General features: G+C 42.4%; 2 protein-coding genes across 2 annotated transcripts; both read right to left on the reverse strand.

The window, feature by feature from the left end:
- Positions 1 to 17,219: 17,219 nt before the first annotated feature.
- LOC311142170 (sodium/potassium-transporting ATPase subunit beta-2-like) lies at positions 17,220 to 32,628 on the reverse strand (the record flags this gene model as incomplete). Its single annotated transcript, XM_084177762.1, has 8 exons — positions 17,220 to 17,387; positions 17,611 to 17,706; positions 18,082 to 18,108; positions 18,330 to 18,389; positions 18,665 to 18,870; positions 18,981 to 19,085; positions 19,258 to 19,386; positions 32,538 to 32,628. The coding sequence occupies 8 exons, from the start codon at positions 32,626 to 32,628 to the stop codon at positions 17,220 to 17,222; spliced, it is 882 nt and encodes a 293-aa protein (XP_084033888.1).
- A 4,718-nt stretch (positions 32,629 to 37,346) lies between these two features.
- On the reverse strand, positions 37,347 to 45,502 carry LOC311142262 (neuronal tyrosine-phosphorylated phosphoinositide-3-kinase adapter 1-like; the record flags this gene model as incomplete). Its single annotated transcript, XM_084177881.1, has 6 exons — positions 37,347 to 37,772; positions 39,335 to 39,441; positions 39,889 to 40,146; positions 40,338 to 42,164; positions 42,291 to 42,673; positions 45,312 to 45,502. The coding sequence occupies 6 exons, from the start codon at positions 45,500 to 45,502 to the stop codon at positions 37,347 to 37,349; spliced, it is 3,192 nt and encodes a 1,063-aa protein (XP_084034007.1).
- Positions 45,503 to 56,080: the final 10,578 nt, after the last annotated feature.

Consider the following 56,080-nt stretch of genomic DNA (forward strand, 5'->3'; position numbering starts at 1 on the left):
CTTAACCTTGTTCTGAACACCTCTAAAACAAAGGTAATGTGGTTTGGTAAGAATAATGCCCCTCTCCCCACCGGTGTGATTACTACCTCTGAGGGTTTAGAGCTTGAGGTAATCACCTCATACAAGTACTTGGGAGTATGGCTAGACGGTACATTGTCCTTCTCTCAGCACATATCAAAGCTACAGGCTAAGGTTAAATCTAGACTTGGTTTCCTCTATCGTAATCGCTACTCTTTCACCCCAGCTGCCAAACTAACCCTGATTCAGATGACTGTAAGGGTTGGTATGAGGTGTGACCCCGGTGCGGTGCAGGATACACAGTAGGCAGTAGGCAGAGATGGTGAAACAAGGATCTTTACTGGTGGTCCCGATGCCAGAATACAAAATAACGGACTTCTCACGATAAAAGAAAGTCGGAGCAAATAAGTCTTCAAAAACCAGCTGACAGACAAAATACGAAATACTACCTAAGACTGAGACAAATAACGAAACAGGGAGAACACTTCTCAAGTACCTGTTTATAGGTCTCTGATCAGACAATGCATAGTACTGCTGGACATAGAGAAACTAGCAGAGAAAACTGAGCAAGGGAACACAGGGAAGTGAGGGCATAAATACACAGGTGAACAGGTAGACACAGGTGACACCAATAAGATAATGATTAGTCCAGACTGTGAGTGAGGAGGTGCCTAAGGTTGTCGGAGGATGACACCTAGTGGGTCGCTCCGGAACTGCGACCCCCTCTTGTAACAGATGACCATCCTACCCGTGCTAGATTACGGAGACGTAATTTATAGACCAGCAGGTAAGGGTGCTCTCGAGCGGCTAGATGTTCTTTACCATTCGGCCATCAGATTTGCCACCAATGCTCCTTATAGGACACATCACTGCACTCTGATACTCCTCTGTACACTGTCATCTCTGTATACCTGTCGCAAGACCCACTGGTTGATGCTTATTTATTAAACCCTCTTAGGCCTCACTCCCCACTACCTGAGATACCTACTGCAGCCCTCATCCTCCACATACAACACCCGTTCTGCCAGTCACATTCTGTTAAAGGTCCCCAAAGCACACACATCCCTGGGTCGCTCCTCTTTTCAGTTCGCTGCAGCTAGCGACTGGAACGCGCTGCAAAAAACACTCAAACTGGACAGTTTTATCTCCATCTCTTCATTCAAAGACTCAATCATGGACACTCGTACTGACAGTTGTGGCTGCTTCGTGTGATGTATTGTTGTCTCTACATTCTTGCCTTTGTGCTGTTGTCTGTGCCCAATAATGTTTGTACCATGTTGTGCTGCTGCCATGTTGTGTTGCTACCATGTTGTTGTCATGTGGTGTTGCTAACATGCTGTGTTGTCATGTGTTGCTGCCATGCTATGTTGTCTTAGGTCTCTCTTTATGTAGTGTTGAAGTGTCTCTCTTGTCGTGATGTGTGTTTTGTCCTATTTTTTGTTTTTAAACCAGCCCCCGTCCCCGCAGGAGGCCTTTTGCCTTTTGGTAGGCCGTTATTGGAAATAAGAATTTGTTCTTAACTGACTTGCCTAGTTAAATATTTTTTTTTAATAAAAGGCACTCCTTCGATATAAAGTAGTTTTTGACCGAAATTAAAATGTGTCAGTTTGTCACTTTCGCGAGGTTGGAGTAAAAACATCTTAAACTACTGTCAATGTCGCGTCAATTCAAATCTGGTATCAGGAACAAAAGAGGTCAACACGACTTCTAAGGTATACTAGTTATTTTAATTAATGCAAAAACCTTCAATGGTAAATATGATGTTTCGTATATACGGGCTCTCTGATATGCCTCGCAGGACATTCCAGAGAACTAACTCATTGCTCTAGAAACAATACCCAAATACTCTGACAGAGGAAGTTTCCCACTTCTCTGCTGGCCAATTAGAGTAAAGACTTGAGCAGTTTAAACTATCTCAGCCAATACGTTGATGCAGGGGGTTGGTCTCATCTCTTCGGCGCCCTTTGTTACACACTCCAGCCAGACACAAGATTATCATAACAACCTGTCATAGTGAGCAGAGCCAGCTCCCTTAGACATCATTCCCATGTCAAAGGAAGACTCATAAATCACAATGAACTATTATAGTCTAGCATTTGAAGACACAATCCTTATCTTCTCTTCACATCAATCACAGCCTTGCCAGGTGTCACAGCCTACATTAGCCCAGTCAAGAATGCATTCTTTCTAAGTTAGTCATCCTATCAGTTTAGAAGAATAATAAATCCCTAATAGTCCCCCTTTTCACACCACATAAGGTGTGATTCAAAAATAAGAAAACACAGATCTTCATTCATTATAATACAAAACAAACAAAAAATCACACTTTTATTAATAGGCCATAATGTTACTAAAAATGCAAACCCTCAGTTCATCTACACCCCACTTGCAAATTGTTACCAGTCACCAAGGAACTTCAAACCATAAAACACAGGATTAATAAAACACAAAACATAAGACTATTAAAACATAAAACACAAACAGAGAAGTATATTTTGGCCCCCTTTAGACACCCTCTAGTGTCACTCCACCAAGCCTGGTAGGTCATATCCTCCATTCCTAGGTTGGAGTCCAGGATTGGGCCTTATCTCACCATCTGTGGGAAATCACCTTCTCCATCTCCTTTCTCACCAAACCTCAGACACAGGAAATAAGACAACATCCACAAAGAACAAGTATACCCATAGAAGCTATAACTTCACCCAGAATAGTTACAACAATAGTTTTCCATTTACCAAATATGTTATCAAACCAACCGTTTATGGAGCTATCAATATCAGAGTTCTCAGCCAGTTTGTTCGTCAGTGTAGTTACTCCCCTGAAGCTCTTTTGTCACTGACCCGTCCGGTGCTATATTGTTTGAGGATGAAAATACAGCACATAGATCCAAACAGAACACAAACTCCGCCCCTCTCAGCCAAAAGCATATCTAACGCTATTCTATTCTGCTTTGTCATTAAGATAGTTGCCGCTGTCTGCTCATCTAATCCCTTTATTGCATCACAAGTGTGGTTTATAAATCTTTGCTGGTTATAGTAAATATAATTTATCCAATCTAAGTTTTTATTAATTGTTGACCAACAAAAAATACTTGATTCAAACTCAACTGCGGTCTGATTCCTAGCTTTGAATTGTTCTGGAACCTCTCGAGGTACTCCTATCCCATCACAGGATCCTTTCATCAAAGGATCCTAGGAGGAGGTCCTACTTTCTATTTGACAACTCACCAGTCTCTGACACGTTTGATTGTTTACATATGTAGTTGAGTTCACAATCAGTTATCACCACACAACCATCAGATGTCAGCACAGGCCTGGTTTTGGGTCCTACAATCCTCTGTCTGCAACAAATAGGAGAGATTAGTCATGTTCTCTTTCAGTTGTGATATTCTCTGTGTAGGAGCAGAGCTAAGATGCCCTACTCTGTATCCTATCTTACTAGTCCTAGAAAAACAATTAGAATCCCCTGAGACTTCAAACGTAGGCAACCTAGGTCGGAATGACTTTGTTATCGGGGATACTGATAGTTCAAGTTACTACAAGACTCTTTCACCACATTCCCAGGTGGTTTGCATGGGGATAAACCTGTTTTTGCGTACTTCAGACATTCAGACAGTACCTACCCTTCTATGGGTCGCACTGCCATTTCTGGTAATTCCCTACCCTCACAACACTACACCTGTCCCCAAACTGTATATGGAGATTTACATATCCCCCACGCTCTCGATATGAGCAACTACATAGTCCCAGGATGTACACGGCGACACACATATAGTGATGTCCTCCCCTAAAGTCCCTAATCTTCCCCTTTCCCTACGTCTAGCTGTCTCCTATGCCTTCATAGACTATGCTCAGGTATCATTTTATCAACTTGTTTTAGGTTAACTACTACTTTTGGCTGATCAGAAGGGTTTGAGTGTGTTAGGAATATGGCCCCCACAATCAGACAGCTACCTACCGTCAGGAGACCTGTGAATCCCCACCCTTGCCCTGAGAACATGTCAGACGCCAACCCATTACTTTACCTTCTACCAAACTCACACAGGGATGATCAGACAGGGTAAGGGAATCTTCGTTAAGGAGGCAACCCCCGAACCATAGTGGTGATCGGATCTTTCTCCTAACTCTGTGTTTGTTCATCAGGTGTAACTGGGTTTACCTTTTTGCAGTGTGTGACATGCACCCAGATTGATCTAATAGGACTTGATAGGGCCCTTCCCAACAGGCCTGCTTCCAGTTTTTCTTCTTTTTAGGGACTGGATCCACACCCAGTCTCCTGGTGTGATAGAGTGGGTCACCTTCTCCTTTAGTTCACCTGTGGGGCACAAAACCTCTGACATACGGGTGTGGTTAATAAACTATCTTCACACATACATGTTGAGCTCTCAATTTCTATTGTTGTTTTTTGTTTTTATTTAATCCTATCATTTTTATTTAATCCTATCATTATTATTTAATCCTATCATTATTATTTAATCCTATCACTATTATTTAATCCTATCATTCCCCCTTTTTGACACATGATTTGCCCATGTGTCAATATTACCACCTTTCTAAACCATTTCTTATGTAATTTATCATCCTATTGCCATGCCTTTCATTTTTTAGATTATCTTTTGCTCCTTTATTGCTCCTCCCACTTCCTTTGTCTTTTATGGAAGCTAAATTCAACTTTCATCCAGTTCAGAATCAATTAGTAATCCAATCAATCAATCTCTTATCTTATAAAAACACTTATGTTTAGTTCAAACTCTGTTCTACCCAGGCTCTCCCGGGCTTGACCTGAAGACTAATTGTTGGACATGACAAGTCTATTTCTTAAGTCACCTAAGTCTTCTGTCTAGCAACAAAGAATAAAATATCTATGTTCATGATTAACCCAGTTATATCTAATAGCCCACCAAAAAACCTCATCATCTTTAAATCACTACCAATGTCATATCCCTCGTTACTCTCTACCATTTGGATAACATCCCTGATGTATGTATGTCTCCTCAGAGTTCCAAATTACTTTACCATGGGCTACCATTGCCTTCCCATAGATAAGATCACTTAATTTACCCGTATGCAGTACATAATGGAGTACGCAAACTTTACAGCACTTTATCATTACCAATAAGCTCATCATTTGTTTTTTGTTTTAACGGTTTTGGCGCTCCAAATATAGCAGTTTTGCTGGATGAGTTTAACATTCTCCCCTCCTGTGTTATAGTGTGTCCTAGGTAAATGACCTCGATCTACCAAAGTTTAAGTTTCTTTCTGCTCACTTTGTGTCCCTGTTCTTCCAGGAAGGTTAACAATTGGATTGTATCCCTCTTACATCCCTCCTGAGTGGGATTAGCCAATATAATATCATCTATATAAACTAACATTTGCATCCTTCCCTATGTTCAAACTTTCCCAAATGTTTAGTTATAGCCTGGGCTTAGATTGTAAGACTTTCTGAAACTAACTGTAAGTCCATGACCATCCTCCAGTCGGCGCTAGGTGCCTCCTTTCTAACAGGAAATAATGGAGAGTTGCATTGTACCACATCTCCAGGAATTATCACCCCTCCCTTAAGTAAATGCTCAAATGTAGGTGTTATCCCTTTTATTGCTTCTGGTTTCATAGTATATTGCTTTTGGTATGGTCTATTATCGGATTGAGGAATCACTTGTACTGGAGCTACCCCCTTTATTAGTCCTACATCTGTTGTCCTTGTGACCATAATTTGAACGGAATTGCTGCTAACTCAGCCTCCTGTTCCTGAGTTAAGAAAATCTCTTCCTGTCATCCGTTAAAACTTATCTCCAGATGGACACTGGGCTGGGTTTTTGCTCTCCCATTCTACTTTATTCTATATCTCCCAGTGGAGTGGCCATACTGATCCCCATTTGGTGTATTCTGCCAGTCAGTAATGTTTTTCCCTTGTTTTATATATTTACCTAGTGATAAACATTCCTCTGAATGTTCTTTCACTAGGACAACATGGGGGCTCCACCTTTCTCTGTACAGCCTCTGGCTCTGTGAACCCATTTTAACCCAATTTGAAAAAACAACAATCACAAATAGCCAGGCCTCACTCAATTTGATAGCTCATTTTTATGACCTAAATTCTGCCTAACTGAGATGAGCTAATCTCTTTCTCCTAGTTATATTCTAAAGATGGTAGTACACACAAAACATGATAGATATTCCCAGTCTTAACCCATCAATAATTGTTTGTATCATTCTAATTCCTCCTAACTAATCCATTAAACAACTCAAAATTCCTCGAGTATACTATGATTATTTAATTGATTACCCTAACTCTGCTACATGTGATCTCATCTCAAATGATCCATTTATCAATTATTTATTCAACTCCCTAGGAAAACCTGTCTTCCCTTCCATTGTTCCTGTCCTCCCTGTATATGTCATATTTGAGTTTTTAGCCAATACAATCACAGTTACATCAAATGTTCCCTCATTTAATGGTATTTTCTTTCTAATATAACTTCCCTAAATGAGATTAAATCCCCTGCCTTCCTCTACTATCCTTATATCATTACTGGATCAATGACAATAACCGTAACAACTATCAACAACAATTGTAATAACTAATTCACATTAAATTGTGTCTTTTTTCTGATTATGCTATAATTGTAGCCTATTTTATCACCCCAGTCCAAAATATAAGTTTATGTAATAAATCCATAACCCACTACAGGCTGGCGCCATTCCCCAGCACAACAGCCAATGCATACTTTCATCCTAACCAAAATAAATTATCGTTTCAAAATGGTCCATCTATCTTGTATTTCCCCGCTAACCCATTTCAGTTCGCTATTCAATGTATTTAACTGTTCTCTCTGATTATGCCCTAATTAATAAAACAAATACTTGCTATCGTTGGTCAGCATACGCTTAATGACATTCTTATCATCTGAACTATAATGTCTCTCACCCTCCCCTTGCTCCTTCGGGGAGAGCGCATGGTACCCTTATTACATATTTTCATAGACTTTTCTAGAATAGTTATATTTAAGCTATCTACTTCAATCTTTCACATTTCTCAATCCACATAGTAATTTAGGTATATAGCCCCATTGCGAAAGCTTTGTCTACTGTCCCTACCTGTGTTCGAACCAGGGACAACGCCAGTCACTTCACACCATCTGCGATGCTCTCAAAGTAACTACTTCCAGTTCATAGAGCAAGTGACGTCACCAAATGGAAATCGCAGTAGCTTTCACCTCAGCAAGAAACTATCTCTCTCTTTGATTCCCTATTGTATAATTTAGTTTTTCTATTTACCCCCTAAACACGCTCGCTACAAATAGTCCATTCAACATTACCAAACCAAATACTCATCGTACCCATTCAATCAACACATCAGCCGTGGAATTTACACTCATAAATGCAGATTGTTACTCCATGCCTTGAAATGATAAATAGATTTTCACCAATAGCATATTACAATGATTTCTTATTTTACCCTCTGACACAAAATGAAGTTCCCTCACTGTACTACGTTAGCTCTACCATGATAATTAGTTCAATTTAACCCTCTATTTGTTTTGTACTATATTATACATTACGTCTAAAACAACATTACTTATGGTCAGTTTATTCCGCCATCATATTATCCAACAACGCCACAATCTTAAACTCATATGGGGCGGCCGACAGTTTAGTGACCAATAGCGCCGCGCCAACAACCGAGAGGTCGCCGGTTCCAATCCCCGAGCCGACCAGGCGAAAAATCTGCCGATGTGCCCTCGAGCAAGGCACTCAACCCCAATCGCTCCTGTAAGTCGCTCTGGATAAGAGCGTCTGCTAAATGACTCAAATGTAATGTAAAAGAACAACACCTCATAAGGAGTGCCCAGCAGGAGTCCAATTCCTATCAGAAAACATACATACAAACATTCAGACACTCCCAATCTCTCCCAGGGGGAAAAAGTTCTTCTTCACCCTGAGTGAGATTGTTGTTCCCATAAGGGTTTCTTCATTGTGTTGTCAGGATTGGTTCTCGCTGCTCAAATCAGCCCTGACTTCTGTCAGTGATCTAGAAGGAGTGGGGGCTGGTGTGCAATGAGTTAGATGGTGTCAGTGTGCGCCTAATTTACCTCTGACCTGGACTGAGTGTGAAGTAACCTCCTTCACTTCGTACGATCCAGTCCACCTGGGTTCCAGCCACTTTCTCTTGTGGACTTTAACCCTCACCCAGCCTCCCACGTTTACCTTCAGTGTCAGCGTACTTCCCGACAGCTCCCCCTCTTGGGCCTTCTGCGCCTGAGAAGAGAGTGCTGCAGAAAATTCCGTCAATTTCTTCACATAATCAGTCATTTCTATCTGTTGTACATCAAGGGCGGGCATATGACCTCCCTCCCTTGGTGGACCTGGCATTACTCTCCCTGTCATTCGTTGTTCTATGTATTCATTGAATTTGGGTATGTTTATGTTTGGTCCTGCCATCTTGCTTTCTCTATCTTGGATGTATTATCGGTAGCAAATACAGACTTATCTCATGTATGACACCCTCGCATATAAAAAGGCTAATTTATATAATTTGTAATGCAATTATTATCATAAGAATCAGAATTCCAGTCACATATACCAATGCAGTAATCTCTACACACAGCACACACCACGCTTTAGTTATCTCACGCTTGTTCTAGAATCATGCACAACTTCAATATCAGTCTCCCCAGTCCCCGGTTCCTGAAACCCTAGGTCAAATTCACTCAATTCCACAGATTGGTGTTCGGTCTCATAAGTCTCACTATAACTTCCCATCATCCATTACACGTTATAATACATAAAAACACAGACACGTTAAAATATAAACACAGCAAAACAAAACTGCCAATTAGAATACAATACCTTAAAAAATTGAGGTTACCAGAGCGTCCTAAAACATAGTCTCAGTTCAACTGCCACCCTTCACACAACCTTATACTTATGTGAAGTCACAGAAGCAACTGGATCCCTATCAAAGGATTTTCTTTAGACAACTCAATCACTAGGAAAGACTTAATCTCAGCTTAATTGTACCTTTCACACAACCATTTATATGGAACGTTTTAAGTGTGAAATCACAGAGATAACTGGCATCCCCGGGAATTTAATACCTCTGGTCAATTTTCGGTGATTCTCCCCCACCTAATTAGTTAAAGTTGGTGCATATTTATATTTAAACGATAAACCGAATTATTTCAGTCTAATTGTTTAACCAGTATTTTGCACGGTCAAACATCAAACATTAAATCAAATAATAAACCAAATAGCCCAAACCAAGCACCTAAAACCAGTATTATTCTATGTCAAACATCAAACCTCAAATCAAATACTAAACCGAATTGGTTCGACACAACTATTCAAAAGCAGTATTATGCTATTTCAAACACCAAACGTTATATTTCAATATATCAGTTCAAACGTTTTAATTCAGTCACACAATTAATCACTTTAGTTTTATGTTCCCAATTGTTTTTAACGGGTTATATGGTTTAAGCAACCACAAATCCAACAGTTATTCCCAAATTATACCGTTTGGACAGCCACAGACGTCTTATGATTCCCAATTTGTTTTCTATCAAGATATACAGGTTTATCATTCACACTTTCATGCATACGACAACACTCGCACTGTTTAACTTTCTATAGTACCTCCTATGGGTGTCTTTTGTTAACGTTTGCACAATTTAAACCTTATTTCCTATTTGTAATTCTCATTATTTACTGTTTTAAAATATTCTTTGTATTCACAGCCAAAAATGGTACACAGTTAAGCGTAGTATACAGTTATCACCCAGCAAAAATAGTGCACAGTTATCGCCCTCACTCACAATACACAGTCATAATCCTATCATACAGTCAAATATGTCACACAGTCATCAATTACACCCATGTTCCACACACAATCTATTTGGGCACACAGCCTCTTCTATTTTATTCAAGACACTGTGCTGAACCTAGCCGCAACCCTTAGTTACGGACCTTGCCAGTCACCAGTATTATCTAAAATTTCCCGAACCTTAGCCGTATCCTCGTAGTTACGGACCTTGCCGGTGTAATTCTTCGAACCTAGTCGTACTGTCGTAGTTACGAACCTTGTCGATAGCAATTACTTAAGCCAATTATTCCCTGTATCTTCGAACCTAGCCGTACCCTCGCAGTTACGGACCTTGCCGATAGATGTCAGTATTTTCTCCGAACCCAGCCGTACCCTCGTAGTTACGGACCTTGCCGGTAGAACAAATACTCTCTGGTACCATGGTTTTTTAAACATCACATTTAGCAAAGGTTTGCATGTCACAATATTGTGCTTGTCTACTCATAATAGTTTCATAATTTAGTTAACTTACATCAGACAGGTGTTTCACAAAATTAATTTGGATAAAGCCAATTTGCAGATTTTTGGTTATTTAACAACAGGTATCTGCTTACCTTTATAGAAGCCCGGGCAGTTTGTGAAACACACGGTTCGATTAAAGAGTTGACCAAATGGGCCGGACATTTACCCAGCGAAGTCCCTTCTACCAGATCACGTCGGGGTCACCAATTGTCAATGTCGCGTCAATTCAAATCTGGTATCAGGAACAAAAGAGGTCAACACGACTTCTAAGGTATACTAGTTATTTTAATTAATGCAAAAACCTTCAATGGTAAATATGATGTTTCGTATATACGGGCTCTCTGATATGCCTCGCAGGACATTCCAGAGAACTAACTCATTGCTCTAGAAACAATACCCAAATACTCTGACAGAGGAAGTTTCCCACTTCTCTGCTGGCCAATTAGAGTAAAGACTTGAGCAGTTTAAACTATCTCAGCCAATACGTTGATGCAGGGGGTTGGTCTCATCTCTTCGGCGCCCTTTGTTACACACTCCAGCCAGACACAAGATTATCATAACAACCTGTCATAGTGAGCAGAGCCAGCTCCCTTAGACATCATTCCCATGTCAAAGGAAGACTCATAAATCACAATGAACTATTATAGTCTAGCATTTGAAGACACAATCCTTATCTTCTCTTCACATCAATCACAGCCTTGCCAGGTGTCACAGCCTACATTAGCCCAGTCAAGAATGCATTCTTTCTAAGTTAGTCATCCTATCAGTTTAGAAGAATAATAAATCCCTAATACTACTTAAGACATTGGCTCACATCTAGGTTGTGCCTTTAGATGTCGAGAAAATTAACAACTAAGGAAGAATTTTTCACTTCTCGTTGACTTTTCAAAACCCAAACCCCGGCCTGGTCTGTTTCACAAGCGTTCCCGGAAGTCTCGCGATGTTGCGCCTGTGGGTTTTAGAAACTGTGATTGCAGTCTGACTGAGGTATGTGGTGAACAAGAGCAGCGGAAGAATTCAGTTTGAGTCGTCAGGCAGACATGTTCCATCCGGGGCCTTTGATCTTATGTTGCAGTACTACAGTATCTCCACTAGAGGTCATAGTGCTCTACTACAGAAGCACATCACTTTCACTGAACCCTGAATGCTTATAATAGTGAGTGGCAAAGTCATTTATATGAACATTTGTGACAAAATCACTTCTACGCCACACGCACTTACCTTACTCCCTTCGCTTGGACACACATGCTGCGAATTGCATAATGCCACCATTGAAGAGATTTTTCAATGTAAGCTACAATGACTTTTTGACATAAAAATATATTTTTAGAATTAATTGTAATTTAAAAAACTAGATGAACCACTAAGTGTCTTACAGTAATGTTACGGTTAGATAAAAAAATATGTATATATTCATGAGATTGAATATGGAGTTCCATAAAGCATTCTGAGGAAATTAACTGAGGGTTAATGTGCACATGTGGAAGCAAGCCTAATCAGGATTGCAGAGCACCATGTGCATAAGTAGAAGGTGTGTGTGTGTGTGTGTGTGTGTGTGTGTGTGTGTGTGTGTGTGTGTGTGTGTGTGTGTGTGTGTGTGTGTGTGTGTGTGTGTGTGAGAGAGAGAGAGAGAGAGAGAAAAAAAACTGGTGCATGCCCAGTATGTCAGCCACTTGTGTTATACTTGATCACACTATTTTAAACCCACAAATACCTCTAATGCTATGTAATCCTTGCTCTCTCTTCCTATCGTCCTCCACTGGATCCCAATCTCAGAAAGGATGGACTGAAGGGGGGAGAGAGAGAGAGAGAGAGAGTCAAGTTCTGTTGTAATCTTGTAAAGTGGTCAGAGCAGGGTGAATGAGTCAGAACCACTATGACATTTTAACAACATGAAGCGCTGTCCAATCTGAGAACAGACAGTCAGACTCTAGCACATTAACGTATCTTGTATCTTTATGAAGAAAGTGCAAAATGTAGTGGTTTTGGTTGATTTGTCTCGAGGTTCATACTATACATTATAACACAGGTGATCGACAGTACAGGCCAATGTCTTCCATGAAAGGTATTTATGCTTGGGGTACTTGGCTAGATGCCATGTCCAGAGGTCAAGCTAGGTAGGTGGCCACAGTATGCCAGAGGAGCAGAAAGCAAGATACATGAGTGTTGAAGGAACTGCATAGGGATTATCATGGTGAATGAGATTACATTAGATTACATCCATCTGCCTGATGGTACCACTTGACTCCACCACTCCCTTACTTCCTTTTTCCCCAGAGCCTCACCCTATTGGGCAGCTTCGTCGTTATACAAAACTAGTTTGTATCAGCCAATCATTGTTTGATTACTGTTGACATTACAAAACTCATTGTGGAAGTATTTGTCCATTGACTTGTGAATGATTCTGTTACAGACGTCTCCTTTTACTCAAACTGTCAAGACTTAGAATACATAAACTTCCTCTTATGTCAGTGTTATGTCATCCTGTAGACTAGAGGGTATTCTTTTGGACCGTCTTAGACTCAATCTGTTTGTCTGAATGACTGATTGACTGACTAAAGAAGGACAGATGATCGCAGATAGGCACTGAAATGTGAAACATAATCTGAGGTGAAATTATATGAAATGATGACAGGGAACAATAATAGACATATCTGCTTGTTTCCTTCAATCACATTTATTGATTTCTCTAATTTTTTACAATGAACATCAGCAAAAAAATTATATACAAACAATAATATACATAAAGATAATAGAATTATCAGCCATTTTCATTTTGGGTGAGAGACTATCCCAAAGTGTTTCAAAGGATTTCTGCCTTAGATGATTTTTAATAAGCTGTCTGATTCAAGATTTTCAGGGACATAACGTTTTTTGCTTCAGAAGTGAGTTTGAAACACTAGTTTGCCACATGCAGTGGTCACAGGCAAGTATTGTGCTTTTTGGGGATAAATCCTTTGCAGTTACTGTAAATATGCAGCTTTCTATTGAATCAGTGTAACAGAAAAGGATACCCTTCTTCATCTCATAATCTTGGGGCCCATATAAAGACATGCACTGTTCATCTAAAAGAGTAGCCAGTAGAGAATGACTGAGAAAGAGTGCTGCTTTCAACAGGGCAACCATTCAATACTGCAAGGTTGAAAACAAGATAGAGAAAGAATGGGTCAGACTGAAAATAAACAAAAAATTGTCCTTGGTATGTGTTTAACCGTCAAATTTTCTTTAGTCTCACTCAGAATTCTGAGATTACAGGTCGAAAATCTACCAGGTAGCACCCCTGTCTTATTACAGTACAAAGCTAATACATTCTTTCCGCTTTACAACAAAATAACAATAAAAATACTTTATCTCTTTTTGAAAACAAAAACTTTATGTTTATATTGTTCATTCTTGAAGACGCGCATGAGCAAACATAACTATATATGTGAACGTAATATTTCCATGTTCTTTCTCTCTTCTTCCTCACACTCTTGATGATTCATGTTACTATACATTTGTTATAAAAACAAATAAAGAGAGTCGCACACTCTATGTATGAACAGTCTGCGACTCTCTTTATTAGTTTTTATAGCTTACAGTTTATTCACCGTTAGTCAGCACCTCTACACTAAATAATGTTCTCTGGTTGTGCGCCAGCTCATGCTTTTTATTAGACTATACATTTGTTAGCCATTCCAAGAATAAAAACATCATACAGCCACACATGAAATAAATATATTGCTTTTTGAAGACATCTCTAAATGATCATATAAAAACAGATACATGGAGATATTATTAAATATAATTTGGTGACACTGGGGAATAACACGATCTGTCCACCAGGAGGCACTGTTGTCATTTAGTGAAACCTGCTCCTTCTGTGTGTATCATTATGTAAGAATAGGACGGTTCATTAAATGACATTCATACATCATTCTGAAACACGTTTTAAATGAAACCCTTTCTCTTACAGAGATCTGTGGTCTGGTAGTTGCAGCACGATTTTTTACATACTATTAAAATTCTCATGAATATCTTTGGTTATACGGAATGTGGCAGGACTAATCTTGCATGTAGAAAATATAAGCATTAATTTTGCAATTGGAATATATCCACATATATGTAAGTGCGTGGCTACACACACCATGGATTCACACCATGGATAGTATACACATCTACTTGTAGATTGAATTGTGAATGGAATGGGCTCATGGGGCAAATTGTCTTGTGGTACAACATGGCAATATATGGGTCACATGGATAAAACCCTAATAATATTATAGAGTGTAAAGTAACTGTGGAACTAAGCATTCCATAGCCTTTCCTCATCTGACATATTTTAACAGAAAGCGTGGATGATTCTGTGTGTATGTGTGCTTGTGAGAGAGAAAGAGTACGAAATTGGGAGGGTTGACACAAGGTGGAACTACAAAGAGAGGATAAAGTAGAGTACCTGCTCTGGATTATTTGACCAGATTAAGAGATTACAGTGAAATTAAGCGAGACAGACTGAGTGGAGCAGGAATGCTAAGGAGTAGGTAGCACTAGAACTGCTCGCTCCATTGTCTCACAATGTCAAAAACAACAACTATTGGTAGGCTACATGCAGCATGCATGTTTAGCATGGAGTCAATTTACTTTGTTCAATCAATCCTATATACCTCAACATGTATTATACAGTACATCTATCAAACAAAACGTAGTATTACTGTCAGTCTTGATGATGACATTACTGAGGAACCACTTCAACCAAAATTAATGAGAATGTATTGATATGCAATACTGACTGAGAGACGAATAGGCCCTAAAAGTCAACCCAATCGTTAATTTGAGTGAACAGATGCTAGTGTTCTAAAAGTGTTGCTATGACGTCGTAGCAGGATCAGTCACATTGGCACAATGTCACAGCAAAGGCGAGGTGCCTGGGTTCAGCAGCGCTCGCTCAGATCCACAGATTCCTCAACTGATGGATGGGCTTTTCTCATTATGTGTACCTAATCAAGTCAGCAGTACATTCAGGGCATCTGTGCAACAGCACATTGACCACCATGCTACAGCAAATTCATAAATGCTCTTGCACATGCTCTATTGTAGATGTTTAAAGTTATAGTACAGCCTCCAACTCCAGGGTTGGTTGGTCTGTTTAACACTCTCCTTTTTAAAGCAATGTAATGGCAGAGAATCCTACCAAAATTAAAATAAATCAAACAAATGACCGTTATCACCAAAACAGCCCTACAGACATTCTGGTCAATGTAATCAGAAATGTTGGAGTCAGCCTTCAAACTGAGATGCACTGTCACAGCACTAACAAGCCATGTACAAACTGATTAAGTTGGTAAGAGATTTTTGAATAAAAGTTTTAAAAAACATAGAAACAAAACAAACTCTCTCTATTTGTCCTTATCCACAGTACCATAAGCATCTCGTCTTCACAAGAAAAACACAAACCAGTGCAAATCAATACAAAATAAAAGAACAGCATCTATTTACAACATGTGTGCACTGTAAGAACAATGTATATTCATTTTATGGAAGACTGATCCAATTTATAACTATGATGTGCAATTCAAGTGTTTATGACAAAAGAGTCCTGTTTAATGTAAAGAATGTGTATGATTTGTTACTAATGAATATTGCATATGCAACTTCCCGACCTACAGTATATTTTTCTTGCAAATAGAATTTTGTCATACAAAGACATACAGTACACACACATGCAAACATACACATAATCAAAGTTGTTGACCTCTATAACTCCCCATGTTGGAGATGCTATCTTCTTATAGCTCACATTTTATTCACACAATGGCTGTGTGGGGGGGGGCTAAACTGGATGATTACTGCAGAGTGCAGTGTGGTCCCTCCTGGTGGCCAGTGGTTTAACATAACCTCATTTATAATTCCCACATAACAGAGCAGAGAGCTGGGACGTGAAGCCTCCTGCCCTCTTAGCACACTAAAGACAATACACACATGCAAAATGACTCCGTCTCTGCATTCATCCACCAAAATGTTTTTTTCATGATACGTTTTAGCTGTTGGACTATTCAAGTGCAACAAAATAGACATACTGATATAAGGATATGATATATAAATAGATATACATGTTTTGTATTGTATTTTGTGTATATTCGTACATAAAGGGGAACTCTAGAGGCAGGCAGCAAGGAAGGAGCCACAGTAAACTGGTAAGAGGTGTTGCTTCCATCTTGCAAACTTTGAAATCATACGTGTTTCTGTCCTCTATATCACCTAGTTAGTCATGCAGTGTAAATAGACTTCAAGTCAAACTAATTTACAGAAAAGAATCAGTCCCAAAGCTCACACACAGAAAAAGAGACAGAATTACCACCCTTTTTACTGCACCATTCTGACAGCATCACTCCACTGGACATACAATGCCCGACATCTAGGGTAAATGGTGCAGTAAATGGAAGTTATAAACATTTACATTTACATTTTAGTCATTTAGCAGACGCTCTTATCCAGAGCGACTTACAGTTAGTGAATACATATATATATTTTTTTATACTGGCCCCCCGTGGGAATCGAACCCACAACCCTGGCGTTGCAAACGCCATGCTCTATCAACTGAGCTACATCCCTGCCGGCCATTCCCTCCCCTACCCTGGACGACGCTGGGCCAATTGTGCGCCGCCCCATGAGTCTCCCGGTCGCGGCCGGCTTCGACAGAGCCTGGATTTGAACCAGGATCTCTAGTGGCACAGTTAGCACTGCGATGCAGTGCCTTAGACCACTGCACCACTCGGGAGACTAACATATTCTATTCGTCAAACAGAGGGTGTTAATTCTGTTATCTGTTTCTGTATGTGTGTGTGTACCTGTGCACAGAATGTGGGTGGGAATGTTTGTGAAAGAAAGAGAATGTAAATCTAGTTTCTAGTGTTGATCCTCAGTTTGAAAGACACTTTTCCAGCAAACTTGTCTCTTTCACTCCCAGGAGGAATGTTGTTGGAGATGATCCTGCACTCGATATTGATGTCTTCATTGAGGGTGATGTTGAGGAACTTGATGGCAACCAGAGGCTGGGAGTAGTTCACCTGAAACAAGACAATAGTTCAATTTTTAAGATATTGTTACATAAGCTATCAGCATTCTTTTTCAGCAACATTTTATCTAAAATGTATTGAAAGCACAGGCAGATTAATGCGTAATAACAATGTAATAACATTGGATCACTAAGATTTTTTATTCTAACCATAAAAATAGGTTTATAAGTGATGCTTCCTGAGTGTTGCCAGGTTGGTATCAGGAGATTCTCACCTGAGCTTTCTTGCCATAGTAAGGGTAGTACATGAGGTTGAAGGTGCCATTTTCAGGGTAGTACGCCACCTCTCCAATCTTATCAGAGTCTTCTTTCTGCAGGGGCAGAGGATCAAGGTCATTAGTTAGAGCATGTTCTGTCTGAAGTGTGTGGGCGAGCAGGGAAGGTCTGCCCAATCTGAAGGAGTGGACGAGCTTTGAAAGGACACCATGACAATTAGAGTAGAAATGTATCTTTGCATTTACTGCATGTCTATCTACATACTGTACTTGTGGACTTGCAATAGTAAACTACTATTTATTTACATTTATTTTAGACATTGAGTCTACCTGTACATGCTATGCAACAAAGTTATTGTATCTCTCTAGCTTGGAATATAAAAAGATGAGGGTACCAGTGTATCACTAGCAACTATACACTACATATCTACTCTCTATCTGTCACTAAGATCACTACAGTGGCACCCTTACCCATTCATCTTTGCCAACTTTGTACCTCTGAGAGTGGAAGGACAGAATGGATGGTAACAGAAAAGAAGAGAACAACGTTATGAAAGGATGAAATGACATTGTTCACGCCACACAGACAAGCAAAGAAAAACACAGATATAAAGGAAGGTAATGGGTGACATAGATGAGAACAAGAGACATGATGGGTTCATTCTGAGAGGGGACGTAAGGGGGGACGGACGGACTGAAAGAGCGAGAGAGAGGCTCACCTTCGCTCCACAAGTGACAAATGGAGCCTGGCCATCCTTTCCTGGCAACATCCCAATGACCTAGAGGGACAGACAGACCTGTGTTAACCTGGCAGTTCCACCACCATCCCCACTTCATCCCTCCTTAAAGCGGATCCATTCAACTGAGCACTGTTGTGATTTTGAAGTCGATCAAACTATTTCAAAACTTTTCCAATGTTGTTTGTACTTAAATTGTATGGTCGCTTCCAGGCTCCCAACAATTTCCTGCTCCATTCCCCTCTCCCTTACATCTCCAAGCAACACCCCAAGTTCCTCCCTCCCCAGCCCCCCTCCCCTCTCTGCTTCTCCCATACCCGGTTCAACTTGATGATGATGCATGGCTTGCCAGCCTGGTATCCATAGGTACGGTCATCGAGGCCAGAGCATTCTTGTAGAAGGGTTCGGTTGAACTGGCAGGAGCGCTTGGGGTTGTTCTTCACATCACCACTGTCTGCCTGAATAAAATACTGGTCCGGTGTGCACTCGTCATTCTTCTCAGCCTGCAGAGAGATGTTGTAGGCTGGATGGGAGAGAAATACAGTTTAACATGTTGTTTTCCCCATGACTTTACGTGAGAGACAGACAGACAGACCGAGAGGCAGAGACAAGCTGACAGACAGACAGACTCACGGGAGAGGAAGTTGTCCAGGGTCTTGGCATACATGTCCCAGCTCTCAGTGTTGTGGGTGTTGTAGATGATCTCCATGGCCTCTCCCCTGGGTCTGATCATCATGCCTGGTGAAAAGAGAGAAAGAAGATGGGGGGTTTAGCCTTCATCATATGTATACAATACTATGTGTGATTGTTTGGGGTGTTCACGACTATATAGTAGTGGTTGTCTAAATGTTAGTTTGTAATGTGAGGTTTAACTTGATCAAAACCTCAATGTGGTATTAGTGTATAATACCTGGTGTACCAAGCCTGTCTTGCCAGGTGGGTTTGTGGTCATCCAAGGTCTGCAGCATGACGTACATGGTGAGGCAGAACATGCCTGCTAGGAAGATGTAGAACACTAGGTAGAAGAGTAGGATGAGGCCTGAGGAGGGAGACACAACCAGCACACAGATACAGCATTAACATCATACAAGATCAAAGGAAACGCAACATTCAACGAAATATGGCTATGTCCAAAATGGCACCCTATTAACTATACAGTGGGGCCATTTCAGATTATGGCCCTTCCATATTCCCCACTTATATGGAATAGGGTGCCATTTAAGATATTGCCCTATGTAAAAACAAAGCCTGAAAAGCTGAATAGTGAAAAGGTCATGTAGAGTAGGTGTTATATTGTCTAAGATCCAAGACAACACTTTATTTGGCCACTCTCTCTGTATTTATCGCACCATGCCACTCTCTCTGTCGTTATCACACTATACCGTACCAACGATTAAACGTAAAAAGACACAGGAGCTGAGGAGTAATCCTCTTTACCGCAAACCAGAAGCCTCTACTTCCTTCTATAGTATCTCTCTCTCTCTCTCTCTCCTGCTCTCTCTCTCTCTCTCCCGCTCTCTCAATTCAATTCAATTTAAGGGGCTTTATTGTCTCTCTCTCTCTCTCTCTCTCTCTCTCAAACATACACATTTCTATAAATAGAAATATAAAAATGTGTTTAATGGATATTGACTATCTATCTATTAATGGAAACATTAATTGGACATGCACACTTCTCCATAGATGTCTGCAATCACACTACCGACCACACACAACCTGCACACAAACACACACGCCCTTCCCCCAGTCTTAAACAGGGCTGATTAATATAGGGTTGAATGTCTGGTCTTTGATCAAATTAATTATCAAGTAACACCAACAATGGGGGAGAGAGCCGAGAAGAAGGGGAGGGTGAAAGAGAGGGAGGAAGGAGTGGTGACAGAAGGGAAGAGGGGAGGAGGAGAGAAGCCCCCTGGAGATGAGGTCAGGGGGTCAGGGGATTTGGAGACATGTACAGTATCCCACTTACACAAACAGTATAGAGACCATACCGACACTGTAACATATCAGTATAGCCAGGGCCCAAAGTGAAAGGCTATTGTTTAAACCATTCTGTTGGATTGACAACATAAAATCACCTCAGCTGTTACAAACATTAGACCTTCTCGGTGAGTGAGAGTGAATGTGTGAGTGTGACTCTGCCAGTCCCCAGGGTGGGGGATCTACGTTGAAATGTAACCTCATAGAGAGGAGCGTAAGAAGAAAGGAGAGGAGTGCAGAGCGGCATCCTGTGGGGTGAGATGGGAAGGGGTGCTCTGGCACACTGTGTACGAAGGAAAAACCCTGCTGAGTCATCACAGATCGTGTACAGGCCCTGGATCTAACCCTGGCTCTGGTCTAACCAATGCAGTGAGGGACTACCATCAGGGAGGAGATTATTTATTTGACTTTATGGGGCGTCATGGTGACCAGATCCCCCCCCCCCCCCTTTTGGGGAGACAGACTGAGTGTTGTGTACAGACCCAGAGAGAGGGTCAAGAGGAGTGTAGAGAGGGTCACCTTTCGCCTGGCCACACCAGGAGGGTGTCCAGTTTACTGACCTCTCATCACCATGCCCTTTCACTCTTCCTCCGCCTCACTTTTTTCATCCCCCCATCACAGAGAGAGTTGAAAGCAAATGATAAAATGACGGGACAGAATAGGCCGGCAGCGTCCTGTGCTTTCCCTCATACAATGGCAACATGGACGTCTTTTAAAAGGGGATAGTATTCAAACATCAATGAATACTATGAATGCTGTTTTGAATCTGGGTTATCAAACAGAGGCTTTGAATGGAAAATATGGTAAGCATAAAAGAATATGTATGCGCTGTGGCCGTTTTAATATTCATGTACTGTTGAAATTGCCAAGGGATCTAAGAACTATTTCCATAATTGTGCAACACACACACACACACACACACACACACACACTTGCATATCCACAAGGAACAGTAGTGCCGCCCTGATTGGGCTGAATTTCTACCCCAGCTAATTTCAGCAGTGTGCGCTATCAGTGAAAAAGTTGCAATTACATTAACTAGGGTCCTTTGTGCATGAGATTGGTGTGGTTCCTCTATAAGGCTCTTTGTTCTGTGGGCTGTGGAGGAGGTCAGGGCTGATTAAAGGACAGATGCATGCAGACTAGACGTACGATCTTAATTTGATCACCATGTTGTAGGAGAAATGTAAAACTTGGAGTGTATTTGAGGTTTAAAAAGGCTTCTGAAGTTTGTAATTTCCACTTTTACATTTCAGGCATGATTTCCCGTTATGGAAAATGTATCAACCCTACAAAAATGTCCATTAATTATCCACATAATAATTCACATTTCCTGTTGCTGCAGGATTATTTTCCTGCTGTAGAAAACTGGCTCTAATTATGATCCTACATGTGTAGCACCTGGATACCTGGATCACCTAGGCCCAGCCAGGTAATGAGGTATGTACTAAGTTAATGGACCAAGTATAGGCTATACACATTTAGGCTCACTACAGAAATAGCCTAACTAACTAGCCTTAGAGAGCGCAGCTTAACCAGGCCACCAGTCCTCAAAGCACCTGGGATGCACTGAGCTGGATGAAGGAGTGCATTCTGGGAGAATAGCTGCAAAGGAAACTATAGTCAGTGATCACCCCACTCAGTAGGCCTACCACTTACATTTCTCTCCATTATAGTAGAAAGGGCACTATAGCGTTCCTTGTGGAAATGTGAAATGCAAGGGGTGTGTAGGGGTGTGTGTGTGTGTGTGTGTGTGTGTGTGTGTGTGTGTGCGCAGGGCCCCCCTACCTCGCGGGCAAAATATTTTAGTGGCCCTCCTCTTTACAGAAGTTTAGCAATTTTATATAATTCTACTCATTTTGCCATGAGGCACAGAGAACATTTTTGCAGTTTTTTGCTATTCTACAAATTTTTCCAAGACTTATGCCATGTTAATGATATCTGAGTGAGAGTGACTAACAAGATCAATGGGGGCCCCGTGGAGGTCAGGGCCCCTGGGCACATGCACTGCATGCCCGGTCGGTATTCGGCCATGATTACTACAAGTTTAGATAGCTGGCTAGACTAATTTACCAATCTATAAATTGTTAGCTGACATGGCTAATTTAGTGTCAGTGACTGACATAGCAAGAGAAAAACTGCTGATGCACAACCAAATTTCTAAATTGCACCTTGTGTATTCTACTATTTTAACTCTCAACAGTAAGTTGAGGCCACGACTTAGTTCTTAAAAACATAAATAATAATTATATTTTTTGTTGTTGTCTTTTTTGGGGGGGTCAGGGGTCCCCTAGTGGCTGGGGACCCTAAGTGACCGCTTGTCTCGCTTATGCCTGGAGCCGGCCCTGTGTGTGTTTGTGTGTGTGTGTGTGTGTGTGTGTGTGTGTGTGCATAGGTTAGGCTGGGGCGGTATACTGTATACCGGGGTATTTGGAAAATGCCACAGCATAGTTTTTCAATACCGTCAACTATTTATTTTAAGATAATACATTTGAATATTTGTAGCTACTTTTTAAGTTCATACTTGCAGTCAACTTGTGCAATACATTAGGAGATAAAGCAGATTGCATTCTTCATTTCACCTGTCACATTATTTTACATGATGAAGCTTACCATAGTTCCCCAGAACAGTGGAGCCAGTCACGTGTTTGTTTGTAAATAGCACAACGGGAGAAAGCTGGAGCTGGTGAGTCCATAGCATTCTATATCTATCGGTGAGTCTCTGTTGTGCGGTGCACATGAGGTGATTAAGTTACACTAGTATGCAATTCAATACTAAATGTTTGCCATCAGATATCTTAGAACGGCTGTCTGCCGTGTTTGAGAAGTCAAAGAGCTCTTGGTGTACAACTGCCATTTCTTCCCTGTGCGTCCTACTAGCGTTTTTTCTTCTTCTCCTCTGTTCTTCTCCCATCTGCTCCATGTACACATGCTGCTCTTTCTTCAGAAACGCATGCATCACAACTTTGTTCATTTGCACAATTTCTCTCATTCACTTTCGCTTGTACAGTGCATTTGGAAAGTATTCAGACCCCTTGACATTTTTGTTACGTTACAGTCTTATTCTAAAATGGATTACATCGTTTTTTCCCCTCATCAATCTACACAATACCCCATAATGACAAAGCAAAAACAGGTTGTTAGAAATGTTTGCACATTTATTACAAATAAAAAACTGAAACCGCAATTCATTACATAAGTATTCAGACCCTTTCCTCAGTACTTTGTTGACGCACCTTTGGCAGCGATTACAACCTCCAGTCTTCTTGGGTATGATGCTACAAGCTTGGCACACCTGTATTTGGGGAGTTTCTCCCATTCTTCTCTGCAGATCCTCTCAAGATCTGTCAGGTTGGATGGGGAGTGTCACTGCACAGCTATTTTCAGGTCTCTCCAGAGGGTTCAAGTTCGGGCTCTGGCGACCCACTCAAGGACATTCAGAGACTTGTCCCGAAGCCACTCCTGCGTTGTCTTGGCTGTGTGCTTAGGGTCGTTGTCCTGTTGGAAGGTGAACCTTCGCCACAGTCTGAGGTCCTGAGCGCTCTAGAGCAGGTTTTCATCAAGGATCTCTCTGTACTTTGCTCTGTTCATCTTTCCTTCGATCCTGACTAGTCTCCCAGTCCCTGATGCTGAAAAACATCCCCACAGCATGATGCTGCCACCACCATGCTTCACCGTAGGGATGGTGCCAGGTTTCCTCCAGATGTGACTCTTGGCATTCAGGCCAAAGAGTTCAATCTTGATTTCATCAGACCAGAGAGTCTTGTTTCTCATGGTCTTAGAGTCCTTTAGGTGCCTGATTGGTGGAGTGCTAAAGAGAGGTTGTCCTTCTGGAAGGTTCTCCCATCTCCACAGAGGAACTCTGGAGCTCTGTCAGAGTGACCATCGGGTTCTTGGTCACCTCCCTGACCAAGGCCCTTCTCCCCCGATTGCTCAGTTTGGCCGGGCAGCCAGCTCTAGGAAGAGGTGGTTCCAAACTTCTTCCATTTAAGAATGATGGAGGCCACTGTGTTCTTGTGGACCTTCAATGCTGCAGACATGTTTTGGTACCCTTCCCCAGATCTGTGCCTCGACACAATCCTGTCTCGGAGCTCTACGGACCATTCCTTTGACCTCACGGCTCGGTTTTTGCTCTGACATACACTGTCAACTGTGGGACCTTATATAGACAGGTGTGCCTTTCACAATCATGTCCAATCAATTGAATTTACCACAGGTGGACACCAATCAAGTTGTAGAAACATCTCAAGGATGATCAATGGAAACAGGATGCACCTGAGATCAATTTTGAGTCTCATAGCAAAGGGTCTGAATACTTATGTAAATAAGGTATGTGCAAAAAAAATCTAAAAACCTGTTTTCGCTTTGTCATTATGGGGTATTGTGTGTAGATTGATAAGAAAAATAAACAATGTAATCCATTTTAGAATAAGGCTGTAACGTAACAAAATGTGGAAAAAGTCAAGGGCTCTGAATAATTTCCGAATGCACTGTATATGTCCACACTCACTGAAAATTAGATTCGGTAGCTATAAGCTATGCTTGTATAACTTTATGACCTGGATTTGTCTGTCTTTGTAATTAGTTTATGTTCGTTTTAGCTCGTTAGCATTTAGCTAACAGCGTCTATGTGATTTCACTATTACTTGTGTTAATTTTGGTAGCATTCTGGTAATAGATGCCCAATGGGCTTTTATTTTGCGTTTTTAGCGCTCCCTTGTGTGCTATGCTGGTAATACCGTAAATCCTGGGATGGCAAAAGGACAGTATGGTGGTATGAAAATCTGGATACCGCCCAAACCTAGCATAGGCGCCTGAGTAATGGAGCAAATGCAGCCGCTGCACCCCCACTTTCAAAATAGGGGCGCAAAGTATGTTTTAGCACCCCCACTTTTTTTTTTACCAGAAAAGTATAATGATCCATTGGGTAATTTGTCATTTTTCAATGATTAGTAATGTTTTGAGCTAGTTTGTATTAAAATAGATATGTCCATTTTTTATAGAATAATTAACAGATTGCATTTTGCACCACCTCCCCCGTCGCCTCAAGATGAATGGTTTTGCCCACTGGAAAGTTTTGCTTCCCTACTGAGCGCCATTGTTTTGACTCAGTGCAGTTAGAAAGCACTAGTTGCACAACTGGTGTTTAAAATGAAAAGGCACCTGCAAAAGAAATGTTTTATGTATTTTGTTGTGCTGTTACATTTGTATCATTGTTTCATGACCTATGCACTCAGGGTGTTGCTACATTGCATTTGAGAGACGTGTTACCACAAGCAAATTTTGTAATTTCACTTTGTCTGTAAGAACCATGATGAGCACGGGCATGTCTGATTAGGCTTTTTTGTTTCGCAGCCTCTGGGACAATCTCAATTGATCGCGTCCTCTCTCCTCGCCTCAGAGGAGATCTTGCTTTCTCATCCAATTGGTTTTGAGAAGGAGAGAGGACACGAGGAGAATGCAATTGAGATTCTCCCACTGAGATTCTCCCACTGACTCTGAGTAGCCTTTCATCAGCCTACCAAAGGTTGCAACTTTTCAGAAAACTGCATGTCCGGTAGAATGGTGTTAAAAGCTGTTTACAGGCATTTAACACCATTCTGAATTTTTGCCATCTATTTTCCCAACATCAATCAGTTAAATCACATTGTTACAATGTTTTGTAACAGTCCTGGCTGAGTCTCACATGTGACCGTACAGTGGCGGCTTCGCAGTTACAATGTAGCCAAGCTGTCTCTGTATGCGCCTATGCGCAAAATGAAAAAATACCGGATATTTGTCACTCAATAAAACAGCTCTGCTTTGCTTGGTAAGTAATATTGAACAAATAAGCCATTTCTACCCTCGCTGCATCAAATATGTATGCTGCTGAGACAAATTTTAAAAAATGTCCTGGTGACACTGTGACAGCGCTTAAAAATAAATAAAGTCAATGTCGGAGGTAGGGATGGGCATGAGTCTCGACAGACCTCAAAACTCGATCTTTAACCAGAGATCACATTTGTTTTATTGTCTTGAAGAAAACGTTAATTTGCTTTGACTCTAGTGTTCCATGTGCATTTGCGGAGCACAGTCATACAGTGGATTCGGAAAGTATTCAGACCCCTTGACTTTTCCCACATTTTGTTACGTTACAGCCTTATTCTAAATTGGATTAAATAAATACAAATCCTCATCAATCTATACACAATACCCCATAATGACAACAGGTTTTTTGAAATTTTTGCAAATGTATAAAAAAAAAAACAGCTGAAATACCTTATTTACATAAGTATTCAGACCCTTTGCTATGAGACTTGAAATTAAGCTCAGGTGCATCCTGTTTCCATTGATCATCCTTGAGATGGAGTCCACCTGTGGTAAATTCAATTGATTGGACATGATTGGGAAAGGCACACACCTGTCTTTATAAGGTCCCACAGTTGACAGTGCATGTCAGAGCAAAAACCAAGCCATGAGGTCGAAGGAATTGTCCGTAGAGCTCCGAGACATGATTGTGTTGAGGCACAGATCTGGGGAAGGGTACCAAAAAATGTCTGCAGCATTGAAGGTCTTAAATGGAAGAAGTTTGGAACCACGAAGACTCTTCCTAGAGCTGGCCGCCTGGCCAAACTGAGCAATCGCGGTAGAAGGGCCTTGGTCAGGGAGGTGACCAAGAACCCGATGGTCTCTCTGACAGAGCTCCAGAATTCCTCTGTGGAGATGGCAGAAACTTCCAGAAGGACAACCACCTCTGCAGCACTCCACCAATCAGGCCTTTATGGTAGAGTGACCAGACGGAAGCCATTCCTCAGTAAATGGCACATGACAGCCCGCTTGGAGTTTTCCAAAAGGCACCTAAAGGATTCAGACCATGAGAAACAAGATTCTCTGGTCTGATGAAACCCTTCTCCAGAGCACTCACGACCTCAGACTGGGGCGAAGGTTCACCTTCCAACAGGAATATTTTCCCCCCCCATTTTTTCCCCCACCTTTATTTAACCAGGTAAGCCAGTTGAGAACAAGTTCTCATTTACAACTGCGACCTGGCCAAGATAAAGGATGACCCTAAGCACACAGCCAAGACAAACCAGGAGTGGCTTCGGAACAAGTCTCTGAATGTCCTTGAGTGGCCCAGCCAGAGCCTGGACATGAACCCGATCGAACATCTCTGGAGAGACCTGAAAATAGCTGTCCAGCGACGCTCCCCATCCAACCCCACAGAGCTTGAGAGGATCTAAAAAGAAGAATGGGAGAAACTCCCCAAATACAGCTGTGCCAAGCTTGTAGCGTCATACCCAAGAAGACTTGAAGCTGTAATCGCTGCCAAAGGTGCTTCAACAAAGTACTGAGTAAAGGGTCTGAATACTTATGTAAATCAATCACATTTATTTATAAAGCCCTTTTTACATCAGCAGATGACACAGTGCTATACAGAAACCCATCCTACAACCCCAAACAGCAAGCAATGCAGATGTAGAAGCACAGTGATATTTTGCTTTGTCATTATGGGGTATTGTGTGTAGATTGATGAGAAAAAACAACAACAATTTCATAAATTTTAGAATAAGGCTGTAACGTAACAAATTGTGGAAAGAGTCAAGGGGTCTGAATACTTTCCGAATGCACTGTAGGCTTCTACAAGCAAGCGCCACTGCTGAGGTTACTGCCTTGAAGAATCGGTTCCAAGATATAATATAACCAGTTGATATTATGGTTTCAATAAATCAATCTTAAACGGCACTTGTTTTTTTATTGACTGAATATATATGGGGCAATTTAGCGATAAGGATTTGTTATCTGTAATGGTTATGATAAATTAGGCATTGATGCGCACTGTTGGCATATAGATAAATGCACACAATTTATCTTTATTTTATTTGCAGGAAATGGTTAAAACAATTCACAAAAAAATATACAAAAATGTTTTACACCCCCACTTTCAGATAAAGTCAGGTGCCCATGTGTGTGTGTGTGTGTGTGTGTGTGTGTGTGTGTGTGTGTCTTTGTGTGTGATTGAGTATGGTGGGTGACATCTCAAGTCATAGCATTTACATTCATGAGAGATTACATTTGAAACAATTCTGATTACATTTAGTGTAATCAATTAAAGGGAATGTTCTGAAGTTAATGTACAGATTGATTTGACGTCTACAACTGATACTTGGCCGGTCAGCCTATGAAGTCATTAGATTAGGATTAAATCCTGCACTGATTTACTCACACTAAGCGATGGGAAGGGCTGGGGGGTTGGAGGTGACACAAATAGAATGTGGCGCTCGGCTTTACCCAGATTAAAACGCCTCAATGTCATTAGAAAAGAGCCATATGCCATAAGACTGCTAAATAACTAACAGAACGGCTACACGGACTATCTGTATTTAATTCTATGCATACTCACACTCATGCACACTGACACTCCAACACACACATAACATGCACACACATTTATACTGACTCTACACACATGCACACACGCTCATATACAATCATAATTTATGCTGCTGCTACTTTGTTTATCATATATCCTGATACCTTGTCACCTTACCCCTATACATATCTACCTCTATCACTACAGTATCCCTGCATATTGTAAATACAGTATTGGAACTGACTCTGTATATAGCTTCTTACTTTCTCGTGTTCTTCTTATTTCTTATTTTTATTTATTGTGTGTTTGTTCTACCTTATGTTATTTTTAGCGCTACATTGATATTGATTACTGCATTGTTCAGTTTGGAGAAAGAAAGGCATTTCACTATACTTCTGCACTTGACATTAAAAATGTAAAAGTTAATATGTGCATAATTATTTCCATGAACATTTGAAATAGTTGCAGGTCGGGCATTTATGACGTTACGGTCATCGTTTAAAATCTCGGATGTTAGACTACATTACCATATCTTATTGCAAATCTTGGTTGTGCGATTATCGTGCTGATCTTGACACTTAGCAGATATAATGTATCAAAATAATTCTTCACTGAAACAAAACGTGCATTGTAATATTGATTGCAACCTAATAGCATGTAGTTAAATCATTACCACAAACCCACTACTTTTGCGTTTTGCATAGCCTATTCGAGTTAATAATAGGTCTAGGCTTGTCAACGCTGAGGCTATTTGAAGTAACAACTGGCCCTCAAATCTCGCTCTGCGCCAGAAGACAGGTTAAAGTAACGCAAATTCAATCTAAAGAGGCCCACTGTAGCCTTTAAAAAGTACAACAGAGAATAGTATTTTAAATGGTGGGCAATGGCATATTCATTTCATTTAAAATACACTACATGACCAAAAGTATGTGGACACCTGCTCGTCGAACATCTCATTCCAGAATCATGGGCATTAATATGGAGTTGGTCCCCCCTTTGCTGCTATAACAGCCTCCACTCTTCTGGGAAGACTTTCCACTAGACGTTGGAACATTGCTGTGGGGACTTGCTTCCATTCAGCCACAAGAGCATTAGTGGGGTCGGCCATTGATGTTGGGCGATTAGGCCTGGCTTGCAGTTGGCGTTCCAATTCATCCCAAAAGTGTTCAATGGGGTTGAGGTCAGGGCTCTGTGCAGGCCAGTCAAGTTCTTCCACACCGATCTCGACAAACCATTTCTGTAGGGACCTTGCTTTGTGTACGGGGGCATTGTCATGCTGAAACAGGAAAGGGCCTTCCCCAAACTGTTGCCACAAAGTTGGAAGCACAGAATCGTCTAGAATGTCATTGTATGCTGTAGCTTAAGATTTCCCTTCACTGGAACTAACAGGCCCAGCCCGAACCATGAAAAACAGACCCAGACCATTATTCCTCCTCCATATGATGGTGCCAGGTTGAAAGTCACTGAGCTCTCCAGTACAGGCCATTCTACTGCCAATGTTTGTCTATGGAGATTGCATGGCTGGGTGCTCGATTTTATACACCTGTCAGCAACGGGTGTGGCTGAAATAGCCCAATCCACTAATTTGAAGGGGTGTCCACATACTTTTGTATATATAGTGTAGTTCCACTGCCTCAACCCTTATGTCCCAACCTGGTCTCAGATCATTTCGGATTATTCTGTACGTAAATCTGATACACTCCATGTATTATGACATGTTATGTTTCGAATGGTATGCATTGATTTGTGGAAGTCCATCATCCATTTCGTAGAATATGTGACGAATTTGCTAAATGAAAAATATATTACCAATATGCAAAACATATTTTTCCAATTTGGTGTTGCTAACATTAGGTAGGCTAGGGGTTAGGGGTTAAGTTTAGGGTTAAGGTTAGGAGTTAGGTTAAAGGATTAACGTTAGGGTTAGATGAAGGGTTAGCTTAAAGGATTAAGGTTAGGGGAAGGGTTAGCTAACATGCTAAGTAGTTGCAAAGTAGCTAAAAAGTAGTAAGTAGTTGCAAAGTGTCTAATTAGCTAAAAATTGTCCATGATGAGATTTGAACATGCAATCTTTGGGTTGCTAGATGTTTGCGTTATAGGTCCACCCATCCAGACGTTCAAGTTATACGCCCACCCATCCACCCTCCTTTTCCCACACCCATCCACCCTCCTTTGCCTTAAGTAACCTTATGTCTTATGTAACCATACCAAATGTAACATATCATATTAATTTAAGTATCCCGGATTTACCGTTGACCGTTTATGTTACGTCTAGTCTATGAGACCAGGCTGTATGTCCAGACGCATTGCGCAGAAAACTCAGTGACATAAATTAATAAATATAAAATAATAATGCAGGCAAAATTTCGCCAGCTCACACAAGCTCATACTACACATAATGGCACATTTGAGTTTCAGCACGTCCTTGCACTGGACAGCAACCAATCTTATTAACTGATGCTCGGGTGAGGCGGAAGCTTTAAATTGCGCATTATAGGCTATGCTACAATGTGTTCACAAACTGTACATTTCCGCCTGGTCACATTCGTACGTGTACAACCAGCATAATTAAAGGACGCCCATGACATCATTGTAAAGCCTGTAGCTAACTAGGTGCTGCGGACTTGCTAATTTAAAAATAAAATAACTTTGACCATTTATTTCAAACTATGAAGCCGAGGTGGTAAAATGCTAATTAAATGCAATAACTGCATGCAGGCGGGTGTCCCGTGCCACTACAAAAACAGACAAGTTTGCTGAGTTCTTATATAGTGTGAGTGGGAACATTATCATTGCGTTTTTGCTTTGCTTCTTCTCCACTGTAGTGTATTTTGGAGGCTAGGACTGGAACTATATCGTGCACATTAACTGGTTGGATAGCCAGCCAGTCATGAAATTGGCTGCTAAGTAAAGTTACTACTAGTAGCTAGCTAATATCGATGAGACTAAATTAAAAAGAGGAGCGTTTGTCAAGTGTCATGACTCATGCATGTTATGTATACATAACTAGCTATATAGCTTGTGACAAGGCAGAAACAGTTTCACTCTTCATCTGCATAAATTAAAAAAATATTGATGAGAAAACGACATCACCACTTTGTGCAAGTTAAAGACCCGAGCCAGCTAGCTGTTGAACATTTTGAACATGACAACTTTCAAGCAACACAAAGACAGCAAGTTAGCGAACTATTTTCGAATTCGGCATTTGTTTCACAACCCATCTAAGGTTGCAAGCTAGCTTCATCTAGCCGGCATAATACTTTAAGCCTTGTTTGTCGATCAGTAATGCTAGCTATCTATGCCATACCAACCTGCCTAGCAGCCGACTAAACTGTGTGAAATTGCGGGCTATTCTTTGGGGTGCTGAAATCTGTAGTTTTTGATAAAAACGTAATTTTGTGTGACGTCGGAGCTCCAGTCCGCCCACACTAGTCGCTGCTCAACTCCATCATAAATCGTAGAGTTGAGTTTAATCCGCTAGCTGCCCATCCAACCAGCTAGCAATGGGCAGCTAGCTAGCTAAATATTTATAGTACAGAAAATACATTATTCAAGTCTAAATTGAATATCAGTAGTGCTGTAGTAAATTATCTATTATAAAGCCAGTTAAAATCGCATGAATACTTTATAAACCTACAAATATAGCATGTTAATTTAAAGCAAAACACATGTAACTGAATGGGTTTTCCGACGTTCTGAAGCTTTCTTTACCCTTCGTGGTTGTTGCTAAACTAAACTAAACAATGGGCCCCACGTCATTGATGACACAAACCTGTCTTCCTCCATGGTGTTAGAGGTAGAGGGGCCATATGTGCTGCATTGCTGCAGGCGACCATCACTAGGTAAACGACTAGACTCACCCCAGCTGCTCGCTGTCCTGCCACAAAATTCCCGCGTCCTAGGGTTCCATATGAAGTCCTTCCAAGTGCTCTTCTCAGCATCCTTTGCCATTTTGCTAGATTTTTGTACTCCACGGACTGTTACCTGGCTTTATAGCCTAATGTAGTAGGTCGTTAGGGTGATATGTGAAATATCTAGCTGTGAGGTTGGCCTACACTGCAAAACCTGTTACAGGGTTGCTCTGGAAACAAACGGGTGCCAATTCCTCAGATAGAAAGCAGAAAGACGCTTTCGAGCACACAAATGAAGAGCTGCTTTGAAAGAAAAGGATGAAAATCCGGCAGCTCCGTGCTACGGTTTCTAATTACAGTTAATGTATAATAAACGACGGTGGTGTTGACACTACACTCAGTACAAACCCAGCATCTGCCCTACCACAACTTCTAGTCCGCATTCCGCAGTTTTGATGAGTGATGCAGAGATGAAGTGATACTGCAGTAAAGTGCTCTCTCTTCATCTCTCTCTCTCTCTCTCACTCGCTACCAGTCTCTCCCTCGCTCACCGTCACTCAAGCCTCACCCCCCTACCCATCCCTCTCTAACCAATCATATGCCCCCTGTAACCTGTGTTTCTCAGTTAACGTCAGAGCAAGGACTTGAGTGACAAGCATTCCAGCTAATTATATTAGCACTGGAGATTCCTCCTGCAGCCTGTGCATGTGTCTGAAGACAGTGGTGCCACAGATAGATATCACATTTTTGGTGGTACTGCTCATAGATGAGGCTCTTGAACATAGCTCATAGTCACATCCATCTGAATGAAATGTCTCCACCATCAACATCCCCTTCCTGAAACCCACACTGTTGAAAAATGCAGATTCCTCTAAGGATGTATTTATTATGTTGCGGTTAATTCCCCTGCAGTCCTCTAAACCTGGCTGTCATGAGGGAAGGAAGGAGGAGGAAGGAGGGACATATGGAGCTGACTCACACAATATCAATATGATGCTTATTTGCACAACTGGCAACTGGATGTCTATGATAATGTAGCTTACTGTAGAAGAGGCTAGCCAATTTAGGGAAAAGCAGGGTGATCTGATAATACGCAGAGTCAGTATATAGCCTGTCCAGATCTTTTGCCTTAGCTAAATTGATCCCTGCATTGCTTGGCAGTGGTGTCTGGTCTCCCAGTCAGTCTAATGGCAATGCAGGGTCAAGTCTAAAGGCTGATGGATTACTCTGCAGTACTCCTGGTGCCATATGACGTGGCCTGTTCTGCCACTGGCATCCATCCGCATGTCAATGTGTGCATGTATGTGCGTGAGAGCGTACATACGTGTGTGTGTGTGTGTGTACATACAGTATACTGCATTGATGAATCTCAGAGACTGGTAACCAGTACAGTTGATGAGAATGGTGCCCTCACTTGGAGATCTAAGATATTACAACACGTGTGTGTCTGGGCGGTGTCACTGGGTTCATAGCCTTGCAGCAGAATCCTGTTAAGAGGGCATTCTGACTGTCTGCAATGGTTTTAACCAGAGACAATCTTCTACATTCACCACTACTTATCTTACCAATGATAGCAGATATGAAACCTAAAACATAAGAAATGTGAAGATATAATGCAAAGCAAATATATTTTGTTAGTAAGCTTCTGTATGTCATGACATGAAACATAAAGACATGCAAAAATCCTGTTCATTATATAAAATTTATTTAATGACGATATCAATGCGAATATAGCACTACAGTGATTTCCAAAGTACACCGTATCTTACCATATCAATATAGTATGGCACTCATATACTGGCCACTGTTTAGTTGACACGCAAAGCTGACAGCTTCTGTAAACTAGTTAGTAAATTATGCATAAGTTATCAATTGTTGTGATGAATTAAAAAATATGATAACTTGGTATATCTGAAATACAATTGGGCACACTTTTCAATGGATTTGGGATAGAACCCTAACTCTGACATGTTTTCAATGTAAGGAATCCCTGCATGCATTGCAGTTCCCTTCTCCCCCTCAACATGGTCTTCATCACTGTTTGTTTGTTTTAAACTATAGTCAAATGGGTGATAATAACCTGGACCATTAAAACAGACTGTTGAAGTAGTAAAAAGTGAATCAGTGACTTAGTAATAATGGTGCAATGTCACCTCAACATTTTGGAGACTTTTCCACGGGGTGGAACTGGAAATGTACAGGTTGGTGCTAACCAGTAAAACAACAACATCAACCAGGAGACATTCAAGTGCCAGAATACAAGTACAGAGGGATTGACTCATCAAAGTACAAACTTCATATCTTTTAGTAAATAAAAACAAGTATGTAACAACCACAATAGTAGTAATATTAGATATGGTCATGAATACTGAAATTGTAATTGTAATTTAATTAACAACAACATTAGTAGTAGTAGTTTGAGATAGCAGCAAAGTATTTCAGACAATGTCCAAACAATGATCAAACTGAGTTGTTCAAACCTGTACATAAATACAATGTATGTAGAAAAAGGCATAAATACAACAACTGTATGTACTGCATAAAGGGAATATTGCACAAATATGATACGACAATTGTGAGACAGTGCCTTTGTCTTGAGGGCTTGTAATTGATTGGTAGAATCGTACAGTAATGTGTGTGTAGACCAATTGCAACAGATAAAGTAACTCATTCTTTATTATTATTATTATTATTTATTTTTTTACAATTGAACAAATGTACGTTTTTACATTATATGCTACATTATATTTATTGATTACAAGTATGAAAGTGGAAACAATTGCTACATTTTCAATACAGTTGTACATCTATTTACAGTAGTATATAGGGGTTTTGTTTCTCGTAAGCATATGCTATGTTTTTGTGCAGGTTCTTCCAGCATTCTGTTTGAGGTGTGTGTGTGATGATGTTACACTGCCCTATCAACTGCAGCATTTCCTACTGTCTGTGTTGATAGGTGTGTCAGTGCTTTGTTTTGTGGGGTGGGATGATCATCAATATGCAACAGTGAGTCCACATGACCAGTGGTGTTTTTTTTTTGCCAGTGATGTATTTTGTACAATTAATCTGTGTCCGCTTGTATTGCATTTTAGTGTACATACATGTGCCATCTGTCATAATAAGATATGTTTTAATGATTCCCCCAGCAACACTTTAATATTTTTACACAACCACAACATAACATTTCAACAGGACTTTTCATGTTGTATGTAGTTATATAATGGCATCTTCAAGAATAATGTTAAAATCTCACATGACCATCTCCACACAATTAATTGATATGGTTTTAAACAGTACTGTATGTCTGATCAATGACATGCAGGATATGACACGTTAACTGTGACTTTGAGTTCAAGTCTGAGATATGTTTTGGCCGGCTGACACGTTTTAACATTGTTACTCCCACATTGGGAACATATTGCTATAAAATTTCAGAAACTTTGAGAAAGTCTGTATATTTACATTACAAATATAAAAACAGTTAGGTGGTATTTCCCTCCTCAATCATGATTACTTCATCTCCACAACAACAATCTACTTATACCCAGACATCAAGGCAAACCAAACCATCTCATATGCACTCAACATGTTTCAATGTTTCTATAATAGTAAGAATCCCTTAACATGTTTCAATGTTTCTATAATAGTAAGAATCCCTTATCCCATCTCATTTTTATGAAAGGCTAGAGAGTATAAGTGTGTGTGTTTTAAGTGTCTGTAACCAGGTTTCCATCCAACCTTTTCATGCGAGTAAAGTACCAAAAAATCTCATGACAGGCCTGATGGAATCAGAAAATGTCTCGGTAAACTTTCCAAATGTCGACAAAACAAAATATGCTAGACAAGGTGGGATCTTTTTGTGTCTGTAAAATTAATGTCGGTGGAAACGCTTTTATGCGCAAATATTGATATAATAACCATCATATCGAAGTAAACTTGAAGTCACGCGATGACATGTTGTGTGGTCCTCACACTACGACTCGTCGGGAAAGCATGCAGTTTATTAGGCTACAGATGAAAAAACTTCACAGGGTGGTGAACGTGCAAGGTGATGAGCTTGATGGCCCTTTCCAATAAATATCAATGGCCTTATTCGGGTGACATGATCATCGATGCTTGGCTGCCGTTACTTTAAGCTTTAAACTTGGGGAAATTAGGCCAAATTAGTTAAACCAGTGTTGCTCTTATAGTATAAATCCTCCCCTTTTTTATTTTGTCTCAACGAATGCTGAGTCGACTGGGGTTTAAGATATTAATAAAGAGTCAAGGAAGGGCTTTTAGAATACTACATTTAAAGTGTAAGAAATCACATTTAAAGTGTAAAATATCACACAGTACTGACGGATTGTACGTATGTCTCTTCTTGGTTTCATGTTTGATTGGTATATCCCTCAACTGAATCTTCCCCATTTTTTCCATCTCTACAAAGTCATACTTTAAATCCCTCTTGGCAAAATAACATTTATGTTTCAGTTGTTCCTTATCTCTCTGGCCCACACACCTCTAAACATCTCAGTAACCTTGAAGACCTTGTATCAGCTCCACATAAAGTTTATCTTACCATGTGAGAGCACAAAACTCTCATCTTACTCTCATGCATATTCTCTCTCTTCTGTGGTCAGCGGTGATCACACTGTCACTCCTAAGAGAGAAAACAGTTCTCCATCCTTTTTCCCTTTGTAGAGAGTGATTCCCACCATCTCTCTCCACTTGTAAACTTCTTGTGTCTCACCACAATAGTGCCCAATAGTACTTATTTAGTACATAGTACTTGCCCCTATCTTTCTACTGTACCTCTGCTGCCCCACCACGGCCCCCTCAGATGGCAGTGTCCCACACCACGGCCTGGGGCCTCTGGCAGGGGGGCGTACCAGTCTTGCGGGGTTCAGGGGTCCGTCTCCAGCTGGGCAGGATGGGCATACTGTCCTGCTTACACAGGCTCTTGTCCGGGCGCCGGTGGGCCTTGATCTCTTTGCATAGGCAGCGCTTCCTCTCGATGACCTCCAGCAGCTTGCCATCCCTCTGGGTCTGGGCTGCGGATGCGGCGGCACCCCCAGTGGTGGGAGGCTGTCCCTGGGCTAGCTGGGCCAGGTGCTGGAACTGCAGCTGGAGGTGGTGCTGCTGCTGCAGCTGCTGGAGCTGTTGCTGTAACTGCAGCTGCTGCTGATGTAGCTGGAGCTGCTGCTGCTGTCTAGACAGACTAGGACTGCAGGGTGTCTGGGAGGAGTGGGAAAGCCCATGCAACTGGACAGAGAGAGGGACAGAGAGGGAGAAAGGAGGGGAGTTAAAGGAAGATGCATGATTTGGGGATTTGTATCAGTACATTACGTTAAATTTAACCTGGGGTATGCATGAATACTGCATCCATGTTGTATCCCTGTAAACACTGAATCCTTGTTGTAGCACTGAATCCCTGAACAGCTCCTACCCCCAAGCCATAAGAGTGCTAAATAAGACTGCTAAATAGCTCATCAAATTGCTACCCGGACTACCTGCATTGACCCTTTTTTGCACTAACTCTCTTGCACTGACTCTATGCACACACACTGGACTCTACCCACACACTCACACATACTTACACTGACACCCCAATACACACATACGCCCACACACACATAACATGCGCACACATGCATACTGATGCCACACTCACACACACCTACACACTTTCACACTCACCACATACACTACCGGTCAAATGTTTTAGAACACCTACTCATTCAAGGGTTTTTCTTTATTTTTACTATTTTTACTATCATCAAGGCAAAGGGTGGCTGTTTGAATATATTTTGATTTGTTTAACACTTTTTTGGGTTACTACATGATTCCATATGTGTCATTTCATAGTTTTGATGTCTTCACTATTATTCTACAATGTAGAAAATAGTAAAAATAAAGAAAAACCCTTGAATGAGTAGGTGTTCTAAAACCTTTGACCGGTAGTGTACGCTGCTGCTACTGTCTATTATCTATCCTGTTGCCTAGTCACTTGACCTTTACCTATATGTACATACTGTAGCTACCTCAATTACCTTATACCCCTGCACACCGACTTGATACTGGTACTCCCTGTATATAGCCATGTTATTTTTACTCATTATTGTTATTCGTTATTCACTGTGTATTTATTCCTTGTGTCACTATTTCTATTTTTTATTTTATCTTTATCTTTAACTCTGCATTGTTGGAAAAGGACCCGTAAATAAGCATTTCACTGTTAGTCTACACCTGTTTTTTTCTACAAATATAATTTCATTTTACTTGAGCATTGAAGACCAAGCCCAGCAACCACTACATCGTCAATAAGAATATGTTGCACCATAGCCTGCCACTAGATGGAGTGTGACACCATATTCGAGCATGTGGCTCCCCATTGTGTGCGAAGGAGGGTCAGGCAGCACACGCAGACAGTCTCTGCAGCACAGCACAGCACACTTGAACTGCGTCAGCATTTGAGGTGCAGCCAAGTGACTGGGCAAAACGCAACGCTATTGGACAGCGGCTCACTGCTCCAAAACACTGTAGAGAAGCATACTCCTTACATCTCTGCATCTCCGCATACGTCAGTTAGAGCATCGCTCTCCCCTGGACTTATTATTTAAGGCTGCTGGCCACAACCTTATTCTGCTCACTGAACATATCTCCACACTATAAATAGCTCAGGAGGAGGGTTGTTGCTATCAGCACAGGGAAAAATAACAATGGCCATATTCTTCATAATAATTCCAATACTACTACTTGTACAAATGATAGTAATCACAGTAATACCAAAGATCATCGTCATTATAATAATAGGTATTATTCACCTGACTCAGTGCCTCTCGATGAGGCAGGCTGCTCTGCCTCTGAACGTCGCATCCACTCACCTGCTTCACCCCAGAGGTGGATGATGAGCGGCCGAATCGACCCAGTTCTGGAACACAGAAAAAAACAAGCACTGTTCATACACCTGTCTATAACCACAAATCAATTATGGTTATTGTGCAGTTCATGTTGTCAGGGAGAACAGCTGTGCATATCGAATGCATTGCATTCTTACATGTGTATATGTACAACCGTTGGTACATGTGGGGGAGGTATTATGTGCATAAGTATGTGTATATGTGTGTATATATAGCTCTAGTACTGCATACCATCCTTTCCCCTATGCTGCCACTGATGATCTTAAACCATAACACAATGATGATGTGAGTGTGGATTTAAGAAATCCAGGTAATAGGATCTTCAGATAAATCTGCTGATGTGGTCTCTTTTCTAACGCGCTTTTTGTGTGCAAGTGAAATCATTGACATACTTTAGAGCACTTTCCCTTAGAAAGATTCTGCTAGAAGGAATCTGTGCTAGGTGTCTTAGTGCTTACCTCCATTGCGATAGGCTGGGAAAGTTTGGCAGGGGAGAGGGAGACCCCCTCTAGGCAAGGCTCGGAACCCCAAGGACCCCCCCTCCATCCCGGCCAGGGACTCACTGTGGCCCAGCCCCCTCCCTCCAGTGAAGCGTACTGGGATCCCAGAGTGGCCTCCTCCTCCTCCACCTCCTCCTCGATGCCCTGGGACCAGCTCCTCCTTGTCCACCCTCAGGAGGGCATCGGCACTGCCATTCCATGCACGCCCTTCATCCTCTTGAGAGGGGAATGACAGAAGGGAATTGTTGAGTAAACATACAATGTTTGTCTATTGACTGTATAGTAACAGATTACACTTAACTTACAGTCTAATAGTCTGATTATCCCTCTAAGGGATGAGAGGAACTTCTGATAAAATTCAATATTCAATTCTAACCCATGATGCCCCCCAGCACATGTTAACTTACTTTCTCTCGCTGTCTCTCGGCTGCCGTGGCTGAAGGAGAGTTTCCTCTGCATGGGCCAGTAGGACCCGTCGTCTCCAAAGCCACTGCTGTCCCAGGGCATGAACGCAGCCTTCCCCTGAACGGGCCCAGGCACCGTGCTGCTTTTGGAGGCCACATCACTGTGACCCTGGTGGTGCAAGGAGGGCAGATGAGACCCTCCTCGCAGGCTGTCGTACGCCGGGGGTCTCCGGAAGTCCACTGAGGGGTAGGTCCAGAGCAGGGGGCTGTCTGAGGAGGGGGGCTTGTAGGCAGGCAGGCCATGAGGGGTGTGGGAGCGTTGGAGGTGGGGGCGAGAGTGAGGGCGAGAGTGAGAGGAGGTGGAGGAGGACTGGATTGGGGTTGAACTGGTGCTGGTCTGGGATGAATGGCTGTTGGTGATGGGAGTGCTCTCAGCCTGAGAGGAGGTAGAGTGGGACCCTGTTTCTCTGTCCCTGTCACGGTCTCGCTCTCTGTCTCTCTCCCTGTGTCTCTCTCTGTCACTGTCCCTGTCTCTGTCTCTTTCTCTGTCTCTGTGATTGTCCCTGTGACCATCTCTTTCCCTCTCTCTGTCCCTGTCCCTCTCTCTGTCCCTTTCCCTGTCTCCTTTGTCTGACTTCAAGCAGAAGCTCACAGACTTGCCCTCCTTGCCAGAGCCCTGGGTCTGGGTCTGGGCAGTGGACTTGGAGGAGGTTTCTGAGCCATTCTTGTTGTTGGTGTTGGGGTTGGGCGAGTCTCCTCTATCTGGCTTGCGGTAGTGGTGGTAGTGTGAGGGGCGGTGGTGGGGGTGGTGGTGCTGGTGGGAGTAGGGGGAGGTGGACTTGGAGGAAGGGGGCAGTGGTGTGGAGTGGCTCCTGGCCCTTAGCCCCGGTGCAGGGTCAAGCTGGCTGTCTCTGTCTCTGTCTCTGTCTCTGTCTCTGTCTCTGTCTCTGTCTCTGTCTCTGCTCTGCTTGTCTCTCTCCTTAGACTCCTTACAGCCTGACAGGGGCATGGGGAGGTTGGAGGAGGGGGTGGTAGTGGCGGAGGAGGTGCTGGATGGAGTTGTCATACTGGAGGAGGTCTGGATGCTGATGGTTCCCAGTTTGGCAGCAGCAGCTTTGTGTTGGACCCCAACCCCGCTAGAGGCAGCAGCTGGCTGGGGGAAGGCGAGCAGCGGAGGCCGGTGCTGCAGCAGGTTGGGGAAGGGGGCCGGGATCTTACTGTTGGACTCTGTCTCTGATTTGTTCCCCTGGAGGAGATAGGGGGTAGGGGCTCGTGGGGGTTGTGGGCTGGAGGAGAGTGGCTGGGGAACAGGGGTAGAGGAGGTGGAGGAGGGGAGGGGCGAGGAGTGGGAGATGGACACTGTGGCTTTAGGTTTGGAACAGGAGGGGGAGGAGGAGGAGGGGCGAGGTAGAGGGGCAGAGATGCCAGAGGAGGAGTGGTGGTGTTTGGAGGATTTGAGTCTCTCGTGTTTGAGAGGGAGGCGTTTGTGTCCCTCTCTGTCCTCTGGCAGCGGGTACTTCATCTCCTCATAGATGGCCTCGCTCTGGTCTGAGTCTGAGTCAGGCGTGGTGGCGACAGGAGTGACAGGATGAGGGGTGGCAGTCTGGCTCTCCCTGGTGAACACCTGTCCCACCATCTCTATGTAGACAGGCTCATCGTCCCCCTCCTCCCCCTGGGGCTGACCCTCACCCCCCTGGAAGGGCAGAGGCGTGGCAGGAGGGGGCACGCGGGGTGGTGGGGGGTCAAACGATAGCTGAGTGCTGGGACTTCGTTTGGGCTTCAGAGGCGGCACCTTCTTGGACATGTCCCCTGAGTCCGACTTCTTCATTGCTGCAGGGGAAAGAGACAGAGCAATGAACTAGAGATATTTCAATCATCACAACAGGGACAATAATAATAACCCACATTTCCAAATTTCCCCACTTCACTGCCCTCATAACTGTTGCCATAGCCTACCATTCTTCTTCTCTGAGTGTTTGGCCTGCGAGTGATTGGGCAGGGGCGGCGGAGGGGTGTCCGGGAGGGCGTGAGGTGCTCTGGGGTCTGAGGAGGAGGAGCTGAGGCGGGTGCTGGGGTGTCGTTTGGGTTTGGTAGGGGGGCAGCGGCCGCCGTGCTGTGACTGGGTGTCAGAGTAATCCTCCCCGTTCTCCAGACCTGTGTCTCTAGCGCCCACGGCGTGGCAGGACTGGGAGCGGGGGGCCATAGCAGAGGCACAGGAGTGAGGGGACAGATCCTGGGAGGCAGGCATGGTCATGAAGCCCATGCGGAAGTGGCGTCGGAAGGACGCCAGGTCACGGACCTTGCCCACCGTGGCTGAGGAGGGGTCCTTCTGGCTGGAGCTGGAAAACACAGGAAGAACAGCATTCCCTCATTCAGCACTTAATCACGTCTCAGTGAAGGACCTTCATTTATTTCCCCATTGTGTTGCCCCTCCCCTTTACTTCCTTGCTCCCTTTTTCTTTTTCTCTTCAAAAACATTATTTAAATAGCTTCAGTCCTCTACTCCTCTTCCTCTGTCTGTCTGTCACTCACACACTCACACACACACACTGCTGCTCATGCATGGATGGCACAAGGAGCGTAGTTTCCCATTGGAGAGTGAGTGATGAGAGATTGGGTGAGGCAGTGCAGCAGCTGTGCGTGCCAGTATTGTGTGTGGAGGAGGGACTCTTCCATTTCCACCCCTCCACATCTGCTCCCCTAGCTCACAAACACATTCAATAAGGAAATTACTTCCCCTAAAATCGAACTCCCCAAAATCTAGCTACTCCTCTCTGACTATGGAAATTACTTCCCCTAAAATCGAACTCCCCAAAATCTAGCTACTCCTCTCTGACTATAATCTCCCTGTATGTACGTCACTGTGTCACTGGGTTTCTCTAACTCATTCTTTATCTGTTTTATTACCTTGTCTCTACACTACACTCATCATGACCTCTGCCAAGCATTTGATCTGTTTCCATGGCAACTGACTTGCCTGTTTATTGGTTTAGTGGTTTGTCTTAAAACCCATGAAATTGCACATGGTATTGCTTGCCAATGTACAGTACTAAACATACTGCAAACAAGCACACAAAAGAACTGCAATTTCTTTGGCTATTTATTGCCTGAAAAAAGGTGTGGCAGTGCAGCATAAAAATTCCAACTGGAGTTTTCTTCGATGAAAGTAAATATATCGGAGTTGAATGTATAAAGTACTGTACTGTTCCTTTGATTAAACAGATGACTCAATTCTTATTTTAGTCATTTAGCAGACGTTCTTATCCAGAGCGACTTACAGGAGCAATTAGGGTTAAGTGCCTTGCTCAAGGGCACATCGACAGATTTTTTCACCTAGTCGGCTCGGGGATTAGAACCAGCGACCTTTCGGTTACTGGCACAACGCTCTTAACCACTAAGCTACCTGCCGCCCCCATTTGCTTATTTGCTCTCTAAAGCCAACTTTACTTTCAAAAACTTGATATGGATAATCCCTGAAGGTCTTTTGAAGGTCATCATGACCGCATCCAAACTACCATCATGCATGAACGCCACAGATTCAGAACATCTTTGGTTTCCTAATAAGTGAAACCAAAATCAATATCTCACCAATAAAGCTACTGATTGATTCAATTGGAGCAGGATCCATACAACAGTGTACCTTGATGAGCAATAACATGGGATGGGGAGCTGCAGCTGACATGGTCCAAATCTGGAGTTATTACATATAGAATATACAGTATAGCTCTGTAAATGAACCTTTATAAAGGTGACTCAGCCGTAACAACAGTGGCTATAGTCTGTAGAAAAACACTGTGCATAACTATTACCATGAAAAGAGCTGAAATGATACTGCTACAACCATCTAGAAGGAAATGATTGGCTGTCTGGCACAGTACATAAAAAGACGAGTGTCAGCTATGGCTCGTGACCTTTTCAACCTGTTTCTCTGATTCCTATTACACATGAGGTATCTATTGATCCTGTTCCACTGTGGAGAGGAGAGGTGAGGAAGGAAAGAGGGGATGAAGGGGTGGGATCTGACTTCTCTAGCAGGACCGGAGGAATGGATCTGGAGGCAACGACCGCCTTTTTGTTTCCCTGCTGGGAACGAGTGGGAGCTGAGTGTGTGGGTGCACACATCTGTGTGTGTGTCTGGTGTGTGTGTGTGTGTGTGAGAGAGAGAGAGAGAGAGAGAGAGAGAGAGAGAGAGAGAGAGAGAGAGAGAGAAAGAGAGAGAGAGAGAGAGAGAGAGAGAGAGAGAGAGAGAGAGAGAGAGAGAGAGAGAGAGCCTGGGTAACTGGGTCTCTACGTGTGTGAGGAGAGGAGGAGGAGATGTTGTGCTTCCGAGCATGCAATCAAAGGCCTCATTTAGGAGGTTATTGCATGTGAGCGATCCCTGAGTGCATGTTGCCTTGTTTGTTTGAGGTAGAGGAAGCAAGAGCAATAAAACGTAACAAACTACACACCCAAATGTAGGCCTTGTTTTTAGGTCACAATGTGAGCGTGCACCTTCCTATTGAGAGGAGGGAAGCTAGCGCAGGCAGCGGAAACTGCACTGAGCATGTTCATCATGGAGAACAGAGATGCAACTGTTTTCTGTCTCATTGCATTATGTGAAGAAAAGCCAAGAGCAGAGCTGTGTGTGTGTGTGTGTGTGTGTGTGTGTGTGTGTGTGTCTTTAAGTGTGCCTGTGGGTATATGTGTGTGTGCGCCTGCGGGTGTGGAAGTGTTTGTGCTTGCCATAATCTACATAGACACCAATGGGCCACATTGTCCCTATAATAAAGGCCATAAAGCTCCTCTCTTCCCATCTTCTGTTCCTCTCATCTCTTGTTTCTCTACTTCCTTTCTACATGCCCCCACTCCCCTTAGGATGACAATTAAGAGGTTACACATAAAATATGAACAATAAAACTCTTCCACATCAGTTCAGAGATTTACAATTGAACTGAACTGAATAATCTAATTCCATCTCTTCAGTTCACCTCTCCTCACCTCTTCTTATTGCCCTCCTGGTCCTTGTGCCTCCAGTCCAGTCGGCTCTTACGATACAGCAGGTTCATGTCGCCGCGGGGACACTGCTCCTCCTCGCAGCCAATCACAGCGCAATGTAGCCGCTTGCCCCTCCTCTCTATGTCACGCAAGAAATGCTCCACCGCCACATCCTGGGCAGAGCCAGAGCTCATGGTATAGAAGACCAATAGGGTGAAGGGGATGGATGTCACTGCAGACCAAGCTTGAATCACCTAGACATGGAGAAGATGGGGACATTGTCATTGTTAATAGTCATCTACTATATGTTGAGCTGACATGACAGAGCCATGTCCAGTTGTCCTCTTACACAGTTTTCATGTCGACATGCTGTATGTAGGGCAGCAGCAGTTACAACATGGTTATAGTACCTGGCTCCTTCTCTTCCATATAGGTGAACAGGCCAGGAGGGATTCCTCCAGACATAATGATGTGCTCAGAGACAGGGTAGGACTAACGAGGAGTGAAAGTTAAAACCCAGAGATGCAGCATTATGAACCATGTCTGACAAAATATCTGACCAAAACATGTGAAAACATCCAAATAAACGGACTATGCAATGCAGGAAACGTAGCTAATAAGGCTCCTTGTGTCATGGACATACTTTCCTCCAGGCTAAAACAAAGGTAGCCAGGTACCCAGGTAGCCAGGCAGCAAGGCAGCCAGGCAGCCAGGTAGCCAGGCAGCCAGGTAGCAAGGTAGCTAGGTACGGTATGTTTACCCAGCCCACTGTGTTGTTTACCCCAACGCCCAACCTACAATGGATCACATGAAAACACTATTTATATGTTCATTATCCAATTATGACTATCTGAGTAAGCACGGTAACTCAGCTGCAGTGTTGCTCTCTGGCTGGGGGCCTTGGGGTGGCCTAGCTTGGGCTGTCTGCTACCCAGGCAGTAATGTGGTTTGTCATATGTAGCGCACGCAGGGCTTCCTGCACACGCTATTCACCCCATGAAGAGTCAGGCTTGTTGTGGGGAAGATATTTGAGGGCCCAACAGTGTTGTGTGCGTTGGAGTATGTATGCGAGCGCGGCGCTGCAATTGGCTAAGAAAAGCGCAGCTGTCAGCTGGTGTGTGAGTGTTCAAGTGCTTTTGGTGGTTTAACTTATGCTGCATGGGACACTCTTTCCTTGCTATTGGTTTTGGTTTAAACATCATTGCATACACGGGATGAAACGCATGCCAACATACAATGTAGACAAATTCATTAGTGGTCTACTACTACTACACATTCAAGTATGCACTCAATGAACCCACCCATACATAACTTTATCAACCTTCTCCAACAGCAAAGGGAATTCTCAAAACTGACTCTATTAGGTTATACATAAATTATTGTATGTCTGTCTCTGTACTTTGTTGTTCTGTTGAACTACCTGTTTTTACCGATTGGCATTCTATAAATAAGAGACCAATTTAATGTCTGTAACCAATAACAATCTAAACCTCAATCTGATTCCAGTAAATGGAAGTGTGCAGACTGCAGAGCCATAAACAATATGGCTCTGAGAGCACAGGGTTCTCTACAGTGAGAGATGACATCATACTGAGAGCGGTGTCATCCCATCATGGTTCTGACATGGCCCTGTGTGTCACCCTGTGTGCCATCGTAGCTCCCACTATTCCTATTGTCCAGTGCCCTGGCCTCCCCACACACAATGGCCTGCTGCATTGCTGCGGCCTGGCCGCCCTGCGTGGCGTGGGGTGGGGTGGCGTGTAGTGTGACTCAGTGTTAATTAGGTTAGGGAGCTGAGACTGTGTAGGTTGGCCTTCTGTTAACAGGGCCGTCGGTTTGGGCTTCCAAGATCTGGCAGCTGAGCAGGCAGCCCTACAATTGTCGCATTACAGCTGTGGGGAAGTGTGCAATTACACAGGCTGATGAGGATAAGGACACTGCTTGGGAGACGGTTCATCAGGTTCACTAGTCCACTATACAGCACACTTCCTCTACTCCTAGAGCATGTCCTTATCCATCCATAGAAATTGAAATAATTTTGCCAAAATTGGGCTATACAAAATATTTTCCCCCAAAATTATATTACTCCTGTCTGAACAGACATAAATTAAATAATTCAAAAAACTACACCAGAGAGCATAATTTAGCTACAGAGGATCAATAGCTTCTAAAAAAAGCTGTGGATTAAAGTTTTATCACAAGCCGCAATTTGGGCAGCACACGTGCCAAATATAGAACAGCTTGTTGCATTGTGGCCATAGATATCACCCATAGAAGGCTTTTGGAACCTCTAACCCTGGCACTTTGACTGTTAAACTCATGGGTACACTAGCAATGGCTGCCAGTCCTGACTTGAATGGGAACAGCTATCTATGGATTATATTTCTATGGTTGGTTGCGGCTGTCAGTTTGCCTTTCACAAATATCAAAATACAATTGTGAGAAAGATGTAGGCCTACCGTTTGGAAAGCAAATGCCTACTGTAGAAGCTAACGATTGATTTATCAACAACATTTGAGGGAATGTTTGCCAAAGTAGCTTATCACCAGTGAGTAGCCTATGCTTCATCTTCAGCATTGGGTGAGTCAGTGTCACTGTACACACAGTGTATATATATATATATATATATATATATATATATATATATATATATATATATATATATATACAGTGGGGGAAAAAAGTATTTAGTCAGCCACCAATTGTGCAAGTTCTCCCACTTAAAAAGATGAGCGAGGCCTGTAATTTTCATCATAGGTACACGTCAACTATGACGGACAAATTTAGAAAAATTAATCCAGAAAATCACATTGTAGGATTTTTTATGAATTTATTTGCAAATTATGGTGGAAAATAAGTATTTGGTCACCTACAAACAAGCAAGATTTCTGGCTCTCACAGACCTGTAACTTCTTCTTTAAGAGGCTCCTCTGTCCTCCACTCGTTACCTGTATTAATGGCACCTGTTTGAACTTGTTATCAGTATAAAATACACCTGTCCACAACCTCAAACAGTCACACTCCAAACTCCACTATGGCCAAGACCAAAGAGCTGTCAAAGGACACCAGAAACAAAATTGTAGACCTGCACCAGGCTGGGAAGACTGAATCTGCAGTAGGTAAGCAGCTTTGTTTGAAGAAATCAACTGTGGGAGCAATTATTAGGAAATGGAAGACATACAAGACCACTGATAATCTCCCTCGGTCTGGGGCTCCACGCAAGATCTCACCCTGTGGGGTCAAAATGATCACAAGAACGGTGAGCAAAAATCCCAGAACCACACGGGGGGACCTGGTGAATGACCTGCAGAGAGCTGGGACCAAAGTAACAAAGCCTACCATCAGTAACACACTACGCCGCCAGGGACTCAAATCCTGCAGTGCAAGACGTGTCCCCTTGCTTAAGCCAGTACATGTCCAGGCCCGTCTGAAGTTTGCTAGAGTGCATTTGGATGATCCAGAAGAGGATTGGGAGAATGTCATATGGTCAGATGAAACCAAAATGTAACTTTTTGGTAAAAACTCAACTCGTCGTGTTTGGAGGACAAAGAATGCTGAGTTGCATCCAAAGAACACCATACCTACTGTGAAGCATGGGGGTGGAAACATCATGCTTTGGGGCTGTTTTTCTGCAAAGGGACCAGGACGACTGATCCGTGTAAAGGAAAGAATGAATGGGGCCATGTATCGTGAGATTTTGAGTGAAAACCTCCTTCCATCAGCAAGGGCATTGAAGATGAAACGTGGCTGGGTCTTTCAGCATGACAATGATCCCAAACACACCGCCCGGGCAACGAAGGAGTGGCTTCGTAAGAAGCATTTCAAGGTCCTGGAGTGGCCTAGCCAGTCTCCAGATCTCAACCCCATAGAAAATCTTTGGAGGGAGTTGAAAGTCCGTGCTGCCCAGCGACAGCCCCAAAACATCACTGCTCTAGAGGAGATCTGCATGGAGGAATGGGCCAAAATACCAGCAACAGTGTGTGAAAACCTTGTGAAGACTTACAGAAAAAGTTTGACCTGTGTCATTGCCAACAAAGGGTATATAACAAAGTATTGAGAAACTTTTGTTATTGACCAAATACTTATTTTCCACCATAATTTGCAAATAAATTCATAAAAAATCCTACAATGTGATTTTCAGGAATTTTTTTTCTCATTTTGTCTGTCATAGTTGACGTGTACCTATGATGAAAATTACAGGCCTCTCTCATCTTTTTAAGTGGGAGAACTTGCACAATTGGTGGCTGACTAAATACTTTTTTCCCCCACTGTATATATATATATATATATATATATATATATATACACTACCGTTCAAAAGTTTGGGGTCACTTAGAAATGTCCTTGTTTTCGAAAGAAAAGCAATTTTTTTGTCCATTAAAATAACATAAAATCCCGTGTAGCTCAGTTGGTAGAGCATGGTGTTTGCAACGCCAGGGTTGTGGGTTAGTTTCCCACGGGGGACCAGTATGAAAAAAAAAATGTTATGCACTCACTAACTGTAAGTCGCTCTGGATAAGAATCTTGTTTCTCATGGTCTGAGAGTCTTTAGGTGCCTTTTGGCAAACTCCAAGCGGGCTGTCATGTGCCTTTTAATGAAGAGTGGCTTCCGTCTGGCCACTCTACCATAAAGGCCTGATTGGTGGAGTGCTGCTGAGATGGTTGTCCTTCTGGAAGTTTCTCCCATCTCCACAGAGGAACTCTAGAGCTGTGTCAGAGTGACCATCCCGTGTAGCTCAGTTGGTAGAGCATGGTGTTTGCAACGCCAGGGTTGTGGGTTAGTTTCCCACGGGGGACCAGTATGAAAAAAAAAAATGTTATGCACTCACTAACTGTAAGTCGCTCTGGATAAGAACGTCTGCTAAAATGACTAAAATGTCAAATGTAAATCAGAAATACAGTGTAGACATTGTTAATGTTGTAAATGGCTATTGTAGCTGGAAACGGCTGATTTCTTATGTAATATCTACATAGGCGTACAGAGGCCCATTATCAGCAACCATCAGTCCTGTGTTCCAATGGCACGTTGTATTTGCTAATCCAAGTTTATCATTTAAAAGGCTAATTGATCATTAGAAAACCCTTTTCCAATTATGTTAGCACAGCAGTCTGAGATGGGCAGTCTGAGATATGGCTTTTTCTTTGCAACTCAGTTTCTTGGCAATTTCTCGCATGGAATAGCCTTCATTTCTCAGAACAAGAATAGACTGATGAGTTTCAGAAGAAAGTTCTTTGTTTCTGGCCATTTTAAGCCTGTAATCGAACCCACAATTGCTGATGCTCCAGATACTCAACTAGTCTCAAGAAGGCCAGTTTTATTGCTTCTTTAATCAGCACAACTGTTTTCAGCTGTGCTAACAAAATTGCAAAAGGGTTTTCTAATGATCAATTAGCCTTTTAAAATGATAAACTTGGATTAGCAAACACCACCATGCTTCACCGTAGGGATGGTGCCAGCTTTCCTCCAGACGTGATGCTTGGCGTTCAGGCCAAAGAGTTCAATCTTGGTTTCATCAGACCAGAGAATCTTGTTTCTCATGGTCTGAGAGTCTTTAGGTGCCTTTTGGCAAACTCCAAGCGGGCTGTCATGTGCCTTTTAATGAAGAGTGGCTTCCGTCTGGCCACTCTACCATAAAGGCCTGATTGGTGGAGTGCTGCTGAGATGGTTGTCCTTCTGGAAGTTTCTCCCATCTCCACAGAGGAACTCTAGAGCTGTGTCAGAGTGACCATCAGGTTTTTGGTCACCTCCCTGACCAAGGCCCTTCTCCCCCAGTTTCTCAGTTTGGCCGGGCGGCCAGCTCTAGGAAGCGTCTTGGTGGTTCCAAACATCTTCCATTTCAGAATGATGAAGGCCATTGTGTTCTTGGGGACCTTCAATGCTGCAGACATTTTTTGGTTCCCTTCCCCAGATCTGTGCCTTGACACAATCCTGTCTCGGAGCTCTACGGACAATTCCTTCGACCTCATGGCTTAGTTTTTGCTCTGACATGCACTGTCAACTGTGGGACCTTATATAGACAGGTGTGTGCCTTTCCAAATTATGTCCAATCCAATCAATTGAATTTACCACAGGTGGACTCCAATCAAGTTGTAGAAACATCTCAAGGATGATCAATGGAAACAGGATGCAACTGAGCTCAATTTCGAGTCTTATAGCAAAGGGTCTGAATACTTATGTAAATAAGGTATTTCTTATTTTCTATGTTGTATACATTTGCAAAAATGTCTAAAAACTTGTTTTCGCTTTGTCATTATGCGGTATTGTGTGTAGATTGATGAGGGAAAAACTTTTTTTAATCCATTTTAGAATGAGGCTGTAACGTAACAAAATGTGGAAAAAGTCAAGGGGTCTGAATACTTTCCGAAGGCACTGTATATATATATATATATATATATATATATATATATATATATATATATATATATATATCAGGCTTTCCATTAGGAAAATGTGGCACCGGACATGTGACTGGGAATATTTAAATTTATCTGACATTTGAGAAATCTACCGGTCATCCATATACTATACATTGGGTGCGTAACCCATTAGGCCGTCCACCCACGCAGCCAGTGCCGTCAATAAATGTGGGATATTGGCCATATGAGCCACATTTACATGTCCTTAAAAACTGCTTATAACAAATTACTAAAATACTATTTGTAGTGTTTCGATGTGTAGCATATGCAAAACATTATAGCCTATTGTTTTATTGGTTTTTACTTTCCTAAAAACAATAATTGTCCACCTCAGCTGTCTGAGATTTGAGTGCTAAATGCATCAGGGCATTGCATGCATAGAGGCCTTTAGGCCTTCCACTGTATGATATTAATATTTAAAATATAAAGGAAGAGAAGCTTAGGCCTAGCCCCAGAGAAAGAGAGAGATATGCTGGCGGCATGCTACGACACCAACATGCATTTATTTATCGTTGTCAGATAGGCTACTGCTGTCTGCTATAAAGATATAGGCGTACAGAAGAAGATACATTCTTTATTTTTTTGTAGCCCATTCCAGCCTTGTGCAGGTCTACAATTTTATCCCTGATGTCCTTACACAGCTCTCTGGTCTTGGCCATTGTGGAGAGGTTGAAGTCTGTTTGATTGAGTGTGTGGACAGGTGTCTTTTATACAGGTAACGAGTTCAAACAGGTGCAGTTAATACAGGTAATGAGTGGAGAACAGGAGGGCTTCTTAAAGAAAAACTAACAGGTCTGTGAGAGCCGGAATTCTTACTGGTTGGTAGGTGATCAAATCATGCAATAAAATGCAAATTAATTACTTAAAAATCATACAATGTGATTTTCTGGATTTTTGTTTTAGATTCCATCTCTCACAGTTGAAGTGTACCTATGATAAAAATTACAGACCTCTACATGCTTTGTAAGTAGGAAAACCTGCAAAATCGGCAGTGTATCAAATACTTGTTTTCCCCACTGTAACTCTGGGTCTTCCTTTCCTGTGGCGGTCCTCATGAGAGCCAGTTTCATCATAGCGCTTGATGGTTTTTATGACTGCACTTGAAGAAACTTTAAAGTTCTTGAAATTTTCCGGATTGACTGACCTTCATGTCTTAAAGTAATGATGGACTGTCGTTTCTCTTCGCTTATTTGAGCTGTTCTTGCCATAATATGGACTTGGTCTTTTACCAAATAGGGCTATCTTCTGTATACCACCCCTACCTTATCACAACACAACTGATTGGCTCAAACGCATTAAGAAGGAAAGAAATTCCACAAATTAACTTTGAACCTTTTGATGTCTTCACTATTATACTACAATGTAGAAAATAGTAAAAATAAAGAAAACCCCTTGAATGAGTAGGTGTGTCCAAACTTTTGACTGGTACTGTAGATTATAGGAGTAACTCTGGTAGGCCTAAAACATTCATCCTCACCTCAAGTTCAACTGTCGGAGTCAGTTGGATTGTCGGTGCACACTGCCTTCATATTATAGGCCTGCAGTATAATAGGCTAATAGCCACACCACACCAAACATTCACAAAAGTTTCTAAACTTTATTAGTGTAATATCAAAAGTAAGTCAAGCCATTGTTTATTGGGAAAATGTGAGCAGGATATTATATCACGGCAAACAAAACATTACATTTGGAACTTAATTTGGTGAAAGAAAATGGCTCAACAGAATGAAACAAAAACAAAACACTTGCTAACTGGTTTAAACTTTCACAAAAGTTTTGAACAGGCTATATTGCAGCAATTACCAAGAAGGGCTAGTGCTTACTGTACCCAACAAATGACAGCAATAGGCTAATGATATTGAAAGGCCTACTTCTAAGCTATCTTAATCTAAATAAGGAGCACACAATTAAAAAGACAGATCAAACTTAATTTAGCCAACAAAATGTCTCAACAGAATGAAACAAAACACGTTTTGCATATTTAAAGAACTGGTTTAGATTAATAAATAGTCCTACAATAATAACAATGATATACAATAATAATAATGATAGAACAAATACGAAAAAATAAATAAAGTAGCCTGCATTTGGCCATTTGTGTGGTATTAAAAAATATTCTGCTAATGTCTTCTAGCATGTAAATGATGTAGAATTACATGAAATGTGATTATAAAAGGCACAAAAAATTATCTGACCCTGCAAAGAAAAATGACCCCATGTGTGGAAATCCTAAAAACATGTCTGCTCAACTGTATGCCACTACGCAAATACGATTATAGATGCATGCAATGCTTTATTATAAAGGGGATGTTTTTTACCCCCCACCCTCCAGCACCTCCAACTCAAAACATCTTCCATCAGCTATGTCCTTAACAGAGCCTCAATTAATATGGAGGCAACAGCATCGCTCAAATAGACGTCCCAGTTTTAATCAGGTCTTACATGTGCTATAAGCATACACATGCACACAGTCACACATGCATGCACACAGGCACGGATGCTCACTTGCGTGCGCTCACACGCACTCTCTCTCACTCTCTCTCACACACACACACACACACACACACACACACACACACACACACACACACACACACACACACACACACACACACACACACACACACACACACACTACATAGGCTATTTTGTGTATGCAGCCCACAATGTAGATATGCAACCAAAGCCCAAACACTGACACATTAAATCAGCAATTTGGGGATTGTAAAAGCAGCTTAAGAGGCATTTACTGGGTCAGAAGTCATTAAAATCCACCTCTTTAGAGCTAGGAGGCAGATGGAGGCGTGATTCACATAACTGGATCTGCATGCAAGGCTGCAGAGAATTGAGCCATTCATGCACATAAGCAAACAAAACACACAGACACACACACACACACACACACATACACACACACACACACACACACACACTGTGACACATGGACACAAACAAAACCCTTTGAGCTATAACCCCAAATGCTCACTGATTAAAATGTAGAGGACTGCCACAGTAAATTATGTGAGAAAAATATGTGAAAATGAGATATGCCCACAATTTTAACTAATCAAACAATAATTACTGTGAGAATTAGCTCTGATTGTAAAAATAAAATAAAAAAGGAGTGGCTAACCATTATAGGCCTACAGTATATTGAGGATCTGTGGTGTCAAAGGACTGTGGCTGTTTCTACATTTCCTATTTAAACTCAACCTTGGATGACTTCTGGATGCAGGCTTTGCATTCACTGCCATCTGGATTGTTTGTGGGAGACAGTGCTCTCGAGACAGTGAGCCCTACATCATCAACACCTTCTCCCCCTCCTCCTGTCTCCCTCGTTTCTGTCTCCCTCCTCCCCCATCCTGCCACCCAGTGGTGGCAGAGAGAGCACCTGGTGTCTGTCACTCCACATTGCTGGCCTGTTACAGGGCTCCACCACACTGCCACACCGTCACACCATACAGCACCGAATCACATGGTGTGGTATCATGGCCTGACCCCTGTGGCCGTGCTGTGCCGCACGCATCCATACTGTCACCATCACCACACTCTGACACGCCCGGCTGTACACTATGGCAGTCCAGCACACTGCAGCCACTCAGTCAGGGAGAGAATGACCGAGAGGGAGGGAGAGAGAGAATGGGTGAGGGGGAAGGGAGAGAGATAGAGATTGAAAGAGATACAGAGAGTGAGAGAGAGAGAGCGAAAAGAGAGAGGGAGAGGTAGAGAGGGGAGGAGTGGGCGAGGGAGAGAGAGACAGGGGAGGAGTGGGGAGGAGGGGAGAGATAAACGGTCCTCAAGAGTAGGATGGGTAGAGATGCATAGACAGGGAGATAGAAAAGGAGAGGAAGGGATAGGGAGGGAGGGAGGAAGACAGCTCAAGCAGGAGCTTGAGGGAGAGAGGAGAGGAGGTATGGGGAAGGATGAATAGAGAGAGAGAGAGAGAGAGAGAGAGAGAGAGAGAGAGAGAGAGAGAGAGAGAGAGAGAGAGAGAGAGAGAGAGAGAGAGAGAGAGAGAGAGAGAGAGAGAGCAGGGTAGAGATAAACAAGAAAACTAAATGGGGACAGAGAGAAATAGTGAGACAGCGAAAGGGAGCGAGGGGATAAGTAAATGGAGAAAAGAGGAGGCAATATATAAACAGTGAAAAGAGAGAAGGAGCTGGACTGTAAGAATGGGGGAGGGCTGCATGTGAAACCAGCAAGTCTTTCACACCAGTCACTGCGTGTGTGGTCTCCTAGCAACACTGTCTGCTACTTGTCTCTCCCCAACCGCTAAATATTCACAAAGGGGGATGTTAGTGCTGTCGTTCATGATTATCTGAATGGGAAAGTCAAATTTTACCCAGCTTAATTAG

Source organism: Coregonus lavaretus (genome assembly GCF_964263955.1).
Source record: "Coregonus lavaretus genome assembly, chromosome: 15".
Lineage (NCBI taxonomy): Eukaryota > Metazoa > Chordata > Actinopteri > Salmoniformes > Salmonidae > Coregonus > Coregonus lavaretus.